The 72,089-nt window shown below is 41.9% G+C and overlaps 1 protein-coding gene across 1 annotated transcript; it reads left to right on the top strand.

The window, feature by feature from the left end:
• Window positions 1-25,666: 25,666 nt before the first annotated feature.
• Window positions 25,667-56,341, top strand: LOC142492372 (uncharacterized). The gene is made up of 4 exons (XM_075595019.1): window positions 25,667-25,738; window positions 53,227-53,398; window positions 54,797-54,874; window positions 55,240-56,341. The coding sequence occupies exons 1-4, from the start codon at window positions 25,667-25,669 to the stop codon at window positions 56,076-56,078; spliced, it is 1,161 nt and encodes a 386-aa protein (XP_075451134.1). The 3' UTR covers window positions 56,079-56,341.
• The last annotated feature ends 15,748 nt before the right edge of the window (window positions 56,342-72,089 follow it).

Raw genomic sequence — 72,089 nt, 5'->3', positions numbered from 1 at the left:
ACAGTAATTAATCATTGTGACACCTTGTAAACTCATTCTATAGCAACTATCCTCATTACAGAAATGCATGCATATGCACACGACTATTCATTGTTGTCAACATGTGACAATAACATGGCTAATTACACATGTTACAGCAAACTTTTCCCACGTCAATCTCAGCCTTTTTGTCTAATTACATGACTGACTGTTGCGTTCAGAAGTTTTACATGCATTGCACATTCAACTATTTATTTTCAAGCAATGTTTGTACAAAGCTTCACGTCACATCATTGGCAAATATCATCATTCCCTGCAGAATACACACAACAAATACTTCTAACATCAACTGCACACAGCTTGCCACAGAAGTACTTTATTATGTTAATGTAACACCTTGCATTTTACTATGTCACCTGACATCATCACATACCTATTTAAAGGACGCCCATTACCTGCTCATTCACAGCTACTCATTTCAAAATGTTGCGATTGTTTAGGAGACGGAGGAACATTCTTTTCTATGACATGCTTGCTGATCAAGAGAATGATATAGGGCAAGGGAGGGACAGACCGAGGGACAGTGACAGGGACAGGCACGCGGATACGACAGGGACAGGCCGAGGGACAGGTAGAGGGACAGGAGATCAGAGGAGAAGACAGAGGAGACAAGTTGTGCCTCGTCCGCGTGTGTACAGGGAGAGAACCCTGTTAGATGGGATGAGTGAGGAGGAGATAGTAAGTCGCTATCGTTTGAGTTCAGCAGCAATCTTATCTCTTTATGAGGAGATAAGGGGAGATTTAGATTTTTTCACAGCCAGAGGTCGTGCAGTCCCTGGGCTTGTTAAAATGCTTTGCTCATTACATTATCTTGCTTCTGCGTCATTCCAGACAACTGTGGGCATAGTGGGCGGGGTCTCGCAATCTACATTCTCGCGGGCCTTTACCCAGTTTCTCTATGCACTCAATAGACGCGCTAGGAATTATATTCATTTTCCTACAGAGGCGACAGAGTGGCTGGAAGTCAGGAATGGCTTTTATAATATAGCAGGGATACCATGTGTGCTGGGTGCAATCGATTGCACACATGTTGCTTTGATTGCACCTAGTCAGAGTGAGCATGTGTACCGCAATCGTAAGCACTACCATTCACTCAATGTACAGGTGGTATGTGATGCCACGATGAGGATAATGCATGTGGTACCCAAATTCCCTGGTTCCAGTCACGATTCCTCTATCCTGAGGAACTCTTCAGTCTTCCATGCGTTCGAAGAGGGACATTTTGAACATGGTTGGCTGCTGGGTGAGTACAGATTTAGATGTTCTAACACAAAACACATTTTTATTTAGGAATGTTGGCATTGTAGAATTTGATCACTAATGTCAGCTTATGTGTGCTCCATTCATTATAGGTGACTCAGGATACGGAATTAGGCCGTGGCTCTTGACTCCGGTGCTAAACCCTCAAACTGAAGCAGAGGAGAGGTACAATGCAGCCCATATATCTACAAGATCTGTTATAGAGAGGACATTTGGCCTACTCAAGACCAGATTTAGGTGTCTGGACAGAAATGGTGGGGCTCTTCTATACAAGCCTCAAAAAGTGTCTGATATTATCCTTGCCTGTTGCATTTTGCACAATGTTGCACTCAGGCACAATGTACAATCAGACCTAGCTGAGCCTTTGGTAGACGAGCATCCCACCCATGTAGCTGCTGAAAATGAACAAACAGCCAGTGGTGGCCAGACACGCCAGAATCTCATCAATTCATTTTTTTCTTGTAAGTAAAAACATATATGTTCCTAGTACTACTTTTATAGTTTAATTATGTTATATTAACAATAATGTTTTTTTATATAACCTTCTGTTAGGACACAGATGAATATGGGTTGCACACCTTTCTTTTCTCTGCTGTGTGCACAAAGGGATGTGGCACCGGTATGTTATTGTTGCACAGGTTATATAATCCCTCTTCAATTGTACATTAGTTGTGTGTATGTGAATACAACTGGGGTAACAAAGCACTAATATTTTAGCATTGTGTTGTTCCTTATGCTAACACAATACACATAGTATGGGCATAGTCATTCATTCTTCTAGTATGCTTACATACAATGTTATTGGTGCAGTGTAACATGTACATCCATATGATGTGTACACCAGCCTGCTTTACATTTTGAATGTGATTAAATATACATGGTGTTGCACATTTAACACCAAATACACACTTTGCTGTGTTGCTTACGGTACTGAAGATGGCATGTCAATGTTTGCAATTTATATATTGTTCCTTTGCATTATAGATATATCTCCAGTATGACTGATCATGGTATGTATATTTGCTGACATCTGTCATAAGATGTGCCTACCTAAATCTTCCTATAATTATTTGAAGTAAAAACCCAACATATTGGTTTAAATACAAATGTAACATACATGTACTTTCTGTATCATGTATATGCATTTAGCTACTCTTGAGGTTTCATGTGCATTGTATTAGAAAATGATTACTCCCATTTCATCACATTTTATGTATGTTCCCTTATAAATTCCATTAATGTAATATAGAGGTGTTTAGAGAAAAGGGGATCACTGTACTTATTTGTTTACTTACGGTAGATCATTCATCACGGATGCAATTGACTGATCATAACACTCCATGCATGAATGCCTGTAATCACAACAATGCGTAGTACATCTTATATTTAGCAATGTAGGTGATTATTAATGCTAGAAATTAATAGTCAACATTAATTAAAATTTGACACATGTTTATGTATAAGTCACACGTGTGTGGATGTGACCTACATGTAACAAGTGGCAAAGTGTAAACAAAACCACAATTTTGTCCCAAATGTTACTGTAATGTAGCATTTATAATTTCCCACAATTAGAATGTTGGTAATATTTTTGGAATGTAATTCACGTCACTTCATCATTATCATGATGATAATTATCAAGTATTCTCTAAATATAAACGTCAATCACGTGCACATTAGCATAGGCACACTTTTTAAGACAACTGTTTGTGTCTGTATCAATTTGTGTAGGATCCATGTATAACATCGACAAATGAGAACAGCAGGTTTATTATGGTAGCTTATATCATCATATTCACTGTACTATTTATTTATATAACGTTTAATAAACAGAGTAAACTATAGTTAGTTAGGTAAATGAAATATACACAGAAACGTACTTCATTACATGATGTTGATGTAATATTCAGAACATCATGCATTGTAGGGGACCACAACATCTAGCCAATAACATTACTTGCTACAGTCCCAAACCATTTTATCAACATACCCATGTAACAAGAGATTTTTAACAAGAAATGGCTAGTTGGTTGTAAGTGTCCTTTACATTGGGAGAAGGAGTGGCTCAGTGAGTAAAGACACACACTGGCACTGAGAGTTTGAAGCAGGGGAGTCTGGTTCAATTCCCGGTGTCGGCTCCTTGTGACCTTGGGCAAGTCACTTTATCTCCCTGTGCCTCAGGCGGCAAAAAATAAATTGTAAGTTCCACGGGCCAGGGACCTCAGCCTGAAAAATGTGTCTGTAAAGCGCTGCATACAACTAGCAGCGCTATACATGAACATGCTCATATTATTATTATTATTATTGTTACATAGTTTCGACAGACATACGTTCCATTACACAATAGAATACACAAATGTGTTAGCAGAGTGGGAATGGTTGTTATATATAAAACACACCATGCCATAAAATGTTAGTAGTAATTAAAGAACACTCAAGAAATTTTCATGAGGCACTGTTTTGCAACATCATTATGTTAATTAAGTGCTTATGCAATATAGGCATAAGGGTATCACATTTTTATTTGTTTGTTAATAAGCGCTGCAAGCAATATAAAATTAGTTCCATATGTAGTATAGTAGTCGGTGGCTCCTCCTCACAATCATCTCATATAAAGGTAGACTCTTCTGAAATCATACATTGATCCGATTGTATCTTCCCCGACATCTCTGAAATACAGCAAACACATGATGGTCAAAGATGGCACCTTACTATATATGTATCCGTGACAATGCGTTACGCAGCTCTATATGATTGTGTACATACACACGTCAGTCACTTATATGTTAGAAGTACAAGTGTACATCAGTATGTAATTTTTCATTAAATTAGTAGCAGGCATAACTATGTATATGAAGTGAACGTTGCCTGTATACTGACAAATGTGCGCGCACATCTTAGTGTGCGCACGCACTTCACGCTTGGGTCGACTAACTGTTAGCGCATGCGCAAAACAATGCGTACGTTGTGCGTTCAATACATGTTGAAAATACCATTAAACATAAAATCTTTATTTCAAATACAATGAAGACGAAACTACATTCGTTCTAAACGAGTACATCTGTATTCTTTTTAAACAGACGTGTTTGGACAGAAAGCACGGCCGATAACACAATGCGCAAATGCAATACGTGTGACGTCATGTTAAGCCAGCGTGAAACGCACGCTAACACTCCTCCCACTCAATTAACATTCGGCTAACGCCCAGTGTACGCCCCCAGTGTATGACACAGTGCAGTTACCGTAACTATAACAAAACAACACAGCCAATAGGCTTTGAGGCACGCACGTCGCTTGGGGGCGGGACTTACATCCGTAATCCTTTTTAAGGACGCCTTGGCCCATGACAAGGGTCCCACGTCATACGTGGTGGACCCGGTTTTTTATTTTGTAGATGTTGCATGATAACAAAACAGGTATGTGTTAGAGTTATGGTAAAATGTTGCTAATATGTTTAAAGGGATAGGAAAGTACGTATATTTATTCCGTCAGCAATGTGTACTACTCTTTCAGGTTCTACTATATTGTAATAGGAAACAATTTGTTTGTGATCGATACATGTTATGCAGTCTGCAATGTTACGCTGTATCCACGCATTGAAAGTGAAAATGGTGGTTACAAAAAAAAAAAAAAATTTAAACACAGAGTCAACGCATAACGATTCTTATATTTACCATTCTTGTAGAATTAACACTTCGTCTGCCTGCAACTGGTCGCTCCAGAAAAGCAAGGCATTTGCATCCACGCTTGACCCAAACGCTGAATCCAGTATGACACACATCTCCTCCATGAAGCGCTCATAGGAATCGCCACTGCTTTCTTCAAACAATTGGTCCGGAGGTAGGTTCATTTCTTCGGGTACCCATTCCAATGCATTTTCAGCTGAAAGGCTTGGTACATAATCATAGTAGTTATGTTCTTGTACAATGTGGGTTTCAGGAATGGAGGGTGCAGATATTGGAGCAGGTATCTATTCACACGGAACAGTAGTAGCGGATCCATTGCTATTGGCATTAGGAATAAATATGCCATTAAGCACAATATGTGTGCCCTCTTTCACGGTGAAATGTTTTTCCTTGGCAATCTTCCAGAAACCATACCTGTCTTCTAGCTTATCCTGCACACGTTCAAAACAGTCATTAGTTGATAAAGTGAATCTTACTGAGGATTTAAAATTGCGCGCATGCCCAGGTTCTTGGTAATAAGGATACTTGGCTCTAATCAAATCATAGATTTGACCCGTGTTCGCTTTGTGTCCGGAAGTTGACAAAATCGCTTCTGCTATCATGAATTTATACCCTAACTGCGGATTCATATTCTTTAACAATTCATCAGCCATTGCAGATTAACGGAAAAGATGTCTGCAGGTCTCTGTTCTTTGCTCATAAGAATGAAACTGGTCAATGGCTAACAATTTGCTGTGTTTCCTTTTCAAGGTCATAAAAAGTATCAACTTGTACTCCTTGTTTGAAGCACCAATTGGATATGTAGAAATAATTGGTTTAACGTTTGTGATTTGTGATAGCCGTTTGTCTGACAAACATGTATCATTTTTTATCTCCTTTCTCACAACATTGCTAGACTTTTAATTAAGTAACATTGTGGTTTCAGGAAAAATAAAATAGAGCACTGTCTGAAAATAGTGCTTACACAGCCATATAATGAAATACACACACACACCTGCAAAAGTAAATGTTTTTTTTCCTCATACATTTCTGTGTGTATTTGAAAGTCTGGTTAACTCCCTGTCTGCATGAGTTTAACTACATGTCTATATGTATATATATATATCTCTCTCTCATAAATATATATATATATATATATATATATATATATATATATATATATATATATATATATATATATATATATATATATATATATAATACAAGAGTACACACAACATATTGATGCCAGTAAGTATCCCTTGTATGAAACCTATTTAAATGGTGATAAACATGAGTGAATTAAGTAATAAAAATGTGTTTAAGCCCAATACTGTTATAGGCTCACAGGTAGTATAGTTCACAAACATTAGGCCTGTATTATTAAAATACTGTGTTTTCACAAGGAAGCATGAAGTGTATGTTTTTTGTAAATACATCTATACCAGTTTAGATAGTACTATATATACACACACACACACACACACACACACACACACACACACACACACACACACACACACACACACACACACACACACACACACACACACACACACACACACACACACACACACACACACACACACACACACACACACAGTGTGTGTCTGTGTGTGTGTGTGTGCATATATCCATACATACTACATATATATTAGTATAAATTCAGAGATGTTCTTGAAACAAGAACACATAAATGATTAAAGGACAACATTACAATGGCCAAGCAAGGCAAAGGTAAGTAATATTTAACACATAATCCTGCTGTACACGGACAAGAAAGATGTTTGCAGTTAAATAGATGTGTGTTTTTAATTGCATGTGAATAATATGCACATGCAATGATTACATCAAGTAACACACCCAAATACAATGTTTTGCTGGAAAGTCAATGGCAGTTTCTCTAAACATAGCAACTGGCTCCTGGTGGACCATTACTGAATACACGATTAATACATCAATATTAATAACACTATTCATTAATTAGGACTGTTAACATTTCCAAAACTTCACGTGTACAAGAACATACTTGAAAGTTTAGAAACAACACAGTCTTCAGCATACATACAATATTAATTAGATAATCTGAAGTCAACAAAACAAGGCCAAAGACATATTTAGTGAATTATAACATTTTTTTTTGTTCCTTTTGAGAGCGAGTAACAGGCCTGCTTGTTGTCTCTTGGATTTTCCTTTTTCGTTTTGCAACAACTTTAGCCACAACAGAGCCACTTTGAGTGGCCTCTGGCACTTCACGGGCAGGGCTTGTGGCCAGTGACTCACCTACAGGGCTTTTGGGCAGTGACTCACCTACAGGGCTTTTGGGCAGTGACTGTTCACCGACAGGGCTTTTGGCCAGTGACTCACCTACAGGGCTTTTGGCCAGTGACTCACCTACAGGGCTTTTGGGCAGTGACTGTTCACTGACAGGGCTTTTGGGCAGTGACTCACCTACAGGGCTTGTGGGCAGTGACTGTTCACCAACAGGGCTTTTGGCCAGTGACTCACCGACAGGGCTTGTGCCCACTGACACATGTGAGCAAGTTGGTAGACACTGCACAAGTGATGGTTGGTCTGTTTCATGTGTGTCTTTTTTTGTTTGTGTCCAAAAACTGGTCAGTAGTAACTGCTTGTGCTGTTTTTTTTTTGTCGCCTCCTTTGTAGGTGTCAGCTCCTGATTTTGTACAGATGGCAGCGGTAGGATGTCGTCAGGAACCTGCACAGCAATGTCTGCTACTTGACCGGTAACATTCGGACCTGGGGAATGAAGATCAGATGCATGTGGTGAAAAATGACCAGCATGTAAAGATCCTGCCTGTGAGGTGTTGAAGTTGAAATGTGGTACAGTAGTCATTCTCAAGTAATTTGCTTGGGTTTGCTGAACAACTAATGCTTCGAATGAGGTGTTGATTTTTTGCAACTGTTTAGGCACTTCAATGAAGACTCTGTGGAGATGTGCCAATTGTAATATCGTTTCTTCCTGCAGTGCAATCATCCTTTCCAGCACTGTCATCAGATCAGAATGGCGACGATTTTCTGTTTCCACAATTTTTCCCTCAGAAGCTACAATTGCATCGTATGTGGTAGTTGATGGACGATTTGGCGGTAACACTGTTTCAATTGGAACCTCTTCATGCTCACTTGATTGTATTTCTGTGTATATGGCGGCATCATCATCATCATCTTCATCATCATGTTCTAAAAATAAATGTACACATTATTAAATGGCATGTTAATCTCTGCTGTGTTACTATGTAATTATACTGTGTCATAAGTAACACCTAACATGTTTCCATACGTTTTATAACCTCACATTAAAATCTACCTTGACTTACGAATAATGTTTGGACTCAGTATGAAATATGAATGAATGAAAACTTGCTCTAAACTCACAACTCCTACATGATAGTTAACATCACTAACACAATACATGTTGCCTTAAACTTAATTTTCACTGACACTAAGTAATCCTATTTAAAGAACATGTGCAAAACAAATAATGAACATGACAACATAACATATAGAAGTGCACATATTATATGGCCACCAACTGATACACTCACCTTCTAGGTGTGTTGAGCTGCATGACCCAGGTGAAGACACTTGTTCCGTCTCAGGTGACACATGTCCTCCAGGGGCAACTATATATAACAATAACATTAGTTTTACATTTACATGTGTAAATATTGAACAAACACTTATTGTATGTTCTGTATTTATGAGTACCTAACAGCATCAGTTCCTTAACAGAAAATGTGTGTGTGAAAGTGAACATAAATAGTTGTTATGACAATGTACATGCCTGTGTACTTAGAACTTTTGAGTTCCCTAACATACAACATACTATGTTTCTGCAGTAATGCGTGAGGATAAATAGATTAAATTTGTACATAAAAATCATATGTTGTGTAGTCATATCAGTATCATAATGTACATAACTATCATGAGATGAACATTCACAATGGTTATCATGAAGGTGGTCATATTGCAAAAAGTTTTGTTTTTGGTAGAGGATATGTGTGGTACATTAATAGAAGATGTGGCACACCTGAATGTGGCTGTCACTCAACAAGACAACACATGCAGTGTGTGATAATGTGTCGTTGATAGTAGTTCAACTATAGATATGAGTGAACTAATGTGTTACGTACGGTTTGATAACTAATGACTTGTTGGGGCATTTAGTAGCTAGAGTTACGCTTTCAAATGAGTGTGATTAACTTCAGTTGTGCTAGTCAGGTTGTAAGAACGGTATTCCCTTCCCCAAAAAGCCTAATCAGCCAGACCTTTCAATTACTTCAAACAGGTGAAAATGGTGTGAACTAAGTTGACCCTAAGATGAGCCTGTAATTTGTGTGTGTGCTGAACCCCACCCCCTCTGTTGACGTGTATGCTGTGATGAGATATTCATTGCAGCTGCTTTAACACAATGGTAGAGGAGCTAAATAGTCGTCTGCAGTGTTTACGTTATGAACACAATGACATAACATATGCTACGTGTGAAAAGAAACCTACGGGTTTCGAAACGCGTTGGATGACTGGTCAAGAACTGCAATCCTAACCTCTACCTCTAACCATCACCCCATTACGCGAGCTGATCGAGTCTACACGGCGCTAATACCAGCCATCTCCCCCGCGGTGACGTCATTGACCCGGAAGTGCTGTGCACGGAGGGGAGTGAGAGAATCCAGCCGGCGTGGAGCTGTGGACTGGCAAACAACTGCATGCGGCAGCAGCAGACGTTGGACTCGTGCCCTGTGGGTAAAAGAACTGTGTAGAGATTCTTTACTTACCTTTCAACTACTGGGATCCTGCATCCGAGGTACCAGCGCCAAAACCCCTGTGAGGACACTTGTTCCGGTTTCCTGAGGCGTTGGGTAACATTATCCCTAACTGCATTTGTTCAATTATTTTGATGTACGCACATTACTCACCTTACCTTATTGTATATGCTAATATATCATTTAATGCACTATGAGCGTTGTGCGCTGTGTCTTTTCTGTTTTTATATGCTACGTGTGCCTCATTATGCTGTCTGTATATGACATAAAGCAAAAATGGACCTTTTCATAAACAACTATAGATGTGTTAGTGCAAGTGATGTTTGTAGGCCGTTGCATGCAATATATTTGATGCATGTTTAAAATAGGCAGTAATGTCGTGTTTGTAGGAGTAAAATAAATAAAATACACAATAATATTATACATATTTATGTTCTGTACCTGTAGCTAGTAATAATTTCTCATTAGCATGTGTTACACATGTGTACTACCCTGTTGTTCCCCATCTTCGCCCACCATCAATTGCTTCCACTGCAGCAATGCATTTTGGGAATTCACATGTAAATGACCACGCAATGGCACGTGCTATAGTAGTTACTGCTTTTAGTAGGACTACAACATATATGTCTATTTTGAGATATATATATATATACAGAATCAGACATATACATATATAGATGCAGGTATGCTTATATTGTGAAGACAGTATAAAAAGCAGCGGAAATATGCACAATAACTGTAAGCAACGACACGCCTAGTACAGTAATATTTCTCACCTGGTGGAAATTGTGAGGGATAAATTCCAATATCACGGTCACCGGCCAAGCCCTCCACAACGACGGGAAGTAATTTTGCCCGAAGCAGCTCCTCCAATGGAGTTAATATCAGACGTTGTGGTGTCGGCCCACCTCCAGTGCCAGTAGCATGCACGCGTTGGTCTTGTATTTTCCTTTTTAATTTTTACTTAATATCGTCAAATCTCTTGTGACAATTCCACTTGTCCCTGACATGATTCCCACACGCATTGACACCAATGACTATTGTGTCCCACATTTCTTTTCTTCTTGATGAACTTGTCCGCCCTTGAAAAACATAGAAAATATATGAGGTAAATTAATAATAATAGAAGCACCAGTTTCCTACACTGCTAGCTGTTCCAAGAGATAGCAAACATGCTGTTTTAGGTGTAATATGTGAAGCACATGAGCATTCACTACTAAACCTAGACATATAAGCAAGCTTGCATTCATATTGTATGCAGTTATGGCAAATTGAACGCCTGTGTTTAGTTGTCCTTGTAACGCATGATAAAAAGCTGTGTTTCCACACTAATTAACATAGAAAGATATTCTGTACCCATATTTGCATATGAACAAAACTCAGATGACCTAGGATCACATGTATTTGAAGAATAAATGTCAAGGTACACTTACCTACTAAATGTCCATAGATACTGTCATAGTGCTCCAGAATCCCAGTGACAAGAGCTCTATTTTCCTGGTCATTGAAGCGAGGATTACGTGGCTTCTCCACACATTTCTTCCGAGCATGTTTAGGCTCAGAGCTTGGCTGGTGCTGACTGGACTCTCCTTGTTCCAATGGAAGAGACTCCAAAAGCGGCCCACCAGCAAGCACGCCACCACCAGACACCCCATCAGCAACTGCGCCACCAGCAGCACTCCCAGCACCAGCACTCCCACTCCCATCAACAGCACTCGCACTCCTAGCACCAGCACTCCCACTCCCAGCAACAGCACTCCCACTCCCAGCAACAGCACTCCCACTCCCAGCAACAGCACTCACACTCCCAGCAACAGCACTCACACTCCCAGCAACACCACTCGCAGCAACAGCACTCCCAGCAACAGCACTCGCACTCCTAGCAACATCACTCCCCTGAACAGTACGTTCACTCCGACGCGTACTCGCACGAGTAGCACTCCCACTCCCACCAGCATCACTCTTCCCACGCTTTGCGGGCATACTTACAGCACTCACAAAAAACAGACAACAAATGTACAGCCAATCACACGAAACACTTCCACATATAAAACAAGACAAAGATGTAAACAAAACAACAAAGGACAAAGCTCTCACAATACACAACAAGTCTCTCAGTCAATATGCAAATATTAAATCACCCAGCTCTGTGCGTCTCTCTCTCTCTAACTCCCAACAACACAGAGAATGATTAACAGTACACGTTGCCTTTAAATATGGCGCGCTATCCAATACATGCTTGGTTCGCCTGATTCAGCAAGATTTTTGATTGGCGAACGTAACAGCACCCCGCCACGCACGCCGATACACCTGTGTGTGATCGGCAAATCATCGTGAGAGTGGGCGGATTTGTTTTCGGCTTGATTTTGAATGTATTCGGCACTTACTGCATACGGAGAGGAAAAATCGCCAATAACATGACTAATCGGTAAGCTTGCCGATTTCACATATTCGTCGCTTACTGCATGAGGCCCTATATCTCTTCATTCCAAAAAAAGTGTGTAAAACAAAAATCTAGTAATTATGTCTTTTTTGGCTTTCTCTATTGGTACCTTCATTTTGCTTGCTATAGCACATGTGTGCATACTGTACTGTATCTTTTTGTGCTATTCTATATATATTGTGTGACTGTGAGGATTGGCCATTCAGTCCTTCTCTCGTCTTAAGAGTGCATTTGTCTCCGCACCTATCCTTATTCATCCTGATCCAAAACTTCCTTTCACCCTAGAAGTAGATGCATCGGGTGTCGGTGTTGGTGCTGTCCTTTCCCAGAGGAAAGATCCTGGGTTCCTAGTCATCATGTTCATGCTTCCAGGATGATCCGTAACTTCCATTCCAAATTTCTGGATAAGCCTTCATGGAGTCGCCTGGAGGTCGCTCCTAGAGGGGGGGGGGATTCTGTGAGGATTTGCCATTCCGGCATTCAGAGCATACTAGAGACATTCAATGAAACAGAAACACCATTGGAACAATCCTATGGAAAGAGGACGTGTGCAATAAAAAAGTCAAGTCATCTTACTGGCCCTTCGGTCACAGACTCTCAAATAGCGCAGCCCTCCGGTCCTGTGACGCACGCGTGCGTGGACCCTGCGCAGTCTGTTCCGCCCTCTGCGGCCTCTAATCCTGTCACTCACCCGGCTGTACGTCATGGGCACTCGTCTAGTCTCCCCGCTGACGTGAGCTGTAGGCTCCGTCCCCGCTCTGTTGTTAAACAAGACCAGCATGGCAGTAACGCACACTCCAAGCTCCGCCCCCACTCTGACGTCTCACGGAACCGGCGTGGGAGTATCACACACTCAAAGTCCCGCCCTCTGAACCCTGTGACACGTGCGGGCTGCAAGAAACCTCCTACCTGATTGGCTGCATCATTGGACACACCTGTGTGCACCAGCAGCCTATGACGATTCACTTCCTGGTTCCACCCCTGCTTGCTATTGGAGCCCCCTCCTTTGTATACCCTGCACTTTCAGTTTACCTTTGCTGAGCATAGTCAGTGTGACGCCGTGCCTTGCTGAATTCTTGTCACGCTTGTGCTCCCCACACAAGCGAGAGAAAGGAAAGGGACCCGATAGCGAGGTGGGGAAGCCGCTGGAGATATAAATGGGAGTGAGTTGCCGCGCAGCTGGAAATTGGCGCACGTAGTCACGTGAGAGCGCCACGCGCAAGAGAATGCGCGACGCGTCCGGAGGTGCAGAGCCAAGCTCAGGGACATGACTAGCCCACCTGCATGTGTGCGCATGCTCTGGCAGCAGAGCGGGAATGCGAGCGTTCTCAGGCACCAACGCGGGGGAAAACCAACGCTTCAACACAGGAGTCTGGAATAGGAACCATTAACTAGGAACATGGAACAGGAACATGAACATGGAAGGAACCAGGGAGGTAGAATCCAGAGCACAAGGATTGCTTCTTGGAGGATGTCCAGCCTCCTTAAAGGCATAGTGCCAGAAACAGCAAGGTGCAGCGAAACTAAATATAACATAAGGGTTCTTTGTCTAATCGATTGGCCAAGGAATTATAAGCCTGCTACCACGTCAAGGTGAACCCTACTAAGCAGGTACCTACACTACCCGACGGTAAACTAACATCAGTAGTATATGAGTTACAGTCCCAGTCTTCCGGAATACAAAGGAGATGAGTAAAGGTCCCAAGAAAGTCCAGGCAGGAACAGCATGCAATGATAGTACTAGCAGGCACCAGGACAGGCAGCAAATGACTAATAGCAATGAGAAAGTCAAAGAGAGGCTTACTTCCTGTCAGGAGGAAGAGGGCAGGATTTGCCGGAAGCAAGATGGCGTTGTTTGCTTCAGAATCCTTAAAGACACAGGATCTTGACTCGCAGCCAGAGGGCGGCGATCAGAAGAAAACAGGTACAGAAGGAACACGCGACAGGGGGCGTGTTCCGTGCAACATTACAGTACCCCCCTCTTAAAGATCGAACTCCGAGCGATCCAACAGACTAAGGGGCAGCGATGCATAGGAAGATAGACTCGCAGCGCCCGCCACACAGAGAATCAACAGGGAATCTTGACTCACAGCTAGAGGGCGGCGCACGCCATACAGGGAGACATCAGGGAAACTAGGCATGGGTAGATAGAATAAGGGGAGTGAACCCCAGAGTGTCCGGTGCTCTAAAGAGTGTATATAACATGGGTAGGACAATATAAGCAATCTCAAATGTTCATGTGTAGAAAGAAGGCAATCCCTGCTGCAATGATTTATCACGTATCCATAACAATATAAGTGAAGGAACCGAAATGCAGACTACAGCAGATTTTGGTTGCTCAGTGAGTACAAGAGAGGAGTCGTTACACGGCTTCTCATCTGGTCTCCATACTAACTCCTGCACAACTGGCCCCCCTCCTAGGTTTGTAGTCTGCATTTCGGTTCCTTCACTTATATTGTTATGGATACGTGATAAATCATTGCAGCAGGGATTGCCTTCTTTCTACACATGAACATTTGAGATTGCTTATATTGTCCTACCCGTGTTATATACACTCTTTAGAGCACCGGACACTCTGGGGTTCACTCCCCTTATTCTATAGACTGTTTCCTTGTCCAGGTAGCTCATAGGGTGTTTATTCATTTACAATATCGATTTATTTATCAATCTCCCTCTCGGAAGGCTTTATACATGGACTTTATTACTTTTTACTCAAATAAGCAACCCCTATGACTTATATTTCATAAGGAACTCAGCCAATTTTTCAATTTTTTTATTATTTATACCATAAGGATTTGTTCTTATACACATACAATTATACATTTTTGCACAATATGGAGGAATTCAGTGGAGAGGAAAATGGTGAAATGGCTCCAGTTGATAACATATATGTATATAACTGTGGGGATAATACCAAAAGATCAAGAAGGGCCACATTTATTTGATGGCATTTCTGATGTTATTTGTGACGAACCCTCAGATTTGACTCATCACTTTGTCAAACTTGAGAAACTTTTAGTTGAAAATATAAGACTCTGGTGGGACATCACCTCACTAGAGAATTATATAAGATGTAATCGGATCCCAAGAGGCTTAAGAATTAAAAAAGTTCCATCATTTGGCTTCATGAGCAAACAGTTTGAACAAGATTGGATTGAAATCCTTGATACATGTTCTGTAAAACTGATGAACTTAATTATCCAACAAAAAACAAAAGAGAAGTCAAGCCTCATGGTAGAGATTAATAATCTTAGGCTAAAATTACAGCCATTCAATAAAAGAGATCAATTCGTTAAAAATGATAAAACTTTGTCCTCCAATATAGAAATAACTGAGGACATAATTAGCGATAACAAACACCAAAAGTTTGAAAGGGACCGTATTGATTATGTCAAAAACCAAGTCTACTGCTGGCAAAAACCCATAATGGGGAGGGAAATTACTGGCTCTAGTACTCCTAAATCTAAAAAATATTCCAAAAGGAAATCTGAAAATTTACCCAATAAATCCATTCTGAAAAATACACGGGCAGAAGCGTCTAGCTTTGAATCAGATTTTTCTGTCTCTGATGCAGAATCAAGAGCACATTCTGTTTCTTTTGATATACCACGAGAATACCCCAAAGATCGGGGGACCTCCAAATACTCTGACAATGCCACCACCTCATTTACTCAATCTAAAAATTCCAAAGGATCAGGACAACCCTCGTCAGCTTTTTTAGAAATGGGGGCCAAAGGCCGGGGAGAACGCGGAGATCCATGAGAAAACGAGGGGGGAAGAGGGAGGTCCAAAAGAAAGAAGTACGATTAGATTTTCATATCGGAAAGCCAAAACTTTGGGCTTTCATCTGTCACCCAGCATGTTTAATTCTAAATCAGATTTAACATACATCAAGAGCATTCCAAAAGGCTTTTACAGTTGTGGAAATTGTTCTATGTGCCAGTATGCATCCCAAGTCAAATACATTTCATATAATGATAACCCCAGGAAATATTACATCAAGAATTTTCTCAATTGTAATATTGCATATGTCATTTATATTCTTTTTTGTGGGTGCGGGCACAAGTATGTAGGCCGCACTATAAGACCACTCAGAACAAGGATAGCTGAACACGTGAGGTTAATCAAGAAAAGAGACTTAAATCATCCAGTCCCTAGACACTTTGCGCAATGCCCAAAAGGTGGCATCAACAATTTTTCCTTTTCTGCAATAGAGCACATAGCATGCCACCACAGGGGTGGTAACAGGGAAAACACCCTAAACAAACAAGAGATGTATTGGATATACACCCTCAACACTCTCCATCCACATGGTATTAACCATGAGTGGGAGCTAAAACACTTCCTTCATGGTTAACGGTGGGGGAGTCTTGAGAGTGTGTCTCCATACATCTCAACACAGTATATATATCTTTTTTACAATTATCTTTATTCATATTTTATTATTTTACTTATGTTTATTTCTTTTTTCCGGTTTCACAAACAAACATTCTATACAGTTATCCTGGTAATTATGTACACATATACACACACTTATATTAGATAATAATATACAAGTACTACCAAGAATTTAGATTCATTTCATGATTAATTATGTGAAGTTTCCAAAAGGATTTATATATAAAAATATTTCTATCAATTATTATTCATTATCTTGACAATAAGCATGTAATGTGATATTATATGTATATCAAATGTTTATGATGTTCAACAAAAGTTTTTCTCTCCACCTATTCCTCATATGTATTTTAGGTTCCATCCATCTAAAAGTTTCTCAAGTTTGACAAAGTGATGAGTCAAATCTGAGGGTTCGTCACAAATAACATCAGAAATGCCATCAAATAAATGTGGCCCTTCTTGATCTTTTGGTATTATCCCCACAGTTATATACATATATGTTATCAACTGGAGCCATTTCACCATTTTCCTCTCCACTGAATTCCTCCATATTGTGCAAAAATGTATAATTGTATGTGTATAAGAACAAATCCTTATGGTATAAATAATAAAAAAATTGAAAAATTGGCTGAGTTCCTTATGAAATATAAGTCATAGGGGTTGCTTATTTGAGTAAAAAGTAATAAAGTCCATGTATAAAGCCTTCCGAGAGGGAGATTGATAAATAAATCGATATTGTAAATGAATAAACACCCTATGAGCTACCTGGACAAGGAAACAGTCTATAGAATAAGGGGAGTGAACCCCAGAGTGTCCGGTGCTCTAAAGAGTGTATATAATACGGGTAGGACAATATAAGCAATCTCAAATGTTCATGTGTAGAAAGAAGGCAATCCCTGCTGCAATGATTTATCACGTATCCATAACAATATAAGTGAAGGAACCGAAATGCAGACTACAAACCTAGGAGGGGGGCCAGTTGTGCAGGAGTTAGTATGGAGACCAGATGAGAAGCCGTGTAACGACTCCTCTCTTGTACTCACTGAGCAACCAAAATCTGCTGCCCTTACCCGCCTGGTGTCTTCACTGCTCCTTCATTTTGGCTTCCCGGTCTCAGCTCCACAGTTATCCTGGTAATTATGTACACATATACACACACTTATATTAGATGATAATAATAGATAATAATATACAAGTACTACCAAGAATTTAGATTCATTTCATGATTAATTATGTGAAGTTTCCAAAAGGATTTATATATAAAAATATTTCTATCAATTATTATTCATTATCTTGACAATAAGCATGTAATGTGATATTATATGTATATCAAATGTTTATGATGTTCAACAAAAGTTTTTTCTCTCCACCTATTCCTCATATGTATTTTAGTTTCCATCCAGTGCTGTTTAATACAGTACAAATTGTTTTTTATATCCAGGTTGCTGCACGTCACACAAAGTTGATTTTAATATTTTCATAGCTTTTCTGTATGTGGTTTTATGTTATCACTTGTATTTTTTGTGTTTTGTGTATTCACTATGGATCCTATATATGGCTAAGGTTCGTCTCCACATGTGGCTTTAATTTCAATGAGTTCTTAAGTGCTTTCTCTTGTGCATGTAAATCTCAGCCAATAGGGGAAGGGAACCTGCCTATTTAAGATTCATGTGAAGAGACTTCATTTACTCTTTGATAAAGTTCCTGATCGGAACGAAACGCGTCAGAGGATAGAAGTTTCTGTGATGTCCTGCACCTATGTTTAAATAAAGCTGATTTTAACTTTATTTTTTGGCTGAAGTTCCTACGCAGTGCCCGCCAACAACCCTTTTCCTTCTACTAGGCATGGGTAGAGAATACGCCACAAGGGGGCGTGAAACTTGACTCGCAGCTGGAGGACGGCGCACGCCGTCACATGTACGTGCCACGCGTGAGAGAATGCGTGATGTGACCGGACGTGGCCAGGCTCTGAGATACGAATAGGGAACCGTGGGTGCGTGCATGCTCTATAAGGAGAGCGGAAATTGAGATGCGGCAAGTAAGGAGGGAGCACGTCACAGGGGGCGTGTTCCCCGATTCCTTACAATTCTGTTCCTGATACCTTGTCTTGCCTTGTGTGCCTGATTAACCCTTTGTTGCCTGAACCCTGCTAGTTTTCTTGGACTCTGCTTCTCTCCGCTCCTAACCTTGGCAAAGTACTCCGACGATCCACTCTTCTACAATCCTGACCTTGGCAAAGTACTCCGACGATCCGCTCTTCTACAATCCTGACCTTGGCAAAGTACCCCAATGATCCGCTATTCTCCAATCCTGACCTGGCAAGTATATACGACTACTCTGCACTCTATAACCCTGATCCGGTTTGCACGACCAATCTACATCCTAGGCGCGCCCGCGTGGCTGTGGGTTGGCGTTTCTCAATTCCCTACCTCAGCACTGCAGTCGCGCTTCGTTTGTGGTGAGCTACACGTTACAGTATGCTCAGCCACACAAACTTCGACCCCGCTGAGGTAGGAAGAGTCCTGAGCATGCGCGCCAACGCTTTGTCTAGCATTGAGGAAAGACTTGCATCTTATGACCATCATATGCAAACTATCCAGGAGAATTTTAAAACTCTCACTCTCTCTTTACATGAATCCCGGCCTGTTCCTAGTTCTGCCACTCCTGGGAAGTTATGTCCGTTCCTCATTCCTTCCACGAACCCCGGTTACCTACGCCCAACCGTTATGGAGGGGATCCCCAAGAATGTCGGGGCTTCTTGAATCAATGCTTCTTTCAATTTGAGATAAACTCCTCCCGCTTCACCACTCCACGAGTCAAGGTGGTGTACATTATTTCTCTCCTCACAGATGACGCACTTGCCTGGGCTTCTCCTATCTGGGTATGAAACTTTGATCTCACTCAGGACATTGGAGCCTTTACCTGGGAGTTCCGTAGGGTGTTCGACACACCTGGCCGCAAGGTATCTGCTGCTTCTACAGTACTCTTTTCTATATATCCCAAGGTAATTGTCCTGTGGCAAAATATGCACTTGAGTTTAGAACCATTGCCGCAGAGACGGATTGGAATAATGAATCTTTGTCTGCTGCATTCTGGTGGGGCCTCTCTGAAACCCTAAAGGACGAATTGGTGACTTTCGACCGTCCCATGGATCTGGAGGACCTTATCGCCATCTGCATCAGAGTGGACCATCGTCTTCAGGAAAGGAAGCGGAGAGAGTACGACGCAGATCATCCTCATCCAGAATCACTCCGATCCAGGTGAGCATGACGGAATTTCCTTCAATGGATACTTCTGTACCCATGCAACTGGGAGGTACGAGTCTCTCCAAATCAGAGAAACAACGTCGTCTGAATGCGGGTCTGTGTCTATATTGCGGACAACCTGTACACCTGGCCTACTCTTGTCCCAATAAGCAAGGAAAACGCGAAATTCCCATGAGAATTAGGGGAGTCTCACTGGGAACCATTTCTCTCTCTCCTATTTCTGTTGATAATCCTTCTAGAATCCTTCTTCCCATCACTCTCTCTGGGAATGGGTTTCTTGTTTCCACCCAGGCCTTCCTCGATTCCGCCTCTGGGTGCAACTTTATAGATCAAGGCTTTGCTGAACGTCACCATATCCCCCTCATACTTAGAGGGAAACCTAATGGACTTGAGGCCATTGATGGAAGACCGCTTCAGCCAGCCTTTATTTTACTGGAGACCAGGTACTTCATCTCAAGACAGGTACTGATCAGCTGGAGGACATCCAATTCAATGTGATTCATACGCCTTCCGTAGCAGTAATCCTTGGCCTTCCCTGGTTACAGATTCATAATCCTCGGGTGGATTGGCTAAATATTGATCCCATTCAATGGAGCTCTTTTTGTACCAGGAACTGTGTCATTAAATCCAGTAACATTTGTGGTACTACCCCGGCCGAGGCAAAGGATAGGGTACTTTTGCCTGAGGGGTATGCCAAGTTCAGCGACGTCTTCGATAAAGTTAAGTCTGAGGTACTACCCCCACATCGTCCGTACGATTGCCCCATTGAACTACTCCCAGGTTCTTCTCCCCCTAGTGGGGCTACCTACCCTTTGTCCATGCCTGAGACCAAGGCCATGTGAGAGTATATTGCTGAGAATCTCCAGAGAGGTTTCAAACGTAACTCTACTTCTCCTGCGGGTGACAGTTTCTTCTTCGTGAAGAAAAAAGACGGTTCTTTACACCCTTGTATCGACTACCGGGGTCTCAATAAAATCACCATTAAGAATCGTTACCCTCTTCCTCTTATATCTGAGCTCTTCGATCGCCTACAAGGCGCCAATATCTTCTCTAAATTGGATCTATGTGGAGCCTACAACCTCATCAGGATTCGCCAGGGTGATGAATGGAAAACTGCTTTTAACACCAGAGATGGACATTACGAGTACTTAGTCATGCCATTCGGTCTGTGTAATGCCCCAGCTGTGTTTCAGGATTTTGTCAACGAAATCTTTCGGGACCTTCTCAATTCTTTTGTGATCATTTATTTAGATGACATTCTGATTTTCTCCAAATCCAAACAAGAACATGTGTCCCATGTAAAGCAGGTACTTCTTCGCCTACGAGAAAACCGACTCTTCGCCAAACTCGAGAAGTGTCAATTTCACCAAGCCTCCACCGTTTTCCTTGGATACATTATCTCCAACACTGGACTTAATATGGATCCTGCTAAGGTCAAAGCGGTACTGGATTGGCCTCAACCCACCACTCTCAAAGCCATTCAACGGTTTCTCGGATTTGTCGAACTATTATCGTAGATTTATCCAGAACTTTTCTTCATTGGTAGCTCCTATTACTGCCTTGACCAAGAAAGGAGCTGACCCTACTTCTTGGCCTCCCATGGCCATTCAGTCCTTCTCTCGTCTTAAGAGTGCATTTGTCTCTGCACCTATCCTTATTCATCCTGATCCAAAACTTCCTTTCACCCTAGAAGTAGATGCATCGGATGTCAGTGTTGGTGCTGTCCTTTCCCAGAGGAAAGATCCTGGGTTCCTAGTCATCATGTTCATGCTTCCAGGATGATCCGTAACTTCCATTCCAAATTTCTGGATAAGCCTTCACGGAGTCGCCTGTAGGTCGCTCCTAGAGGGGGGGGTTCTGCGAGGATTCGCCATTCCAGCATTCAGGGACCATCTCCTCATCTTACTGGCCCTTCGGTCACAGACACTCAAATAGCGCAGCCCTCCGGTCCTGTGACGCGCGCGTGCGCGGACCCTGCGCAGTCTGTTCCACCCCCTGTGGCCTCTAATCCCATACCTCACCTGGCTGTACGTCGTGTGCGCTTATCTAGTCTCCCCGCTGACGCGCGCTGTAGGCTCCGTCCCCGCTCTGTTGTTAAACAAGACCAGCATGGCAGTGACGCGCGCTCCAGGCTCCACCTCGCTCTGACGTCTCACGGAACCGGCGTGGGAGTATCACACACTCCAAGTCCCGCCTTCTGAACCCTGTGACACGTGCGGGCTGCAAGCAACCTCCTACCCGATCGGCTGCATCATTGGACACACCTGTGTGCACCAGCAGCCTATGACGATTCACTTCCTGGTTCCACCCCTGCTTGCTATTGGAGCCCCCTCCTTTATATACCCTGCACTTTCAGCTTACCTTTGCTGAGCATAGTCAGTGTGATGCCGTGCCTTGCTGCATTCTGTTCCTGATACCTTGTCTTGCCTTGTCTGCCTGATTAACCCTTTGTTGCCTGAACCCTGCTTGTTTTCTTGGACTCCGCTTCTCTCCGCTCCTAACCTTGGCAAAGTACTCCGACGATCCACTCTTCTACAATCCTGACCTTGGCAAAGTACTCCGACGATCCGCTCTTCTACAATCCTGACCTTGGCAAAGTACTCCAACGATCCGCTCCTCTACAATCCTGACCTTGGCAAAGTACCCCAACGATCCGCTATTCTCCAATCCTGACCTGGAAAGTATATACGACTACTCTGCACTCTATAACACTGATCCGGCTTGCACGACCAATCTACATCCTAGGCGCGCCAGCGTGGCTGTGGGTTGGCGTTTTTCAATTCCCTACCTCAGCACCGCGGTCGTACTTCGTTTGTGGTGAGCTATGCGTTACAGTAACATCATTACGATAGCGTTTGAAACAGTCTGGTGGAGTTGCAGCCTATGTTTACCTTGTGGGAGCAACATCATATTCTCCTGGCTACTGGCTCCTGCACCACTTCTGGATCACTGTGGGCACACAGAAACGTTTTATCTGCTGTGGGATCATTACCAGCTACTTTCTATTGATACAGATGACTGTCTCACTTTTGGATGTACCTACCATCACTCCACCATGAGATATTATCTCTACATGCGCTTACCAACTTTACCTTTGTGAGTGTGCCTATCTCGAGGCTTTTTTATTTTTGTACAAATAAATAAATTTTATACTCAGATTTAGCTTTGTGGTACACACTTTTTATACAATTTCTTCTAAATATATAATTATGTCTACATTTCAGGATGTTATTTTTTTGCTCAAGATTTTATTTTTTAGTTGAATACATAGACAAATGTCTATACACAATTAAATAAAAGTCCAATCATACCTTGTTCCAGCTGGAATTACAGAAATGCAGCAGCATTATTCATTTCTAATGCGAGTACCCCAAACTTCCTGAACTGTTTATAGTCTCTTATTAAACAATTTTGTTGATGGAAAATGTGTTTTGCCCTCTGTTTGAACTTACAAAGTTGGCTCTGTTATATTATATTTTGCTTTCTTTTCTTGTAATAATTCATATACTTAGCAACTGGCTTTAAAAAAAAATCCCATTATATGAAGATTATGTTATCTAAAGCTTATTACGCTTCATGTCAAGTTTTAAGGAGTTAGGCATAAAGAAAAGTACAGAAGAAGCATGACTTTCTAATCATTAAAAAAGACTGACTAATATCTTGCAGGAAGACTGAAATGTTTCCTAAATTCCTTCACCCGTCATGCACAAATATACATAAAAATAGTAGCAACACTTTTCAAAGTTATTAGAAACTTCCTGCGTAATTGCCAGTCTGACACTAATAACCGTAGCAGCAAAAATGTTCAGTGCTTGCATTATAATGCTAAATATAATACTGTACATTTTCTTACAAGTCACAATGACATTTACATAGTTACATTTCTCTGATTCACAGCTGCTGCTTTCATCAATTCAGTGACAAATTGTTTTTTGCATGTAGAAATGTGTCCTACATGTACTACCTACCACACTTAATCAGAGAATAAACAAAATAACCATTGCTTCAAAATTCATTGTAGAACAAAGCCTTTTGTTAATACTCTAATCTGAATGTAGTGCTGGTAGGTTAAGAGGGGAATTGCTTATTTCTTTATTTTATAAAATGTTTTATAAGGAAGTAATACATGGAGAGTTACTCCTCCTTTTTGAAGTATGTCCTGGGCACAGAGTTAACATAGTTACAGTAAATAAACAGAGCAAAACTAGAAAAATGGAGAGTAGAGCACTGCAAATGGACAAAAAGCTGGAGGCAAAAATAAACTATGTATTGGGCATATGTGCCAAAAAGACAAACACACAAGTAAAACTCTGACGAGTTTCCCGCCGTGGAGGCGCTTTATCAAAGAATAACTGACACTCACTCAAACCCTGTTTAAATAATGGTCAGCTGCAGATGCACGCCCTGTGAATAAAAAAAGTGATCTGCGCTCATAAATTGTATTAAAAGTGATAAGTGAATATGTGACCCTTAAGGAAAATAAAACAACCTGATTAAGATGAGGTTTATGCCACTGTTCTTGTGGGATGGCTCAGCACTCCAGAACTAGTACAAAACAAAAAGAAAAACAGCGCAAAAAAACCTCATAGTGTAGTATATTAAAAAGTAAAGATTTTATATAATAATGGTGAATATTGCACGTACATCAAGATTAAAAATACACAGCATGACATGTTAGGGACATGTTACCACTCGGCGAACAGCAACACAGGAACACGTTGTACAGGCTTGGGTTTCTCTCCTCTGGTAGCAGGGACCCAGGATCGAAAATCTCCACTCCAGATTAAAGTTCCTCACTTCAAGGTGGGGACGCCACTGCCGCTGTTGTAGAGGAGGCTACTCTCCTTGCCGGTTCCGGGTTGCTCCACGTGTATCGGAGACGAAGCCCTTTTCTAGAGGGTGAAACGCGTAGAGGGGGAGATCGTGGTGTAGCCCCAGTGTGTTAATGTGCGAATAAAGTTTTGTTGTATTCATCCGGGAGCTGTTTGGAGTCTGTCATGCGCAGTTGCGCCGGAGCCCTTCCATTTCTTGTACACATTCAGAAGGCTGCATGCGGGAGCTGAAGACTAGAGGAGAGCAGGACCCAGACCGGAGTTGCGACATAGGAAAGGGTTATATTTCCCTCCTACTCCGGTCATCTTAGTGGCCATGCATAGCTCCCTCTTTCCCAGCCCTACATGACTAGGTTGACACCATAGGTGCCACTACTGACTACCGAAGGGCAGGACAGTTTTTTCTTTGGTGTGATGTAAATGTAGACTGAAGGGGTTCAGATTGAATGCAGCTGTTGTTTTAAAGTTCTTTGTCCTTCTGTGTCATTAAAAATATGCCAGTGGGTGGGGTTAACGAAACACATAGTACTAAGCAAAAGCAGATGTTAACCCATAGCATGGTTCTGTGCAGAGGGGAGCAGCTCTTTGGGAACCCTATCAGGCATCCGCCTTTGGGTGATGCAGATGTAGATACTGGGGCTGAGTATTTCAAATTGTTATTGGTCAATTGAAACATTATCTTTCAAATAACAATATTTCAATGTATTTCTTTTTAGGTAATGCAAGATATGAATAATGACCTTGGCTGCTCACTCCAGTGTCCAACTCATGTACTCCAGCAGGGTACTACTATAATTAGGTATATTTATAGAATCTTTGGGCTCTACCATTGAGCAGACATGTGGACTGTATAAAGTCAAGTTATATGTTTGGATAAGTCATAAGGAGTGCCACAGTATACACCCGCAAAGTTCCAAAGATGGCAGATTATTGTGCCATTTTATAAAACAAAGCAGTCAGGAATAACATTAAAGTTGACATTATGGATGACCAGTTTGAGGATCCAAAGAAACCCCCTGCTGGAGTGCTGAGAAACATTGTGAGTGGTAATCAAGTATGGGCACATTTTATACAAGACTACATTATGTACTGTCCTGTAAGTCTGTTGCAATGTATATACAGTGACTTTAAATCATGTGTGAAATATATAGTGATGCACACAATTTCTTATGTCAGTACTAAAAGCAATCCTTCCATAATATAGTCATGTGAAACCTTCCATTTATAACAAGGATGGACTACTCTGATTAAGGTTAGAGCAAACTGGAATTTATTTCATGATGTGTAAACTTCCCGAATTCTGCTCACTTTTTTGGTATGATCTTGTAAAAAAGTTTGAAATACAGCAAAATGTTATCTATATCCAAAAGAAGTTCAAGTGAAATGAACTGTCAAAGAGAAATTTGACATTTTCAAGCAAGGAGAGAGGGAGAGCAAGGAAAAGGGGAGACCTCTTTAGTCATGGACCCATATACCCATACTTAGGCCTGGGACATAATAAACACTTTTGTGCTGTTGCTTTCTGCCGCTCGCTCTACCAGGAGCTTTATGCTGTCCTGGCAGAGGAGACAGCAAGCGCGCTTGGGAGGCAGGTATCACTGTGTGTGTGTCACTTGGTAGCTGTCAGTGTGTGTGGGTGGGTGTGTGGGTGTCACTTTGAAGTGGTCTGTGTGTTTGTGTGTCACTGGGGAACCTGTGTGTGTGTATATGTGTGTGTGTGTATATTATATAATATTTAATTTTTTTTTAAAAAAGACATGTTGTGAGAATAAATTATTTATTAACATTGTGCAACTTTGATAAATATATTCACACACACACACACACACACACACACACACACACACACACACACACACACACACACACACACACACACACACACACACACACACACACACACACACACACACACACACACACACACACACACACACACACACACACACACACACACACACAGACACAGACACACACACACACACACACAGACACACACAGACACAGACACACACACACACACACACACACACACACACACACAGACAGACACACAGACACACAGACACACACAGACACCGACACACACGCACACACACACACACACAGACACACACACACACACACACAGACACAGACACACACATACACACACACACACACAGACCAGACACACACACACACACACACACACACACACACACAAATACACACACACACAGACACACACACAGACACACAGACACACACACATACACACACACACATAAGCATACACATACACACACACATACACATACACATACACACACATACACACACAGACACACATACACACACACACATACACACACACACACACACACACACACACACACACACACACACACACATACACATACATGCACACACACACACACACACACACACACACACACACACACACACACACACACACACACACACACACACACACACACACACACACACACACACACACACACACACACACACACACACACACACACACACACACACACACATATACACACACATGCATACACATACACACACACATACACATACATACACATATACACACATACACACACACACACATACATACACACACACACACACACACACACACACACACACACACATAAACACACACACACAGACACACACACACACACAGACACACACACACACAGACACACACACACACACACACATACACAGACACACACACATACATACACAAACACACACACACACACACAAACACACACCTCTGTGCTGGCTCTGTGCTTTGCTGGTCTGGTGGCTCTGCTGTCTCAGAACACCAACACAGAAGGAAAAAAAAAGACTGCAGCCCCATTGGATGGGAGCGGTCACGTGACCGCTCCTCCGCTCCCCCAAGCGGCAAAATTTCAAACTCTCCTGTCTCTTCTGATTTTCTCAGCCTCCGCACGCATCAGCAAGCATGCGGAGGGAGAAACTATAGCCGCGCTGATTACAGATGCAGGGGCTTTGTGCATCTGTTCAGCGCAGCTTAGCCCACCTCAGCGACGCTGATTTCACTATGTCCCAGTGCTTATATTCTCGATCTCTCTCCCCCCTCTCTCTCCCTCTTTTTCTACCCCTCTCCACCGCCTCCTCTTTCCTGCCCAGCAAAATCCATATTTTAGGCAGTGAAGAATTTTATTTGACAAACTGCTTTAAAACTTTTAAAAAAAGTTTGATTATTCCCAAAGCGAGCAAACAGCAAATTTCATATAATTTGCAAATTACGGACAAAACCTTATCACTAGTATAAAACTTTTCAACTCAATATAAATGTACAAAGCATATACTGTAAAGCCTCAATATTACATAGTTACATAATACTGTAGACGAGGTTGAAAAAAGACATATATCCTTCAAGTACAAACTACTCTACATTTAGACGACAGATACTTTATCCTATATTTGTACTTACAGTATATTGATCAAGAGGAAGGGCAACAACAAAAAGAAAAACAGTGAAATATCATCTAATGATATCTCATAAGGTGAAAAATAAATTCCTTCCTGACTCCAAATATTGGCAATCAGATTAATCTTTGGATAAACATCCTTCCCATGTTTACTTAGTTGGTATATCCATGTATACCTGTACCTTTCCTTTCCAAAAATATGTCTAACCTTTTTATGAAGATATCTATTATATCTGCCATTACAGTCTCCATGGGTAATGAATTCCAAAATGTAATTGCCCTTACTGTAAAGAACACTTTCCTTTGTTACTGTTGAATTTTCATTTCTTGCAACCTTAATGGATGATCCTGTGTCGTTTGTACTGCCCTTGGGGTGAATAGCTATTTTTAAAGCTCCTTCTATTGTCCTCGAATATATTTATAAACAGTTACCATATCCCCTCTTAGAAGCCTATTTTCTAATGTAAACAAATCTAATACAGCTAGCCTCTCCTCATATTCAGTTTGTCCATCCCCTTTATTAATATGGTGGCTCTTCTCTGCAATTTCTCTAGTTCCATAATGTATTTTCTAAGGAGTGGTTCCCAAAAGTGTACTCCATATTTAAGATGTGGTCTTACTAATTCTTTATAAAGGGGCATACTTATATTTACTTTCCTTCCATCAATTGTCCGTTTAATGCAAGATAAGATCTTGTTTGCCTTTGCAGCTACTGCATGACTTATGGCACAATTAATAAGCCTGCTGCCTACAAGCACACATAAATCCTTCTCCATTAAATATTCTCCTAATTTATCCCAATTTAATTTTTAAGTTAACTGTTATTTCTTTTTTCCCAATTGCATAACCTTATATTTTTATCTGTATTAATCCTCATCTACCATTTACCTGCCCAATTTTCCAGTCTATCCAAGTCCTTCTAAAGAGAAATTACATCCTGCTGGGATTCTACTACTGTACCTTACACAATTTAGTTGTCATCCAGCAAACATGGAGACTTGCTCTCTATGCCAACCTCAAGGTCATTGATAAACAAGTTAAAAAGCAGGGGTACCAGTACCAATCTTGAGGTACTGTACTCCACTCACTTTAGCCCAACCTGAAAAAGTTCAATTTATTAAAACTCTCTGTTGTCTATACTTCAACCCGTTTTCAATAAAGGTGAAAATATTTTTACAGAGTGCACTTTGCTTAATTTTGTACACTAACCTCATGTGTGGAACCGTATCAAAAGTCTTTGTAAAATCTAAGTAGACCACATCAACGGCATTACTCCGCAAAGAAACTATGGTTAGTTTGGTACAACCTATCCTTCATAAATCCACGCTAACTTTTACTAATAATTTTGTTTTTCAATAAGTATTCCTGAAAATTATACTGTGTTAAATCTACAAGTACAGTAGCTTCTCCACTATTGATGTCAGGCTTAAAAGTCTGTAATTCCTTGGTTGTGATTCCCTTTTTAACTATAGGCACAACATTTACTTAATGCCAATCTTGTGGTACTGAGCCAGTGGAAATATAGTCTTTAAATATTAAATGTAATGGTTTTGCTATTACTGAACTTAACTTCCTAAGAACTCTTGGATGTTTGACATCAGGGCCAGGTGCCTTATTTACTTTAATTTTATCAAGCCGTCTATGAACTTCTTCCTCAGTTAACTAATTGTTCATTAAAATAGAGGTTGTGGCTTCTTCCTGTGGCACTACTATTGAAATGAATTATTCCATGGTAAACACAGAGGCAAATAATTTGCTTAATACCTCTGCTTTTTCCTTATCTCCAAAAATCTGCCTGCCCATCTCACACTGAAAGTGTCCTATATTTTATTTCTATTTTTTTTTGTTATTAAGGTACTTAAAGAACTTTCTATTGCAATCCTTTTTTCACAATCCTTTTTTCATTATCCATTTGAAGGGAAAATTAAGTTTGTCTTGTTACTGATGGCCTAGGCATGTAAGTGGTTTACTTTTGGTGTATAATGGGTTAACTAAGAATGCTTTTTGTGCTGGACTAGTACTGTATTGAAGACGAGTATTCTTAAACAAATCTGGGGCAATCACCAACAAGACCCAGGTACATGCTGGGTACATGCTGCAACATTTCAGTGACATTTCTGCAGACAGACTAATGGCCCATCGGATTAACAGCGGGGGTCCCTGGCAGTCCTATTCAAACTGAATGGTACTGCCAGGGACCCCTGCTTTGTTAATCTGATGGGCCATTAGTCTCTGCAGAAATGTCACTGAAATGTTGCAGCATGTACCCAGCATGTACCCAGCATGTACTCAGCATGTACCCAGCATGTACCTGGATCTTGTTGGTGATAGCCCCAGATTTTCCAAGGCACATTTACGGCAAGTTTTAGAATACTCGTTGGCACACCTGTAAATAACTTGTTTTGTTTGGCAAACAGTTTAGTTCCTCTTTTTTTGTCTGTTCCAGCTTCAGCATAGTTTTGTTTCTCTTTGTCAAGTGTCTGCTTCAGCTTGGAAGATGTTTCCTCTTTTATAGTCACTGCTTTAGTTTCATGGCTGACACTCAAAAAGTTAATGTTCTAGTGAGTGTGTTGTTGACTTCTCTAGGCAAGTCCAACTATCCCCCAGCCCCCCTCTGATCCATGAGGTATGGGTATTTAAGCTTTGTCTTGGAAGTGGGGGGAGGGTAGAACCTCATCCCTGGACAAGGCTAACGGTAAAGCAAGCCGCTTGGTGTCCATGAATACTCAATCGCAGAAAAAGTAACTCTAAGGCTAAGGCCCCGCTCCCAGAGTCAGCGCGCCCGCACTGCAGACAGGCGGGGTGCTGACATACACAGACCGCGATATGCTGTCTGTAGGGAGCGGGAGCCGGAGCGGGAGGTGGGCGGGAGTGGGAGGTTTGAGCGGGAGGGGGGGCGTGGCTTGAGCGGAGGGACCCGCTACTCTCCCCCCCCTCCCCTCCCTCCCTCCACGGCTCGGGTAAGTAAAGCAACACACACACACAGACAGAGGCAGGCACTCACGCACTCAGGCACACACATACACACACACACACACAGACAGAGGCAGGCACTCACGCACTCAGGCACACACACACACAGACAGGCACGCACGCACTCAGACACACACAGACAGGCACTCACGCTGCTGTCACTCCACACTCCTCCCCGCTCCCCGAAGCCTCTCCTCCTCCCGAAGCCTCCCCTCCCCATTGGCTCACAGCCACACCACGTGACGCGTCAACGCTAGGGAACACCATTCTCTTGTATCCCATAGCGGCTGACGCGCCACAGCGTGTAGTAAGCTGTGCAGCCAGGGGGGACTGGGACCGGCTCTGCAGGATTCCCCTGCTGGTGGGGAACTCGCGTGTGGCTGCCCGCGCCACCGAGCGCAGCGGGACCGAGGCCTAACTGCCAGGCTCGTGAGGAGAGGTGTAGGATTTCCCTTGGTAAACTGTGTGTGGTATCCACATTGCTGTGACTAGAAGCTTAGTACAGTAGAGACTGTGACTATTGTAACACAAACCAGTGGAAATCACCAAAAAGACCCAGGTACAGCCTGAATAAATGCCTTAAACGTGCCTTAAACTAGCCCCAGCATTTCTGCATTGATTAATTAACAGCGGGGGTCCCTGGCAGTCCCATTCAAACTGAATGGGACTGCCAGGGACCCCTGCTGTGTTAATCCTATGGGTCGTTAGTCAATGTAAAAATATCTTAAACGTGTCTCAAACTAGCCCAGCACATACCCAGCACATACCCTGAATGTAACCCGGCTAGTTTAAAGCAAGCGTTGGGATAATCGTGGCCTCGTCTGTATTTCAATAAACAATATTTGACTAACAACTGGTGTGTGTGTGTCCATATGTGTAGTTGTTGGTGATAATGACAATTCGAACAAGCATAAGCATTTTAATCAGTATGACTGAATAAGTATTTCCTGTCAGTACATTTGGCGTAGTCAGCAGGGTAAGCAACCCCTGTCAGCACACCATTTTTGATAATTTGATTGACCTTTTGCAACTTTTGTTACCTTCCTTATAATTCGGATATGATGCCTCATCCCTTTTGAATTTAAGGGGCCTATTCTGTAAGCCTCTATAAGCCATAAGTGGGCGATGAACGCATGAGTCACCAATTTTTGCAGCCGTCCAAAACACGTCGGGTGAGCGTCGATAAGCCACTTATCGGCATGTTCTGAAACGTATACAATTCTTGTAGCCTTGATTACTGCTGTGTCGGCCTGTATTCTAAAACTTCTCGGGGGCGTGGTGGTTCCATGTCCTCAATGCCACGCGGAGTAAATGGTGCATCCCCTGTGCTCATGCTGCATTCGCGCTGCCCGGCACCCGCGGTTGAACTGCGGTTGATTTGCGGTTGATCTGTTTAATTATAATGGTTCGGATTTAATTGGGTCAATTCTTGGCGTATCCGCCAGGTGTCAGATATTCATGAATTGTAATGAATTCTAATGTGTACACTGCTTGTGCTACAGTAATGTGTCGACTTGCAGTTGTTTAAAAAATCACACAGTGGTCCATTGTGAATTGACCTTGGTACTGAAGAAGTTACAGTATCAATTTAGGCGTTTCGTAATAAAAACTAAATGCACTGTGTCTTTTTCACATTACTGTATTTCTCACTGCACAATTGCTCGCCGAACGGAAACAATGAGTACACCGCAGTACCTGCAAAAAAGGCCTCACTGCACATATGCATATGTAATTTGCTCGGCAATTAATGCAGCAGCTGATAAAATGGCCACTGTTGGTAAAATCTATCAATATTTTATCTCAAATTTTGACTTTTACAAATTTTCACCTGATGCTCGTGTGTGGAAGCGTGCAATAAGGAAAAAGTTAAGTAGCGATCCGTGTTTTTTTTGTATTGCCCCTGCACATGGAGTTAGAGGAAGGTATTGGTGTGTGGTGCCAGATTTTTCCAGTATCTTTGATCATGGAGACTTCAAAAGGATATAGGTAAGATTTAATGAAAATAAGATTTGTCAATCCCAGGCCAGCAATGTAATAGCTAGGTAGAAAAAACCAGGCGCTTACCTCGAGTAACAAACAAAAGTGGGCTTACAGTGAAGCAATCACATCAACTATGGCTCTCTTGAAGATGCTCTGAGCCAGCAATAGAATCCCTCCTGCTTCTACCCCAGAAAAGGGTTAATCCAGAGCCCTTAGAGAAACATAAAAACAAACAGGCAATGGGGGAGCGTGGGATTATGGAGGCATATTCAATAATAATGCTGATAGTAGTCACAAATAGTTAGCTAAAAATGGGGGATAGGTTTAATATACTGAGGTACTTACACGGCCATGTGTAAGTAAACACAATGATTGGTAACTTTCTTAAGACGAACTCCGTCTCTCCCAGCAATGAAAATTGATAGGGTGTGGGGGAATAAATAACTAGAAGTATCTGTACTCACACGGCCCAGTGTGAGCAGTTGCAGGGGGTTGGTTACTTTGGGGTTAATTTCTTAACCCGTCCACACCTCTAGGTCTGCGTAGTGGGGACTGTCCTCAATCTTCAGGTTAGTAGGGTCTCAATACCCGGTTCCAGACGTCGGGTAGGGTCTCCCCCCCGAGATTATAATGTATGGGGGTTGGAGGAGGGGAAAACAGGTGAGGCACGATTCAGTTGTATAAAATTCAGAATATGCATTTATTAATATAACAACAACGGGACTCACACACATATAGGATGGACCCCTGCCTCCTCACGCAGTCCAGGATCAGGTTTGAGCTGCTGTTTGCACCAGTCCCGCGTCCGGGATGCAGGGAGAAAAAACTGTCCTGCTGGGCTGCAAACGCTGCTCTATGATCCGGCTACGGAAGCCTCCGTGGGTCAGATTCAGCTGTTTAATAGAGCATTACTGTACACTACCTGTATTATACTAGAGTACGTGTACAGTATTACTTACAGTACACTACCAGCAGTTCAAGCTGCCATATTTTAATCTTTTTTTTAAATATCAATACATTATGCACACAGACAAGTGATTAGTTACTGCAAATCGGTCCGTTCTCCTGTAATCAATCGCTTTGCTCATGGTTATTTAGTTCTATTATATTATTCACAATAATGGGAACGCATATGCAGATTAACACAGTGGGGGGTCCCTGCAGTTCCATCCAAACTGAATGGGCCTGCAGGGACCCTACTGTTTTAATCCGATGGGCCATTAGGAATCTCACAGAAGTGTTGAGGCAATGTTGAGGCATATACAGTGAGACTGCCCCAGAATTTCCCAGGCAAGAGTTCTAAGGCCTCGTCCAGGGTGGTGCTGAGCGGGCGGGTGCGCTCACGCTCGCCACGATGAAACACATTGCGACAATGTGTGTGGCCAGCGTGACTGGGCAGGCGCGCCTGCTCTGCGCTTAGCTGCTTGCCAAGCAAGCAAATTTGAATTTGCTGCTCGCAAGCGCGTCACGTGAGCGGTTCATCAATGAGGGCGAACCAGCTCCATGACGTCGTGGCCGCAACACCAGACGCGCGTGCACCTAGCCAGCCACGAATCACCCGGCCGAGCAGGGCACAGCGCACGAGCGCCAGCGCACCCCTTCCCTACCTGGCCGAGGCCTTATACTGGTGGCTGCATCTGTATACAGATGCAATCTTTCATTATCTCACAGCATTCACCCGCATGGAAGGAGCACATTCTGGAAATCAGGGATACTCTGCGGGATAGTCTATAGCAGGCCGTATTGAACCATTGGGATTAATACAGCTGGGTCCCTGTGTGGGGGTGTACCATGTCATGCCACACATGGTATATCTTTCAATCAGATTGGTTGGAGTACCATGTAATGGCATCCATTTATTTTTCTGGTGACATCATCTTAAAGGGAAAGAAGCATATCCGTCCTGATTGACAGTCAATGGAAATTGACAAGCCAGCCGATGTGTTTAACTATTACCCTTTCTGCGTATAAATAAGCACAGTGACAAGCAATGCATTTTTTGGCAAGTTATTTTTTTTATTTAAATGTCATGTATTTTATTTGGTGCAAGGTTTTTTTTCAGTTGCCCATTGATTGCCATAGTGGCAAACCAAGTCCATATTATGGGCATGGTTTACCCCTGTGCCAATCAATTGGCCCTCCGAGTCCAGCCGCAACCTGCACCTTACCTCCCACCACCGGCATCCACTTCCTCCCCCCCCCCGAGGCCCCCACACCTACCGGCCCTCCGTGGCATAATCAGTTTTGGGCCTAGCCCACGCGGCCCTCCGAGTCCCAGCCTGCTCCTCACTCACCCCCCTACCGGCATCCACACCAACCCCCCTCCTCCCGATACCCCCCTCCTCTGACACACCCCCTCCTCCCGACACCCCCACCCCCTCCTGATGCCAGCTCCGCTCTGATCTCAGCAGCCGACACTAAAGGTAGGGAGGGGGAGTGGGAGGTGTGGTGTGAGTGTGGAGTGCTGTGCAGTGTAGTGTGCTGTGAGTGCTGTGAGAGTGTGCTGTGAGTGCTGTGAGTGCTGTGAGAGTGTGCTGTGAGCTGTGTGCTGTGAGAGTGTGCTGTGAGAGTGTGCTGTGAGAGTGTGCTGTGTGCTGTGAGTGTGCTGTGAGAAGTGTGCAGTGAGTGCTGGGAGTGTGTGCAGTGTGCAGTGCGTGCTGGGAGTGTGTGCAGTGTGTGCAGTGAAAGTGTGTGCAGTGAGTGCTGGGAGTGTGTGCAGTGTGCAGTGTGTAGTGAGGTGTGTGCAGTGTCCAGTGAGAGTGTGTGCAGTGTGCAGTGGGTGCTGGTAGTGTGTGCAGTGAGAGTGTGTGCAGTGTGCAGTGAGAGTGTGTGCAGTGAGAGTGTGTGCAGTGTGCAGTGTAAAGTGAGAGTGTGTGTTGTGAGCAGTGTGCAGTGAGTGCTGGGAGTGTGTGCAGTGTGTGCAGTGTGTGCAGTGAGAGTGTATGCAGTGTGTGCAGTGAGAGTGTCTGCAGTGAGAGTGTGTGAAGTGTGCAGTGTGCAGTGAGAGTGTGTGCAGTGTGCAGTGAGAGTGTGTGCAGTGTGCAGTGAGTGCTGGGAGTGTGTGCAGTGTGCAGTGTGCAGTGTGCAGTGTGCAGTGTGCAGTGTGCAGTGTGCAGTGTGCAGTGTGCAGTGTGCAAAAAAAATGTAAAAAAATTTTTGTTTGTTTTTTAAACGGGAGCCACGTGAAAACCGCGTTAAAAGCGAATTCGCGTTATAATGGGTCGCGCTATAATGGGGTTAATCTGTATATGGAATGAATAAAGTCCTTTTCTTAAGTGATAATCAAAGATAGACTCAGTCCTCCAACCATGTGAAGAAGTTCCTCCCTGTAGCAGCTGTTTCCTATATGTTAAGACATAAACCAGGGACACAACATTGCGCAGTGCAGTTTGTAAGCAAAGACGCCCTCTGATATAACTGTCCAAAAGAATGCCTACTTACTAGAGGTAAGAAGGCAGCATACAGTTGAGAGAAACTGTGTCTTGGGTCTTCTAAATCCACACCTTTTCAGGGTGCCACGAACCCCCCCGTGACCCCCCTGGTCCGATTGGATTTGGATGGAAAAGAGACCTTTTTCCCAAGGTGAACTGTTTTCTGCAGATGTTTTAGAGATCTAAGCTCAAATCTCCATAATGGGGAATAAGAGAGAGGAAAGGGATAGCGCAATACGTCTGTACTTTAATAAAACATCCAGTTATATCAGAGGGCGTCTTTGCTTACAAACTGCACTGCGCAATGTTGTGTCCCTGGTTTATGTCTTAACATATAGGAAACAGCTGCTGCAGGGAGGAACTTCTTCACATGGTTGGAGGACTGAGGGCCTCATGCAGTAAGCGACGAATATGTGAAATCGGCAAGCTTACCGATTAGGCATGTTATTGGCGATTTTCCCTCTCCGTATGCAGTAAGTGCCGAATCCATTCAAAATCAAGACGAAAACAAATCCGCCGAATCTCACGATGATTTGCCGATCACACACAGGTGTATCGGCGTGCGTGGCGGGGTGCTGTTACGTTCGCCAATCAAAAATCTTGCTGAATCAGGCGAAGCCAGCATGTATTGGATAGCGCGCCATATTTAAAGGCAACGTGTACTGTTAATCATTTTCTGTGTTGTTGGGAGTGAGAGAGAGAGAGAGAGACGCACAGAGCTGGGTGATTTAATATTTGCATATTGACTGAGAGACTTGTTGTGTATTGTGAGAGCTTTGTCCTTTGTTGTTTTGTTTACATATTTGTCTTGTTTTATATGTGGAAGTGTTTCATGTGATTGGCTGTACATTTGTTTTCTGTTTTTTGTGAGTGCTGTAAGTATGCCCGCAAAGCGTGGGAAGAGTGATGCTGGTGTGAGTGGTAGTGCTACTCGTGCGAGTACGCGTCAGAGTGAATGTACTGTTCAGGGGAGTGCTGTTGCTAGGAGTGCGAGTGCTGTTGCTGGGAGTGGGAGTGCTGTTGCTGGGAGTGGGAGTGCTGTTGCTGGGAGTGGAAGTGCTATTGCTGGGAGTGGGAGTGCTGTTGCTGGTAGTGGGAGTTCTGTTGCTGGGAGTGGGAGTGCTGTTGCTGGTAGTGGGAGTGCTGTTGCTGGGAGTGGGAGTGCTGTTGGTGGGAGTGGGAGTGCTGTTGCTAGGAGTGCGAGTGCTGTTGGTGGGAGTGGGAGTGCTGCTGGTGGCTCAGTTGCTGATGGGGTGTCTGGTGGTGGCGTGCTTGCTGGTGGCCAGCTTTTGGAGTCTCTTCCATTGGAAGAAGGAGAGTCCAGTCAGCACCAGCCAAGCTCTGAGCCTAAACCTGCTCGGAAGAAACGTGTGGAGAAGCCACGTAATCCTCGCTTCAATGACCAGGAAAATAGAGCTCTTGTCACTGGGATTCTGGAGCACTATGACAGTCTCTATGGACATTTAGTAGGTAAGTATACCTTTCCATTTATTCTTCAAATACATGTGATCCTAGGTCATGTGAGTTTTGTTAATATGCAAATATGGGTACAGAATATCTGTCTATGTTAATTATTGTGTAAATACAGCTTTTTATCATGCGTTACAAGGACAACTAAACACACGAAGAAATGAACCAACCTCCGGACCAATTGTTTGAAGAAGGCAGTGGCGGTTCCTATGAGCGCCTCATGGAGGAGATGTGTGTCATACAGGATTCTGCATTTGGGTCAACCATGGATGCAAATGCTTTGGTTTTCTGGAGCGAACAGTTGCAGGCAGACGAAGTGTTACTTCTACAAGAATGGTAAATTTAACAATCGTTATGCCTTGACTCAGCGTTAAAAGTTTTTTTTTTTTTGTAACCACCATTTTTACTTTAAATGCATGGATACAGCGTAACATTGCAGACTGCATAACATGTAGCGATCACAAACACATTGTTTCCTAATACAATATACCCTATTTCCTCGATTCTAAGATGCCATCGATTCTAAGACGCACCCTTGTTTTAATAAAAAAAATTGAGGAAAAAAACCCCACTATATTAAATGTGCAGAATTTTTTTCGGGAGAGAGAGAGAGTGAGGGAGAGAGGGGGGGGGGAGAGAGAGAGAGGGAGAGTTGGGGGAAGAGAGAGAGAGGGAACAGAGGGGGGAAGAGAGAGAAAGAGGGGGGAAGAGAGAGAGAGGGGGGAAGAGAGAGAGAGAGAGAGGGGGGAGGAGAGAGAGAGGGGGGGGGAGAAGAGATAGAGAGAGGGGGGAGAGAGAGGGAAGAGAGAGAGTGGGGGGGAAGAGAGAGAGAGTGGGGGGAAGAGAGAGATAGGGGGGGAAGAGAGAGGGAAGAGAGAGAAGAGAGAGAGAAAGGGGGGAAGAGAGAGAGAGAGGGAAGAGAGAGAGGGGGGGAAGAGAGAGAGGGGAGGGGGGAGAGAGAGAGGGGGGGGAATAGAGAGAGAGCGGGAAGAGAGAGAGAGGGAGAGTTGGAGGGAAGAGAGAGGAAAGAGAGAGAGGGGGGAAGAGAGAGAGAGAGAGGGGGTGGGAAGGAGAGTTGGGGGGAAGAGAGAGAGAGGGGGGAAGAGAGAGAGGGGGAAGAGAGAGAGGGGGGAGAGAGAGAGGGGGGAAGCGAGAGAGAGGGGGGGTGAAGAGAGAGAGGGGGGGAGAGAGAGGGACAGAGTGGGAAGAGAGAAAGAGAGACAGAGGGGGGAAGAGAGCGAGCGAGGGGGGGGGAGCGAGCGAGGGAGGAAGAGAGAGAGAGAGATGGGGGGTGGGAGGGAGAGTTGGGGGGAAGAGAGAGAGAGTGGGAAGAGAGAGAGAGGGGGGAAGAGAGAGAGGACGGGAGAAGAGAGAGAGGGGGGGAGAGAGAGAGGGGGGAAGCGAGAGAGAGGGGGGGTGAAGAGAGAGAGAGGGGGGTGAAGAGAGAGAGAGGGGGGTGAAGAGAGAGAGGGGGGGTGAAGAGAGAGGGACAGGGGGGGAAGAGAGAAAGAGAGACAGAAGGGGAAGAGAGAGAGAGAGGGGGGAAGAGAGAGAGAAGGGGGAAGAGAGAGAGAAGGGGGAAGAGAGAGAGGGGGGGAAGAGAGAGAGAGGGGGGGAGAGAGAGAGGGGGGGAAGAGAGAGAGGGGGGGGGAGAGAGAGAGAAGGGGGAAGAGAGAGAGGGGGGAGAGGGGGGAAGAGAGAGGGGGGGATAGAGGAGAGAGAGAGGGGGGAGAAGAGAGAGGGGGGAGAGGAGAGAGAGGGGGGAGAGGAGAGAGAGGGGGGAGAGGAGAGAGAGGGGGGGAGAGGAGAGAGAGTGGGGAGATGAGAGAGAGAGAGAGGAGGGAGAGAGGAGAGAGAGGGGGGGAGAGAGGAGAGAGGGGGGGAGAGAGGAGAGAGAGGGGGGGTAGAAAGGAGAGAGAAAGAGGGGAGAGAGGAGAGGGGGGAAAAGAGGAGAGGGGGGAGAGAGGAGAGAGAGAAGGGGGGAGGGAGGGAGAGAGGGGAGTGGGGGAATGGGGGAGAGAAGGGGGAGGGGAGAGAAAGGAGAGAAGTGGGAGAGAGATTGGAGGGAAGGGGAGAGAATGAAAGGACACACACACACACACACACACACACACACACAGAGAGACAGATACATACACACACAGAGAGACACATACACACACAGAGAGACACACACATACACTGAAAGAGAAAAACACAGAGAGAGACAGATACATACACACACAGAGAGACACACACATACACTGAAAGAGAAAAACACAGAGAGACAGAGACAGACACGGGGTGGGGGTGGCTTGTGGTGCCGGCAGCACAGCTGTGAGTAGCAGAGGCAGACAGAGGGAACGTGGGGCATGCAGCAGCAACACACTGCTGAATGAATCTCTCCTGTGTGGGGGCGGCACTTCCAACAAGCTGCGCGGGGGAGGAGGGGGGCTTGTGGTGCATGCAGCCGAACTTACATTGCTCCTTTGGGGACCAGCACTTGGAGCAGGGGGGGGCTTGTGAGTAGCAGAGGCAGACAGAGGGCTTTTGGGGCATGCAGCCACACACTGCAGAATCAATCTCTCCTGTGTGGGGGCGGTAATTCCAGCAAGGGGGGAAGCGCGGGGCATGCAGCCGAACATACACTGCTCCTTTGGGGACCGGCACTTGGAGCAAGCTAGGGGGGAGCGCTGGACATGCAGCCGATCATACACTGCTCCTTTGGGGACCGGCACTTGGAGGGAGGGGGGGGGTATGGTGGCAGAGTCGCGGGGCATGCAACGGGACACACTGTCCTCTGTGTGGGGGGGGGGGGGGGGCAGAAACGCAGGGCAAACGCTGAAAGCTGCTGTGGCTTCTGCAGCGCCCCCTGGCTGTTTTTTTTGTCAGTTTTTTTGAGTACATCGATTCTAGGACGCAGTCCCTATTTCAGACACGTGAAAAAGGGAAAAAAAGTGCGTCTTAGAATCGAGGAAATACGGTAGTAGAACCAGAAAGATTAGTACTTATTGCTCACGGAATAAATATACGTACACTGGCGACACAGTTTATTACACTGCGGCCAGATCCGCAAGCCGGGAGATTTCCCGGCTTGCTAGTGGCCGCCCCTCGGCGTGCCGCGCGTCATAGACGCGCGGTCACGCGTCTTCGGGAGCGTGCGCCCCCTGCACGCGCGTCCAGGGGCTCCCCGAGGGAGCCCTGGTGTCCCGCGATCGCGGGACAGCGGCAGGGGGTTCCGGGGGACCCGGCGGACCCGGCAGCAGTAGGGAGAGCGCCCCGATCGGAGGGCGCTCTTCCGCTGCTTCGGCGCGCGCCCGTCACTCTCGGGCGCGCGCCAGGCTACTGCTGCGGCACAGAACGGGTAAATGCTCGAATAAACTGTGCCGCAGCAGTAATTTCCTATCCCTTTAAACATATTAGCAAAATGTTACCATAACTGTAACACACACCTGTTTTGTTATCATGCAACATCTAAAAAAAAAACGGGTCGACCACGTATGACGTGGGACCCTTGTTATGTGCCAAGCCGTCCTTAAAAAGGATTACGGATGTAAGTCCCACCCCCAAGCGACGTGCGCGCGTCAAAGCCTATTGGCTGTGTTGTTTTGTTATAGTTACGGTAACTGCACTGTGTCATGCGTGCGCGTATGTGTTTGTGGGCGTGCACTGGGCGTTAGCCGAATGTTACTTGAGTGGGAGGAGTGTTTGCGTGCGCTTCACGCCGGCTTAACATGAGGTCACACGTATTGCATTTGCGCATTGTGTTATCGGCCGTGATTTTTGTCCACACACGTCTGTTTAAAAAGATTAGAGATGTACTCGTTTAGAACGAATGTAGTTTCTCCTTCATTGTATTTGAAATAAATATTTTATGGTGAATGGTATTTACAACATCTATTGAATGCACAACGTACGCATTGTTATGCGCATGCGCTAACACTTAGTCGACCCAAGCGTGAAGTGCGCGCGCACAGTAAGATGTGCGCGCACATTTTTAAGTATACACCCAACGTTAACTTCATATACATAGTTATGCGTGCTACTAATTTTACAAACGAATACATAATGATGTATAGTTGTACTTGTAACATATAACTGAGTGACGTGTCTATCTTACAATCATATAGAGATGTGTAACGCGTTGTCACGGATACATATATATTAAGGTGCCATCTTTGACCATCATGTGTTTGCTGTATTTCAGAGATGTCGGCCAAGATACAATCGGATCAATGTATGATTTCAGAAGAGTCAAACTTTATATGAGATGATTGTGACGAGGAGCCACCGACTACTATACTACATATGGAACTAATTTTATATTGCTTGCAGCGCTTACTAACAAACAATTAAAAATGTGATACCCTTATGCCTATATTGCATAAGCACTTAATTAACATAATGATGTTGCAAAAAAGTGCAGCTAGAATTTATCTTGAGTGTTCTTTAATTACTACTAACATTTTATGGAATGGTGTGTTTTATATATAACGACCATTCCCACTCTGCTAACACATTTGTGTATTCTATTGTGTAATGGAACGTATGACTGTCGAAACTATGTAATCATAATAATAATAATAATAATAATAATAGTATGTTCTTGTATAGCGCTACTAGTTGTACACAGCGCTTTACAGAGACATTTTGCAGGCTGAGGTCCCTGCCCCGTGGAGCTTACAATCTATTTTTTGGTGCTTGAGGCACAGGGAGATAAAGTGACTTGCCCAAGGTCACAAGGAGCCGACATGGGGAATTGAACCAGTCTCCCCTGCTTCAAACTCTCTGTGCCAGTCTGTGTCTTTACTCACTGAGCCACTCCTTCTCCCAATATAAAGGACACTTACAACCAACTAGCCATTTATAGTCAAAAAATTCTTGTTACATGGGTATGTTGATGAAATGGTTTGGGACTGTAGCAAAGAATGTTATTGGCAAGATGTTGTGGTCCCCTACAATGCATGATGTTATGAATATTACATCAACATCATGTAATGAAGTACGTTTATGTGTATATTTCATGTAACAAGCTAAGTATAGTTTACTGTGTTCATTAAACTTTCTAAACATAAATAGTACAGTCAATATGATGATATAAGCTACCATAATACAGTAAACCTGCTGTTATCATTTGTCGGTGTTATACATGGATCATAAACAAATTGATACAGACACAAACAGGTGTCTTAAAAAGTGTGCCTAAGCTAATGTGCATGTGATTGACGTTTATATTTTGAGAATACTTGTTCATTATCATCATGATAATGATGAAGTAACGTCAATGACATTCCAAATATATTAAGAACATTGTGATTGTGGGTAATTATTAATGCAAAATTACACTTACATTTCTGACACAATTGTGGTTTTGATTACAGTTTGACACTTGTTACATGTAGGTCACATCAACACACATGTGTGACTTATACATACACATGTGACAATGTTTAATTAATGTTGACAAATAATTAATAGCATTAATAATCACCTACATTGCTAAATATAAGATGTACAACGCATTGCTTTGATTACAGGCATTCATGCATGGAGTGTTATGATCAGTCAATTGCATCCGTGATTAATGAGCTCCCGTAAGTAAAAAAATATCTACAGTTATCCCCTTCTCTCCAAACACCTCTATATTACATTAATGGAAATTATAAGGGAACATACATGAAATGTGATGAAATGGGAGTAATCATTTTATAATACAATGCACATTAAACCTCATTAGTAGGTAAATGCATGTACATGATACAGAAAGTACATGTATGTAACATTTATCGTTTACCAATATGTTGGTTTTTTAATTCAAATACTTATACGAATATTGAGGTAGGCACATCTTATGACAGATGTCAGCAAATATACATACCATGATCAGTCATACTGGAGATATACCTATAATGCAATGGAACAATATATAAATGGCAAACATTGACATGCCATCTTCAGTACCGTAAGCAACACAGCAAAGTGTGTATTTGGTGTTAAATGTGCAACACCATGTGTATTTAATGACATTCAAAATGTAAAGCAGCCTGGTGTACACATCATATGGATGTACATGTTACACTGCAACAATAACATTGTATGTAACCATACTGCAAGAATGAATGACTATGGCCATACTATGTGTATTGTGTTAGCATAAGGAACAACACAATGCTAAAATATTAGTGCTTTGTTACCCCAGTTGTATTCACATACACACAACTAATGTACAATTGAAGAGGGATTATATAACCTGTGCAACAATAACATACCGGTGCCACATCCCTTTGTGCACACAGCAGAGAAAAGAAAGGTGTGCAACCCATATTCATCTGTGTCCTAACAGAAGGTTATATAAAGAAACATTATTGTTAATATAACATAATTAATCTATAAAAGTAGTACTAGGAACATATGTTTTTACTTACAAGAAAAAAAGGAATTGATGAGATTCTGGCGTGTCTGGCCACCACTGGCTGTTTGTTCATTTTCAGCAGCTACATGGGTGGGATGCTCGTCTACCAAAGGCTCAGCTATGTCTGATTGTACATTGTGTCTGAGTGCCACATTGTGCAAAATGCAACAGGCAATAATAATATCAGACACTTTTTGAGGCTTGTATAGAAGAGCCCCACCAGTTCTGTCGAGACACCTAAATCTGGTCTTGAGTAGGCCAAATGTCCTCTCTATAACAGATCTTGTAGAGATATGGGCTGCATTGTACCTCTCCTCTGCTTCAGTTTGAGGGTTTAGCATCGGAGTCAAGAGCCACGGCCTAATTCCGTATCCTGAGTCACCTATAATCAATGGAGCACACATAAGCTTACATTAGTGATAAGATTCTACAATGAAAACATTCCTAAAGAAAAAAGTGTTTTGTGTTACAACATCCAAATGTGTACTCACCCAGCAGCCAACCATGTTCAAAATGTCCCTCTTCGAACGCATGGAAGACTGAAGAGTTCCTCAGGATAGAGGAATCGTGACTGGAACCAGGGAATTTGGGTACCACATGCATTATCCTCATCGTGGCATCACATACCACCTGTACATTGAGTGAATGGTAGTGCTTACGATTACGGTAAACATGCTCACTCTGACTAGGTGCAATCAAAGCAACATGTGTGCAATCGATTGCACCCAGCACACATGGTATCCCTGCTATATTATAAAAGCCATTCCTGACTTCCAGCCACTCTGTCGCCTCTGTAGGAAAATGAATATAATTCCTAGCGCGTCTATTGAGTGCATAGAGAAACTGGGTAAAGGCCCGCGAGAATGTAGATTGCGAGTCCCCGCCCACTATGCCCACAGTTGTATGGAATGACGCGGAAGCAAGATAATGTAATGAGCACAGCATTTTAACAAGCCCAGGGACTGCACGACCTCTGGCTGGGAAAAAATCTAAATCTTCCCTTATCTCTTCATAAAGAGATAAGATTGCTGCTGAACTCAAACGATAGCGACTTACTATCTCCTCCTCACTCATCCCATCTAACAGGGTTCTCTCCCTGTACACACGCGGACGAGGCACAACTTGTCTCCTCTGTCTTCTCCTCTGATCTCCTGTCCCTCTACCTGTCCCTCGGCCTGTCCCTCTCCCTGTCCCTGTCGTATCCGCGTGCCTGCCCCTGTCACTGTCCCTGGCTCTGTCCCTCCCTTGCCCTATGTCATTCTCTTCATCAGCAAGCATGTCAGGAAAAAGAATGTTCCTCCGTCTCCTAAACAATCGCAACATTTTGAAATGAGTAGCTGTGAATGGGCGTCCTTTAAATAGATATGTGATGATGTCAGGTGACATAGTAAAAAGCAAGGTGTTACATTAACATATTAAAGTACTTTGCTCACAAGCTGTGTCCATTTGATCAAAAAATTATTTGTTCTGTGTATTGAGCAGGCAATCATGATATTTGCCAATGATGTAACGTGAAGCTTTGTACAAACATTGTTTGACAATTATGAGTGTAATGTGCAATGCATGTAATACTTCTGAACGCAACAGTCAGTCATGTAAATAGACAAAAAGCCTGAGATTTCCGTGGAAAATGTTTGCTGCAACATGTGTAATTAGCCATGTTATTGTCACATGTTCACAACAATGAATTCTCGTGTGCATATGCATACATTTATGTAATGAGGATAGTTGCTATAGAATCAGTTTGAAAGGTGTCACAATGATTAATTACTGTACATGTGTGTATAAGTTAGGTTGAAGTGCTTGTAATGCAACGGTTACAATGTGAACATGCAATGTAATTGAGTGTCCAATAAGTGACGTCATGAAAAAAGGGAGGACCCAAAGTACATGTAAACATGAGAAGAAAGATGTACATGAACGTTTAAAGATGCGTTACACATTACAAGCATTGTGTAATGTAAAGCAACATGAATATACGGTGTATGTGTTAGATGTGTGACATGTGTAACATCATATAAAGAATTGTCGCTCAGTTCAGTAAAATGTGTGATATGATGTGAGGTTCTCCTTTAAGAGTTGAGTATAGGTTTTTCCCTTGTCACATCATCACATGATGAGTAATGTGACACGCAAATGAAGAAAACATCTAAAAGTACAATGTAAATGAAATAATACACGTCAGGTGTGACACAATGCAGTGAATGGCCCCCACACTGTAATGCTAATCACATTTGTATTGTGAGCAATGGAACGTAAACTGTACTATAATGTTATACGTCCCCGCTCCATTGACTCCATTTTTGTGCAGATGATTTTTTTTTTCTAAGTGCCGTTCCGGCAGCCTTAGCGATCGTTCTCCCCTCCAACTTGCCAACTTTAGTTGGCGGGAGAAATTGGCCATAACATCTCAATTTCTTAGTGCCGATCAGCCCCGATAAGCTGATTTTGCTACTTGAATACAGCCGATTTAAAAAAGTGGCGATAAGTGCCGAAAACAGGCTTATCGACAGCAGACTGGCCATAACAAAATTATCGGCTACGAAACCTGCCGAAATCAAGCACATATCGGCGCTTACTGAATCTCAAACCCAATTTTGGCTATAAAAGGGCGAAAAAACCCTTATCAACGCTTACTGCATAGAGCCCTGAGTGTATCTTTGATTATCACTGAAGAAAAGTACTCTATTCATTCCATATACCATCATATCCTTTTATTGGACTCTAGATAATCATCACCACTTTTGGTTATATATTTATGGTCACACAATTTATATGTTATCACTGTTTATTGATTATCTTTCACATGCGCCAGGTATATTTCTATTTTTGTATTTTTAATTGTTTTTTGGGCATTATTTGAGATTTTACCCACATTAGATCACCAGGCTGCTTTTTGTGCACTGCACTTATTATCAGGTCTAGCGCTTATTTTAGTCCACTTGTTTTTTATTAAAAGTCACGTATTTTATTTGGTGCAAGGATATTTTTATTTGTGGCTTGTCCATTCATGGTCATTGTGGCAAAACACATTATGGGTAAAAGGGGTGGGGGTAGTTGCCCCAGGGGGTTTGGTTAAGTCTCCAAAGTGGGAAGCGGGAGGAGGGGTTAAACCCTTAATTACCATAGTGGTTAATAACCGCTAAGTTTATTAAAGGGTTAGTCGGCAGTAGTTTTTTATTTAAATTTTACTGTCTGTGCACAATGAAGAAGAGGACGATGAGAGTGATGCGTAATACTAGGACGGCTTTCATCCTGGCATGCATAAGTAAAACGTTAATTTACTATATGCTGGCTAGGTAATGTAATGTTTTGGTTATGTTTTATTTTTTTTAATGGGCAAATGTGCCATTACTGTACTGTATGTGTTGGAGGGGGGGGGGGGGGGGAAGTTGTTCAATGTATTGTTTTGGTGTTTGAATTAAATTGTAATGTTTATTGGAATAGACGGGGTGGGTGTAGGGGGTAGTTGCATCAGGGTGGGTGGTTAGGCCTCTTGGGTGGGTAGTGGGAGGGGTTAACCCATTCATTATCATAGCGGTTACTACCGCTAAGGTAATAAAGGGGTTAATCCCTCCCACATCATTTGCGGTAGATCTGAGCACCCACCCTGGGGAAACTACCCCCTTCACCCACCCGCTCTACTCCCAATAAACCAGGATCTCTGGCTTCACCCCTACTTTGCCTTAGTGGCTAGCCACTACTTTTATTTTATTTTGATAACACAGTAATGAAGCAGGGGTTTAACCCATTCTTTTCATCCTCTGGGGCCCCCTGCTTCTCTAGTTACAGGTCTTTGTATGGGGTGCCAGTATCCCCCTGCTATGTTTACATTTTCCAGTCACGTGGGCCGTGACACAGGAGAATTTAAACATGGCTGAGAAACCAAGGACTTTAAAACCCCTAACACAGCCGAAGCCATTTGGCTGCTCCACGGCGATTCTGCTGCTACTCTCCTCCTTTCCCCTTTCTCTCTTTCCTTTCCATTCTCTCTCTTTCCCCTCCTCCTCCACTGGGCTGTGCTTACTTTGGGGATCGCTGGGAGTCCACGGGTTGTTACTGCGCAAGCACGTTCACCCAGGACTCCTGCGTTTCCCATCTCTGTGCGCAGCAACGGAGAGGAGCTCAGGGCTCATTCATCGTTCTTGGGGGAGGTGCATGCGCATTAGGAGGATGTGGATTGTGGCATCTGTGGGCACGCGCATCTGGCGCGCGCCATCCTGCTCCTCAGGCACGTTCCACGGCTTCCATAGCGACGCTACCTACACTGACTCTGCGCAAGCGTGTGTCAGCATGGTTGCTGCTCTGCTGTCCCAGGATTACGTGTGGGGGCGGGGGTTGCAGGAGGTGCGTGCGCGCTCGTTTGACCCCACGCCAGGTTCTCATCAGCATGATTATGGGGAGCATCCCAGATATGGTTAAGGATTGGTAAGCCAATTTATTTTTGACTCTTTAAATATGTTGGTTATTATAGGATGTGTATGCCTTGATAAAGTGCTCTGTGTAGCACGAAACATGTTGGTAGGGTAATGCCTTGCCATTTTTCCCGTCATGGCCATTAAACATTTTATGGCTAACGCACTTTCCTTCTAAATTCTTTTTTTTTTGGATATTTCCGGTTGTGCTCTGCCATTTCTCTCTTCTACTGTATCCAATCCCTGAGGCAAATTTGATACACTGTATTTGGAGCTGCCACAAGATAAAATGGTTTTGGACACAAATAAAGAATTTCTGAAGGGACTCTGTAACAGGGTACATGCTTTGCTTAATTACTATGCATGGGAAGCCTATATATAGCTGTTAATTCCAGCAGTCATCAGGTTAATCTCAAACTGAGAGCAGGCTGAGTTAACTAAGCAGGTTTCAGCTTGCTCCTTAGAGGGCTTTAAAAGCATGGATTTCCCTGTCGTCTGTGCTGTGTGTGTTAACTAGGGATACACACACCATGGGCCATTTTAAAATGGAACATCTCAGATGTGCTCATGATAGTCAGGAGAGACATTATAATGAAAATGCTCGCATTAAGGTTTTCTAACCTTGGGACCGTGATGTTGCTTTTAGCTAGTTGTGAGCGTAACCTCCTAGCAAAATGGCAAATGGCAGGGCAGGGTCGCACTGGAGATGTGAATGACAGTATTGCTAAACTAGGGTCCAGGAAGGGTAAACACATTTACCATGTAAACTTACTGAAACTCTGGATGATGCAGAGATCTCTGTTCATCCACCCTGTGGAAGGGTACTGTAAATGGATCTGGATCGTTAGCCTTCACAGGAGAATACCTTTGATTGATGACAACCAAATCCCTATGGGAAGTCAGTAAACCTCTGAACAGAGAGGGAACAAAGAGGTTTTTGAACAATTTGGGGATATTTTTTCTGATCTCCCAGAGTGGAAAAATTAAGTTTTGCATTTTATAGAGACAGAACCTGGTATAAATGTATGGTCCCGCCCCTACAGGTTGCCTAAAAGCCATAAAGCTCTTTTAGAGAAGGAGGTACAAGAAATTATAAATCTGGGCATAATTGAGGGATCCTGCAGTGAATGGCATAGTCCAATAGTCGTAGTTCCTAAATCAGATAAAAAGGTGATACAGCTGAACCCCATTATAACCCAGTGCTTGGTGTCCACATAATGCAACCACGTTATAATGGGATCACAGGGAAAAAATGGCCGCCGCGATCAGGGGCGGCGTCTGCAGCACCACCACGCAAGACTTACCCAGAGCAGGGTGTTGGGGATCCGACACCATGGGTTAGCCATAGTGGGGTGTGTGTGTGTCTGTCTGTCTCTGTGTCTCTGAGTGTGTCTGTTACCAATAAAGCTGGATGTTTAAAAAAAAACAAAAAAACAGCAACATGAGTTTAGTTAACATAACACAATAATTAATTTGAATATTACCAGTAGCCCAATTTGGAAACAATGAAAATAGGTAACATGGTTTTCTGTGTAATGTGTCCATGAAGCATTTGTCAATGTTGGTTACATTTGTTTCTTGACAATTTACAAGAAAGCCTTTAATGTACTTGATGCATTTACATGCACTTGCAACACACTGCTTATGCTATTTAGGAATTATATTTGTAGTGATGAGTATTGTATCACTTTTTTAATATAATATTTTTAAAGTCTTTGCAAGACAGGTTAGTGGAAAGGAATGCTTCAGTTTCAAAAGAAGCAGTAAATCACCAACTCCCTAAAAAAACAGTTCTCCTTTGATTGAGCTCTTTGTGTTCTTAGAATAAAACAGTTTGTGCTTTTTCTCCTTTTATAGTCTTTTCACTCTGGAACGCCTTATGAATAATGTAAGGCAGGTCTTGTATACCATTAAATACAAATGAGTGGGTGGACCTAAAGGATGTGGTTCTTTTTTTTTTAACTTTGCAATTGCTTTTTTAAGGAAATCAACATTTATACAGTATCCATAAATCCATAAAATGTGATATACAATTATGCAAGGGCTATGTCCAGAGACCAGCCTTTTGTGTGTGTGTGTGTGTGTGTGTGTGCTTGTCTCTGTGTTTCCGTGTGTGTCTGTTATCAATAAAGCTGGATGTTTAAATTGGTGTGGCGCCGCTTGAGAAGCTGGTTCACGTCCTCAGACTGCATGGTGGTGCCGGGGGAAAGAAAGGTAGGAGATGTTCGGGAGCCACACACAGACCGCATTATATGCGGATTCACGTTTTAGCAGATCGCGCTATAACGGGGTTGAGCTGTATTTTGTGTGGCCCTCTGAAAGGTAAATGCGGTATCCATGTTTGAAGTGTACCTAATGCCAAGGGTGGACGCATTGCATGACTCCCTTGGTACTGTATGCCTGACTATATATCTACACTTAAAGTCACAAAAGGATAATGGAAAATACCAGTTTGTTACTATGCCATTTTGTATGCATGGAGTCCCGACTATGTTCCAGAGGCTCATGGAAAAGGTTCTACGTCCTCATAGGGCATATGCCGCAGCCTACCTAGACAATGCAGTAATTTACAGTAAGCACAGGTGGGTGCATTTAAACAGGCTAAAAGCTTTCTTCAGGTCTTTGAGAGAGACAGGGCTCACTGAAAACCCTAAGAAATATGCCTTGGGAAAGGAGCTACAGTGTAAAGTACTTCAGCTATGCTGCTAGGAGTTACACCGTACGGCCATTGACTATTTAGGTAGCTGCCCTGAAATAAGTCAGAAAAGTACTGACAAAAATACAGGTATGCTCTCTTTTAGCACCAATCATCTCTGATAGGGCCTCATGCAGTAAGCGTCGATTATGTGAAATCGGCAATCTTACCGATTAGTCATGTTATTGGCGATTTTTCCTCTCCGTATGCAGTAAGTGCCGAATACATTCAAAATCAACCCGAAAACAAATCCGCCCACTCTCACGATGATTAGCCGATCACACACAGGTGTATCGGCGTGCGTGGCGCGGTGCTGTTAGGTTGCCCAATCACAAATCTTGCTGAATCAGGCGAAACAAGCATGTTTTGGATTGCGCGCCATATTTAAAGGCAACGTGTACTGCTATTCATTCTCTGTGTTGTTGGGAGTGAGAGAGAGAGAGACGCACAGAGCTGGACGATTGAAGATTTGCATATTGACTGAGAGACTTGTTGTGTATTGGGTGAGCTTTGTCCTTTGTTGTTTTGTTTACATCTTTGTCTTGTTTTATATGTGGAAGTGTTTCGTGTGATTGCCTGTACATTTCTTGTCTGTTTTTTGTGAGTGCTGGAAGTATGCCCGCAAAGCGTGGGAAGAGTGATGCCGGTGGGAGTGGGAGTGCTACTCGTGCTAGTACGCGTCGGAGTGAACGTACTGTTCAGGGGAGTGATGTTGCTGAGAGTGAGAGTGGTGTTGCAGGGAGTGGGAGTGCTGGTGCTGCGAGTGGTGTTGCTGGGAGTGGGAGTGCTGTTGCTGGGAGTGGGAGTGCTGTTGCTGGGAGTGGGAGTGCTGGTGCTGGGAGTGGGAGTGCTGGGAGTGCTGGTGCTAGGAGTGTGAGTGCTGTTGCTAGGAGTGGGAGTGCTGGTGCTAGGAGTGGGAGTGCTGGTGCTAGGAGTGGGAGTGCTGGTGCTAGGAGTGGGAGTGCTGGTGCTGGGAGTGCTGCTGGTGGCGCAGTTGCAGATGGGGTGGATGGTGGTGGCGTGCTTGCTGGTGGGGCAGCTTTTGGAGGCTCTTCCATTGGAAGAAGGAGAGTCCAGTCAGCACCAGCCAAGCTCTGACCCTAAACCTGCTCGGAAGAAACGTGTGGAGAAGCCACGTAATCCTCGCTTCAATGACCAGGAAAATACAGCTCTTGTCACTGGCATTCTGGAGCACTATGACAGTATATATGGACATTTACTAGGTAAGTGTACCTTTACATTTATTATTCAAATACATGTGATCCTAGGTCATCTGAGTTTTGTTCATATGCAAATATGGGTTCAGAATATCTTTCTATGTTAATTAGTCTGGAAACACAGCTTTTTATCATGCCTTACAAGGACAACTAAACACAGGCGGTCAATTTGCCATAACTGCATACAATATGAATGCAAGCTTGCTTACATGTATAGGTTTAGTAGTGAATGCTCATGTGCTTCACATATTACACCTAAAACAGCATGTTTGCTATCTCTTGGAACAGCTAGCAGTGTAGGAAACTGGTGCTTATATTATTATTAATTTACCTCATATATTTTATATGTTTTTCAAGGGCGGACAAGTTCAGCAAGCAGAAAAGAGATGTGGGACACAATAGTCATTGGTGTCAATGCGTGTGGGAATCATGTGAGGGACAAGCGGAGTTGTCACAAGAGATTTGATGATATTAGGTCCAAATTGAAAAAGAAAATACAACACCAACGCGTGCATGCTACTGGCACTGGAGGTGGGCCCACACCACAATGTCTCATATTAAGTCCATTGGAGGAGCTGCTTCGGGCAAAATTACTTCCCGTCGTCGTGGAAGGCTTACCTGGTGACCGTGATATAGGAATTTACCCCTCACAATTTCCACCAGGTGAGAAATATTACTGTACTAGGCGTGTCGTTGCTTACAGTTATTTTGCATAGTTACACTGCTTTTTATACTGTCTTCACAATATAAGCATACCTGCATCTATATATGTATATGTCTGATTCTGTATATATATATATCTCAAAATAGACATATATGTTGTAGTCCTACTAAAAGCAGTAACTAATATAGCACGTGCCATTGCGTGCTCATTTACATGTGAATTCCCAAAATGCATTGCTGCAGTGGAAGCAATTGATGGTGGGAGAAGATGGGGAACAACAGGGTAGTACACATGTGTAACACATGTTAATGAGAAATTATTACTAGCTACAGGTACAGAACAGAAATATGTATAATATTATTGTGTATTTTATTTATTTTACTCCGACAAACATGACATTACTGCCTATTTTAAGCATGCATCAAATATATTGCATGCAACGGCCTACAAACATCACTTGCACTAACACATCTATAGTTGTTTATGAAAAGGTCCATTTTTACTTTAACTCATATACAGACAGCATAATGAGGCACACGTATCATATTTTATGTCATTGTTTTCATAACTTAAAAACTGCACACGACTATTTAGCTCATCTACCATTGTGTTAAAGCAGCTGCAATTAATATCTCATCACAGCATACACTTCAACAGAGGGGGTGGGGTTCAGCACACACACTAATTACAGCCTCATTTTAGGGTCAACTTAGTTCACACCATTTGCACCTGTTTCAAGTCATTGAAAGGTGTGGCTGATTAGGCTTTTTGGGGAAGGGAATACCGTTATTACAACCTGACTAGCACAACTGAAGTTAATCACACTCATTTGAAAGCTTCACTTTAGCTACTAAATGCCCCAACAACTCATTACTTATCAAACCGTACGTCACACATTAGTTCACTCATATCTATAGTTGAACTACTACTATCAACGACACATTATCACACACTGCATGTGTTGTCTTGTTTAGTCACAGCCACATTCATGTGTGCCACATCTTATATTAATGTACCACACATATCCTCTACCAAAAACAACACTTTGTGCAATATGACCACCTTCATGATAACCATTGTGAATGGTCATCTCATGATAGTTATGTACATTATGATACTGATATCACTACACAACATATGATTTTTATGTTCAAATTTAATCTATTTATCCTCACGCATTACTGCAGGAACATAGTATGTTTTATGTTAGGGAACTCAAAAGTTCTAAGTACACAGGCATGTACATTGTTATTACAACTATTTATGTTCACTTTCACACACACATTTTGGGTTAAGGAAATGATGCTGTTAGGTACTCATAAATACAGAACATACAATAACTGTTTGTTCAATATTTACACATGTAAATGTAAAACTTATGTTATTGTTATATATAGTTGCCCCTGAAGGACATGTGTCACCTGAGACTGAACAAGTGTCTTCACCTGGGTCAGCCAGCTCAACACACCTAGAAGGTGAGTGTATCAGTTGGTGGCCATATAATATGTGCTCTTCTATATGTTATGTTGTCATGTTCATTATTTGTTTTGCACATCTTCTTTAAATAGGATTACTTAGTGTCAGTGAAAATGAAGTGTAAGGAAACTTGTATTGTGTTAGTGATGTTAACTATCATGTAGGAGTTGTGAGTTTACAGCAAGTTTTCATTCACTCATATTTCATACTGAGTCCAAACATTATTCTTAAGTCAAGGTAGTTTTTAATGTGAGGTTATAAAACGTATGGAAACATGTTAGTTGTTACTTATGACACAGTACAATTACATAGTAACACAGCAGAGATTAACATGCCATTTAATAATGTGTACATTTATTTGTAGAACATGATGAAGAGGATTTTGATGATGATGATGATGATGATGATGATGCCGCCGCCGCCGCCATAGACACACAAATACAAGCAAGTGACCATGAAGAGGTTCCAATTGAAACTGTTTTACCGCCAAAACGTCCAGCAAATACCACATATGATGCAATTGTAGCTTCTGAGGGAAAAATTGTGGAAGCAGAAAATCGTCGCCATTCTGACCTGATGACAGTGCTGGAAAGGATGATTGCACTGCAGGAAGAAACAGTTTCACAATTGGCACATCTCCACAGAGTCTTCATTGAAGTGCCTAAACAGTTGCAAAAAATCAACACCTCATTCGAAGCATTAGTTGTTCAGCAAACACAAGCTAATTACTGGAGAATGACTAATGTACCACAATTCAACACCTCCCAGCCAGGATCTGTTCATGCAGGTCAGTTTTCACCACATTCATCTGATATTCATTCACCAGGCCCAAATGTTACCGGTCAAGTAGCAGACATTGCTGTGCAGGTTCCTGATGACATCCTACCGCTGCCATCTGTACAAATTCAGCAGCAGACACCTACAAAGGAGGCGACAAAAACAAAACAAGACACACATGAAACAGACCAACCATCACTTGTGCAGTGTCTACCAACTTGCTCACATGTGTCAGTGGGCACAAGCCCTGTCCGTGAACAGTCACTACACAAAAGCCCTGTAGGTGAGTCACTGCCCAAAAGCCCTGTAGGTGAATCGCTGCCCAAAAGCCCTGTAGGTGAATCGCTGCCCAAAAGCCCTGTAGGTGAATCGCTGCCCAAAAGCCCTGTAGGTGAATCACTGCCCAAAAGCCCTGTAGGTGAGTGACTGGCCACAAGCCCTGTAGGTGAGTCACTGGCCACAAGCCCTGTAGGTGAGTCACTGGCCACAAGCCCCGTAGGTGAACAGTCACTGCCCAAAAGCCCTGTAGGTGAGTCACTGGCCACAAGCCCTGCCCGTGAAGTGCCAGAGGCCACTCAAAGTGGCTCTGTTGTGCCTAAAGTTGGTGGCAAAAGAAAAAGGAAAATTCAAGAGACAACAAGCAGGCCTGTTACTCGCTCGCAAAAGGAACAAAAAAAATAAATGTTATAATTCAGAAAATATGTCTTTGGCCTTGTTTTGTTGACTTCAGATTATCTAATTACTATTGTATGTATGCTGAAGACTGTGTTGTTTCCAAACTTTCAAGTATGTTTTTGTACACGTGAAGTTTTGGAAATGTTAACACTCCTAATTAATGAATAGTGTTATAAATATTTATGTTTTAATCGTCTGTTCAGTAATGGTCCACCAGGAGCCAGTTGCTAAGTTTAGAGAAGCTGCCATTGACTTTGCAGCAAAACATTGCATTTGGGTGTGTTAATTGATGTAATCATTGCATGTGCATATTATTTTCATGCAATTATAAAAGCACCTATTTAACTGCAAACATCTTTCTTGTACGTGTACAGCAGGATTTTGTGTTAAATATTATTTACCTTTGGTGGCCATTGTAATGTTGTCCTTTAATCATTTATGTGTTCTTGTTTCAAGAACATCTCTGAATTGATACTAATATATATGTAGTATGTATTGATATATGCACACACACACACACAGACACACACTGTGTGTGTGTGTGTGTGTGTGTGTATATATAGTACTATCTAAACTGGTATAGATGTATTTAAAAAAAACATACACTTCATGCTTCCTTGTGAAAACACACTATTTTAATAATACAGGCCTAATGTTTGACAACTATACTAAGTGTGAGCCTCTAACATTATTGGGTGCAAACAAATGTTTATTACTTAATTCACTCATGTTTATCACCATTTAAATAGGTTTCATACAAGGCCTACTTACTGCCATCAATATGTTGTGTGTACTCCAGCAATATTTAAAAAAAAAAAAAAAAAAACATTTTTTTTATATATATATATATATAATATATATATATATAAAAACAATTTTTTTTTTAATTTTTTATATATAATATATATATATATATATATATATATATATATATATATATATATATATATATACACATACACATACACATACACATACACACAATATACATATAGTACAATATACACTTTATATATATATATATATATTTATGAGAGAGATATATTTATATATATATAGATACACACGTATTTAAACTCATGCAGACAGGGACTTAACCAGACTTTCAAATACACACAGAAATGTATGTGGGAACAAAACATTTCATTTTGCAGGTGTGTGTATTTACTGATATGGCTGTCTAAGCACTATTTTCACACACTGCTCTTTGTTATTTTGCAAGAAAACTCAATGTTACTGAATGAAAAGTGTAGTAATGTTTTCAGAAACGAGATAAAAAAAGGATACATGTTTGTCCCACATGCGGCTATCACAAACCACAAATGTTCAAGCAATTATAACTAGAAATCCAATTGGCGTTTGAAATAAGGAGTTACAGTTTATACTTTTGTTGACCTTGAAAAGGAAACACAGCAATTTGTTAGCCATTGAGCAGTTTCATTTTGATGAGCAAAGAACAGATACCTGCACACATCTTTTGTGCTACTCTGCAATGGCTGATGAATTGGTGACAATTATGAATCCGAATTTAGGTTATAAATACATGATTTCAGAAGCAATTTTATCAACTTGCGGACACCAAGCAAGCACACGCCAAATCTATGATTTGATTCGAGCAAAATATCCTTATTACCAAAACCGTCGGCATGCGCGCAATTTTAATTCCTCAATAACATTCACTTTATCAACTAATGACTTTTTTGAACGTGTGCAGGATAAGCTAGAACACAACTATGGTTTCTGGAAGATTGCCAAAGAAAAACATTTCACCGTGAAAGAAGGCACATATATTGTGGTTAAAGGCATATTTATTCCTAATGCCAATAGCAATGGATCCGCTACTACTGTTCCGTGTGAATCGATACCTGCTGCAATATCTGCACCCTCCATTCCTGAAACCCACATTGTACAAGAACATAACTACTATGATTATGTACCAAGCCTTTCAGCTGAAAATGCATTGGAATGGGTACCCGAAGAAATGAACATACCTCCCGACCAATTGTTTGAAGAAAGCAGTGGCGATTCCTATGAGCGCTTCATGGAGGAGATGTGTGTCATACTGGACTCAGCGGGTGGGTCAAGCGTGGATGAAAAAGCCTTGCATTTCTGGAGCGACCAGTTGCAGCCAGACGAAGAGTTAATTCTAGAAGAATGGTAAATATAACAACCGTTATGAGTTGACTCTGCGTTTAAATATTTTTTTTTTTTCTAACCACCATTTTCCCTTTCAATGCGTGGATACAGCGTAACATAGCAGACTGCATAACATGTAGCGATCACAAACAAATTGTTTCCGAATACAATATAGTAGAACCTGAAAGAGTAGTACACATTGCTGACGGAATAAATATACGTACTTTCCTATCACTTTAAACATATTAGCAACATTTTACCATAACTCTAACACATACCTGTTTTGTTATCATGCTACATCTACAACATTTAAAAGCGGGTCCACCACGTATGACGTGGGACCCTTGTCATGGCCCAAGGCGTCCTTAAAAAGGATTACGGATGTAAGTCCTGCCCCCAAGCGACGTGCGCGCCTCAAAGCCTATTGGCTGTCATGTTTTGTTATAGTAACGGTAACTGCAGTGTGTCATACAGTGGGGGCGTACACTGGGCGTTAGCCGAATGTTAATTGAGTGGGAGGAGTGTTAGCGTGCGTTTCACGCTGGTTTAACATGACGTCACACGTATTGCATTTGCGCATTGTGTTATCGGCCGTCCTTTCTGTCCAAACACGTCTGTTTAAAAAGAATACAGATGTACTCGTTTAGAACGAATGTAGTTTCGTATTCATTGTATTTGAAATAAAGATTTTATGTTTAATGGTATTTTCAAGATGTATTGAACGCACAACGTACGCTTTGTTTTGCGCATGCGCTAACAGTTAGTGCAGCCAAGCGTGAAGTGCGTGCGCACACTAAGATGTGCGCGCACAATTTTCAGTATACAGGCAACGTTCACATCATATACATAGTTATGCCTGCTACAAATTTAAAGAAACATTACATACTGATGTACACTTGTACTTCTAACATATAAGTGAGTGACGTGTGTATGTACACAATCATATAGAGCTGTGTAATGCGTTGTCACGGATACATATATAGTAAGGTGCCATCTTTGACCATCATGTGTTTGCTGTATTTCAGAGATGTCGGGGAAGATACAATCGGATCAATGTATGATTTCAGAAGAGTCTACCTTTATATGAGATGATTGTGAGGAGGAGCTACCGACTACTATACTACATATGGAACTAATTTTATATTGCTTGCAGCGCTTATTAACAAACAATTAAAAATGTGATACCCTTATGCCTATATTGCATAAGCACTTAATTAACATAATGATGTTGCAAAATAGTGCCTCATGAATTTTTATTGAGTGTTCTTTAATGACTACTATCATTTTATGGCATGGTGTGTTTTATATATAACAACCATTCCCACTCTGCTAACACATTTGTGAATTATATTGTGTAATGGAACGTATGACTGTCGAAACTATGTAACAATAATAATAAGAATAATAATAATAATTATAATATGAGCATGTTCATGTATAGCGCTGCTAGTAGTACACAGCGCTTTACAGACACATTTTTCAGGCTGAGGTCCCTGGCCCGTGGAACTTACAATGTATTTTTTGCCGCCTGAGGCACAGGGAGATAAAGTGACTTGCCCAAGGTCACAAGGAGCCGACACCGGGAATTGAACCAGACTCCCCTGCTTCAAAATCTCAGTGCCAGTGTGTGTCTTTACTCACTGAGCCACTCCTTCTCCCAATGTAAAGGACACTTACAACCAACTAGCCATTTCTTGTTAAAAATCTCTTGTTACATGGGTATGTTGATAAAATGGTTTGGGACTGTAGCAAATAATGTTATTGGCCAGATGTTGTGGTCCCCTACAATGCATGATGTTCTGATTATGACATCAACATCATGTAATGAAGTACGTTTCTGTGTATATTTCATTAACCTAACTAACTATAGTTTCCTGTGTTTATTAAACGTTCTAAAAATACATAGTATAGTCAATATGATGATATAAGCTACCATAATAAAGCTGGTGTTATCATTTGTCGGTGTTATACATGGATCCTACACAAATTGATACAGACACAAACAGTTGTCTTACAAAGTGTGTCTATGCTAATGTGCATGTGATTGACGTTACAATTGTGACAATACTTGATAATTATCATCATGATAATGATGAAGTGACGTGATTTATATTGCAAAAATATTACCAACATTGTCATATTGGTAAATTATAAATGCTAAATGACAGTAACATTAGTGACAAATTTGTCTTCTCTGTTAACAGTTTAACACTTGGTACATGTAGGACACATCCACACACGTGTGACTTATACATACACATGTCACAAATTTAAATTAATGTTGACTATTAATTCCTAGCATTACAAAACACCAACATTGCTAAATATAAGATGTAGTACGCATTGTTGTGATTGCAGGCATTCATGCATGGAGTTTTATGATCAGTCAATTTCATCCGTGATGAATGATCTCCCGTAAGTAAAGAAATAAGTACAGTTATCCCCTTGTCTCCAAACACCTCTATATTACATTAATGGAATTTATAAGGAAACATACATAAAATGTGATGAAATGGGAGTAATCATTTTCTAATACAATGCACATGAAAGCTCAAGAGTAGCTAAATGCATATACATGATACAGAAAGTACATATATGTAACATTTGTGTTTAAACCAATATGTTGGGTTTTGACTTCAAATAATTATAGGAAGATTGATGTAGGCACATCTTATGAGAGATGTCAGCAAATATACATACCATGATCAGTCATACTGGAGATATACCTATAATGCAAAGGAACAATATATAAATTGCAAACATTGACATGCCATCTTCAGTACCGTAAACAATACAGCAAAGTGTGTATTTGGTGTTAAATGTGCAACACCATGTATATTTCATGACATTCAAAATGTAAATCAGGCTGGTGTACACATCATATGGATGTACATGTTACACTGCACCAATAACATTGTATGTAAGCATACTAGAAGCATGAACGAGTATGGGCATAATATGTGTATTGTGTTAGCATAAGGAACAACACAATGCTAAAATATTAGTGCTTTGTTACCCCAGTTGTATTCACATACACACAACTAAAGTAAAATTGAAGAGGGATTATATAACCTGTGCAACAATAACATACCGGTGCCACATCCCTTTGTGCACACAGCAGAGAGAAGAAAGGTGTGCAACCCATATTCATCTGTGTCCTACCAGAAGGGTATATAAAAAAACATTATTGTTAAGATAACATAATGTAAGTATAAAAGTAGAACTTGGAACATATATGTTTGTACTTACAAGAAAAAAATGAATTGATGAGATTCTGGCGTGTCTGGCCACCACTGGCTGTTTGTTCATTTTCAGCAGCTACATGGGTGGGATGCTCGTCTACCACAGGCTCAGCTAGGTCTGACTGTACATTGTGCCTCAGTGCAACATTGTGCAAAATGCAACAGGCAAGGATAATATCAGACACTTTTTGAGGCTTGTATAGAAGAGCCCCACCAGTTCTGTCCAGACACCTAAATCTGGTCTTGAGTAGGCCAAATGTCCTCTCTATAACAGATCTTGTAGAGATATGGGCTGCATTGTACCTTTCCTCTGCTTCAGTTTGAGGGTTTAGCACCGGAGTCAAGAGCCACGGCCTAATTCCGTATCCTGAGTCACCTATAATGAATGGAGCACACATAAGCTGACATTAGTGATCAAATTGTACAATGCCAACATTCCTAAATAAAAAAGTGTTTTGTGTTAGAACATGTAAATGTGTACTCACCCAGCAGCCAACCATGTTCAAAATGTCCCTCTTCGAACGCATGGAAGACTGAAGAGTTCCTCAGGATAGAGGAATCGTGACTGGAACCAGGGAATTTGGGTACCACATGCATTATCCTCATCGTGGCATCACATACCACCTGTACATTGAGTGAATGGTAGTGCTTCCGATTGCGGTACACATGCTCACTCTGACTAGGTGCAATCAAAGCAACATGTGTGCAATCGATTGCACCCAGCACACATGGTATCCCTGCTATATTATAAAAGCCAGTCCTGACTTCCAGCCACTCTGTCGCCTCTGTAGGAAAATGAATATAATTCCTAGCGCGTCTATTGAGTGCATAGAGAAACTGGGTCAAGGCCCGCGAGAATGTAGATTGCGAGACCCCGCCCACTATGCCCACAGTTGTCTGGTATGACGCGGAAGCAAGATAATGTAATGAGCACAGCATTTTAACAAGCCCAGGGACTGCACGACCTCTGGCTGTGAAAAAATCTAAATCTCCCCTTACTCCTGATAAAGAGCTAAGATTGCTGCTGAACTCAAACGATAGCGACTTACAATCTCCTCCTCACTCATGCCATCTAACAGGGTTCTCTCCCTGTACAGACGCGGACGAGGCACAACTTGTCTCCTCTGTCTTCTCCTCTGATCTCCTGTCCCTCTCCCTGTCTCTGTCGTATCCGCGTGACTGTCCCTGTCACTGTCACTGTCCCTCGGTGTGTCCCTCCCTTGCCCTATATGATTGTCTTCATCATCAAGCATGTCATAGAAAAGAATGTTCCTCCGTCTCCTAAACAATCTCAACATTTTGAAATGAGTAGCTGTGAATGATCAGGTAATGGGCGTCCTTTAAATAGGTATGTGATGATGTCAGGTGACATAGTAAAATGCAAGGTGTTACATTAACATAATAAAGTACTTCTGTGGCAAGCTGTGTGCAGTTCTTGTTATAAGTATTTGTTGTGTGTATTCTGCAGGGAATGATGATATTTGGCAATGATGTGACGTGAACCTTTGTAGAAACATTGCTTGCAAATAAATAGTTGCATGTGCAATGCATGTAACACTTGTGAACGCAACAGTCAGTCATGTAATTTGACAAAAAGGCTGAGATTGACGTGGGAAAAGTTTTGTGTAACATGTGTAATTAGGCATGTTATTGTGACATGTTGACAACAATGAATAGTCGTGTGCATATGCATGCATTTCTGTAAGGAGGATAGTTGGTATAGAATGAGTTAACAAGGTGTCCCAATGCCGAATTACTGTACATGTGTGTATAAGTTAGGTTGAAGTGCTTGTAATGCTACGGTTACAATGTAAACATGCAATGTGATTGAGCGTCCAATAAGTGACGTCATGAAAATAGGGAGGACCCAAAAGTATATGTAAACATGAGACTTTAGATGTACATGAACGTTTAAAGATGCGTGACACATTACAAGCATTGTGTAATGTAAAGGAACATGAATATACTGTGTATGTGTGACATGTGTGACATGTGTAACATCATGTAAATAATTGTCGCTCAGTTCATTAAAATGTGTGATATGATGTGAGGTTCTCCTTTAAGAGTTGAGTATAGTATTTTCCCTTGGCACATCATCACATGATGAGTAATGTGACCCGCAAATGCTGCAAACATGTAAAAGTATAATGTTATGCAAATAATACACGTCAGCTGTGACACAATGCAGGGAATGCCCCCACACTGTAATGCAAATGACGTTTGTATTGTGAGCAATGAAACGTAAACAGTACTATACTGTTATACGTCCCCGCTCCATTGACTCCATTGATGTACAAAAGTTTTTTTTTTCTAAGTGCCGTTGCGGCAGCCTTAGCGATCGTTCTCCCCTCCAAACTGCCAACTTTAGTTGGCGGGAGAAATTGGCCATAACATCTCAATTTCGTAGTGCCGATCAGGCCCGATAAGCTGTTTTTTTTTTGTTGATTCCAGCCGATTTAAAAAAGTGGCGATCAGTGGCGAAAACAGGCTTATCGGCAGCCGACTGGCCATAACAAAATAATCGGCTCCGAAACCTGGCGAAATCAAGCACTTATCGGCGCTTACTGAATCTCAAACCCAATTTTGGCTATAAAATGGTGATAATTCCCTTATCAACGCTTACTGCATGAGGCCCATAGACCTCGCATAGTTTATAGAAGAGCACGGACCATTAAAAACATTTTAGCCCCCTCTAAACTAAGGAAAACAAATAGACTTGGAAATAAAACGCTAGTATCCTCCAAAAGAATAGGTAATTATTGCTGTGGAGGGAGGTGTATCACATGCAAACACATAAATAAAGGAGCCGTGTCTATTAAGTCAAAACATTCAGTTAAATCATATCCGATAAAAGATTTTATCAATTGCAAAACTACATTTGTAGTATATTTATTAGAATGCGAATGTGGCCAACAATACGTAGGTAGAACCAAAAGAAGTCTAAAAGAACGATTTTTAGAACATAGAAATAATATTTTAAAAGGGTTAATGACCCATAGTGTCCCTAGACATTTCTTTTATAAACACAACAAAGATCCAGCCAAATTAAAGATCACAGGAATAGAACACATAGGGCCCAACGAATATGGAGGAGACAGGGTGCTAAGGCTGAGACAACGAGAGACTTTTTGGATACATCAGCTTAGCACCTTGTCTCCAAATGGGCTAAATGAAGAAATTGATATGGCAGCTTTTTTGTAATATAAAATAATCTCACAATTTTTTAGTACAGATTGATGGAATTGGAGAATTAATCTATACTTAGTTATTTTACAATGTTTTATAACTATGTAATGGTATTGCTTTGCAGTGTTCACAGAGTTTTTATCTAATTATTTTAAAGGTACAATAAAATTATGTTTTTACTTCATTCAATATATATTTATGTTTATGTTATTAAAGATTATTCTCTTATCAAGCTACACACTCGCGAGAACACTGTAGATTAATACTAATAGGGCACTGATGTAAAGAATTGTTCAATTGATGTCAGTAACTAATTGCTTAATGAATTTATGTTTGCTATATAATGTCGTGACTTGAGCAACCAGCAGTGAACGTGCCCCTGAGGAAGAGGACAAGCGTCCTTGAAACGCGTAGGGCGGACATTGCTAAGGTTGCTGCTGTGGCTGGCACTCGGCACTAAGAGAACACAGTGAGCAGGGATCCTGGAGTTCCGTCTTCGGAGAAGAAGCAGGTGACCGCCCATAATCCAACCCCCCGATCGACGTCACGCGCCGACGTCGCGAGTCAGCTGACGCGGAAGCCGAACGGTTGCTGATCGGGACAACGAGGAGGGCTGTGCATCAACGCATCGAAAGAAGCGGAAAAGTCCAGGCACCCCTGTTCCTGCGGTTGTTATTTACACCGAGATGCTTATACCAATTTTTATTCTGTGAGTTTTTATAACCGTTTTAATTTTCCATAAATCTGACAATATTACCCTATGGGCCTTGCACTTTTTTCTTTTTTCTTCCCATGCTCTCTTTTAGGTTTAACAGGTTACTGCCGTTGCTTCATCCCCAATTACTTCACAATTATTGCACCCCTAAGATACCTCACCAAAGAGTGCCCCTGACCAAGTAGTATGGTCTGGGGAATGTCAGAGAGCCTTTGAAGAAGTGAAGAAGTGTCTGTCAGAAGGTCCCGGTCTTAAAAGCCCAGATTTTAATAAGCCCTTTGATATAGACGTAGAGTTTGTTCTGTCCAAAACAGTTTGAGGGCATAGAACACCCTATCCTTTTTCTGAGTCAGAAGTTATTTATGATGTCATTGTACTCCATTAATAACTTAACTTGTAACTCCTGTATATTCCAATCTGAAATCATGTAAATATTCCAACTTTATTTTTGCACAGTGCTCACCATGAGTGAGACACTTTACAAAAAAACATTATAAAAAGGGATTATCCCCCCCAAGATTTAACATATTTCTCAAATAATTAGATATTACCTCCTTTGAAAATGTTTGAACAATACTAAGTTATATAAACTATGAAAAGTTAGAAGTAAAGGCAGTAATTTATGATACAATATTGCTGTATATGTGAAAGCTTTGTTTAGTTTTATTTGCATATTTCTGAGTTTTGAAATGAGATGTTAAATTAAAACAGTTTTAATGGAAAGCTACAGTATAGTTCACATTTTGCTGTGTGAGGGGGTTTCTGAATAAGACATCAAGTTTCCAGTCATCAGAGGATAATTTATTGATACTTGTCAAAAGGAAGTACCAGTCTAACAGAAATCAAGACAAAAGGAATGCCTGATGAATTTCTTTTGAAGTGTCTTTTATAAAAGTCCTTGGTAATACATATTGATGAATTCCAAATTGTCTTGCCTGAAGGGAAAAATAGGCTGTTTTACACTGTCTTATAAATATTCATCAAAAGAGCAAGACTTATGCTTCCAGGCGTGAGGTGAATGATTATGTTTGTATAATTGCCTTGGAATTTAGATAATTAGTAAAACTGTATTTGACAAGTAGAGAATTTGATTTATTTTTTTTGCCATGTAGTTCTCTTTGGACTTCAAACATTCTGTTTATTGATAATCAACGAAAGCAAAAAAAAATCAATTGATGGAATTAACATACTGTATTGTTCTCTTCACTATTATATCGATTGTTGTGCAAGCCAAAAACTGTTAAAAAGCATAACACAGTAATATTCCAGCTTTTGTAAAGATATAGCTTGCTAGAACGTACATTTAACAGCGAGGTTTTGATTGCTAAAATATGGCTTTCATTCTGCCAGATCCGTTCAAAATGTTAAAATACAGATTTTCGTATTTAAATCAGCTCATTTGTGATTAATGGATATCATGCTAAAAGAAGCAACAATTCAACACATTTATAATATAGTATAAAAATTGCAGGAAAAAGAAAGTGTAACATAAGGTGTCTAGTCTCATTGCTCTGAAGCGTCAATCTGCATCTAAAGAGCCTGTCCTGATCAGATTAGCTTGCTTTGCTATTCTGTATACCCTTCTCGCATGTCCAATCCATGTGTAAAAGGCTTTTCTAGAAGTGGTTTCAACCTTGCTCTGTCAATCCGATCGGTATGCCTAAAAAAACTCCAAATTGCATTTTTTTTATTACAACTGCAATTCTGTTACCTCTGTTATGCAAACAACTTCTAGAAACTTGCATTTTTTTCATGCCACCTCAAAGGTGGCAAGATTGGTATTGTGAGTTACATCCGGGGTGTGAAATGTGGGTTTGACTGACCCATAAGTCAGACTGGGGATGGAGTTTGCACCACCTCAGGTCATTCCGCTTCAAAATCCGGGCAATTTGGCTGTTAAACTGTGCGGGTTGTCTCTTTTTATAAACGCGGTTTAAAAGATACAATTTTTGCAATAGAGAATAGGATTTTTCTCACATTTCATTCTGCTAATTCTGAACATGCCAAACCCTGCGGTTTGGCAATGACAACTTTGGAGCTTCCAGCATAGATCACTAAGTTGTTTGTAAATGTGCTTGTGTTCAGTATTTTATTAAATTAATTCATTTATTGTAATGAATGGAAACAAAATACAGCCATGCGCTCCAGGGTATAGGAAAAGAATATATATAAAACATGGGGTCCCACAACTGGAGAAGGGGCTCAAATGGAGGGAGCTAGCACTGAATATCCACAGAGTCCAAACCAAGGAGGTGGGGTGGGGAAGAAAAACAATTAAAGTACTCTAATCCCCACTCAAAACACCATCTGCTGTATTCGATCTATTGTAATGACACTGCATACAGAATTCTATTTTATTGTACTGTACAGTGCAGGGAATCTACTGTATCAAGAGAAAAAAAAATATATATTATATATACGCACAGTGTATTGTACAGCACATGTACAGCTGTGATCTCCTGGCAGACTGTGTTCCTTAAAGGAGAATTTAGAAATAAAAAAAAGTGGGAAGTAGGGGTCTATGGAGCTGAACCATGTTAATATCTGCTCTGGGGACCCCCTGCTGCTTTAGATTCATACCTCTGAAGTGGGTGTAGCAGTTCCAGAGGTTTAAAGGTACTGGTCAAGCGGGCCAATCGGAACCAACAAGGGATGATGTCAAGTCTTGCTATTGCCCTGCTTGATGCAGGACATTTAAGCTGCTATTACAGTATGTTCTCCACACACAGCGTAGCTGTAGTGGCTACCTGCACCCCCTACAAAGTTAAGTATCTCAATGAAGCACGGGGCCCCCCCGAACTGAAATAAATGCAGTCAGCTCTGGAGACCCCCTGCTTCAAATCTATCAGAAAAAAATGTATAAAAAATATAAAGGCATGCAGAATTTCTGTTTTAAAGATTGGAAAAGCCATGGTAAGAGATTACATGTATTTCTTCACACAGATTTGAGTGCACCAATGTTTTTGTGCTTTTTCTTTTTACTTTATACTCCAGCCAATTTATCTAAACTTAAAATGGGTACTGATTGGGTGCTTTAAGATATTCAGGTAGACATTTTCAAAACAAGTGTCTTTGTAACTTTTGCATTACATTAGTAATCTTGGCATTTATCTTCTGACACTCAATTACATGAAGGTAAATGTATTTTGAGTCACTTTTTACTGTGCTATGTTAGCTATTCCCCTTTGTCAAAGTGCTTTTGCAGCACGAAATGCGTTAGAGGGGTGTCTCTAACCTGTTTCTCTTTTACCCATGTGTTAACCACTCAATAAATACTTTTTAATTCAATTTTTGGTCGTGGCTCCTACTGCAATTTTTCACCAGTACCTGGCTGTGCACCGTGACCTCCAATTTGGATCCTTCTCTACACATCAGTCTCAACACGTGATGCACGCATCAGTAAGAGGACATTTCAGCAGCTACCAGTATGTGAGTAATTTATTTTGATTGTACCCTGGCTGTGTCTTATTCTCTAGGGAAGACTTCTGGTGTTGTGTTTTAGATGGGGCCATTCAATCTGTGACCCCTTTCTTTTCACATACAGTGGCGGCCGCCTTTATCCTAATGCGGCCGGATCTGCGGCGCTCTGATAACCGCGGGCAGATGCAGTATGGTTTTTTTTCCCAGAATATATTGCGGTATTTTAGCGCTCGTAATATTAGCATTTTATTATCGCTGTCTGCAATACTGCAATACCGTCTAAAAACTTCGGGGGGCGTTCGCGAGCTATTGTCTTCCAAGTCTAATACTTTAGCAGTTCAACCTACGTCAGTACACAGTCTGCGTGTGCGCGCGCAGTAATTGTAAATTTACATATTTATACATGCATTTGTAGTGCTGTATGTCTCATTTGAAAATTGTTGAAACGCATAGGCGTGTACAGTACTGTAACAGTATCACATTTCGGCATATACAGCGCTCTCCCCTCGCTCGCCCCCGCACACACACAGGATAATTTACTGCACTGCAGGGTATTTCAACTTCTTATCTTCTCTACAGTGCAGTACACCTCTCGCACACCATTCCTTTGAATGTGTGTCTTTCTGGTTCCAATCACATTCCTGCTTGCTTGCGAAGGTCAAGAGTAATTTTCTATTTTTATTTTCTCCACAAGCCTGCCTAAACCATCTTGATAATACGATATTCAATCTGTGCTGTAGCTTTTGACTGCGACACTGTGTGTTTGACTGCACATGGTTGATTTGTGTGCATTTTATGTACTGTATTTGGGGGTGTAGGGATCAAATTATTATGATTACCTGCCTTTTGAAAATATGCCATTTCTTTGAACTGCAGTACAACTAATCCTTCATGCAGCTGTACCCTGTACCCCCCTCCCCCATGCACACACACAAGGCTCGCTCAAGGATTTGAAACTCTTATCGACAGACACCTCTCCAGAACCATTCCGCTTCTAAAGCTTGCCATTGTGATTTTAATCCGTCCCTAGCCGAGCATCACCTCTCTGCGCCTGCGTGCCTAATTTTCCTATTGTTGTCTTTGAGTCACCTCTCTGTAATCCTCTTTGGGAAGGGAGCTAGCTGATGATTACTGTGCATGACTCACCCATCCACCCCCCCAACCCTTTGAGGCGTTATTTACGGTAACGCTTTTGAAAATCCCTTCTCGAATTTGATATATAAATCTGATTTGCACAGCACTGTGAAATTGAGAGTTAAAAAAACAATTATCTGATTCATGTTGTTGATGCAGTAAATTACCACTTTTTGTCATTCTTTCTTTTTTTGGTGTAGGTGTGGGGGGAGGGGGGGCGGTGTCAATGATTATGATTATCATGAATGTAAAGAAATATTTATTTTATTAGGAACAAAAAAACTAATATAAAAATAATCATGAATAATACAAAATGCAGTCTTTATTGAGTTCTTCTGTCAGATGGAAATTGAGGGCCGGTGGATAATCATAAATAATGCACATTGATAATAATATGAATTAATAATATATAATATATAATAATATATATATATATATATATGTAGTAATATAATTTTTTCCGTCTTTATCTTCTTCCTCATTCTGTGTACAGTACTGTAGTTCATTGAGAGAGGAGAGGTTTTGTGTACATCATGACTGTAGTTTAGATACTGTACACTTAACTGTACAAACAGTTCACAAACTTTACACGATACCCACCCTCTCCCCCAGTCCATCCTTTTTTTCTGAAAAGACAAGAAAACAAAAAATTAGTGCAGTTATGTGATACTGTATTATGGCATTGTGTGCTGTATAGTACTGTCAAACTAGTCTATACTGAAACTACTCTATACTGTGACTACTGTTAAATACTTTGTAACCAGATGGCTGGTGCTGCTCTCTGGAAAGAAAAAAAATTGAGCAGTTAGGTGCATACTGTATTATGGCATTGTATATTTTATAGTTACTCCATATTGGACTACAGTATGCAGTTAGTACTGTGAAACTAGTCTATACTGGAACTACTGTATACTGTGACTACTGTTAAATACTTTGTAACCAGATGGCTGGTGCTGCTCTCTCTGGAAAGAAAAAAAATGAGTAGTTAGGTGCATACTGTATTATGGCATTGTGTACTGTATAGCTACTCCATATTGGACTACAGTATGCAGTTAGTACTGTCAAACGTCTATACTGGAACTACTGTATACTCTAACTTCTGTTAAATAATTTGTAACCAGATGGCTGGTGCTGCTCTCTCTGGAAAGAAAAAAATTGAGCAGTTAGGTGCATACTGTATTATGGCATTGTGTACTGTATAGCTACTCCATATTGGACTACAGTATGCAGTTAGTACTGTCAAACTAGTCTATACTGGAACTACTGTATACTGTGACTATTAGGAAAGAAAAAATCTGTGCCATACTTACCTGTATCATACTGTACTTACAATACTACAGTACAGTACTATACCATACTACCTTCCTGATGCTTGCCCATTATGCGCGATCACAATGGGCAACACAGTCGCAATATGGTCAATATATTTATTGCATCGTTCCACGGTGAGTACATCGTTCCAAAAACTCATTATGCTTTGCGCCAACTCCTCCTTTTTGGAGGGTTTCACGACTTTTCGGATATGGTCCTTCAGCTGATGCCAGACCATTTCGATAGGATTGAAGTCTGGCGATCTGTCATTGGAGGGGGAAAAAAAGGACAATTAGTTAAAGAGATACAGTAACAGTAAAAACAGTGGGAAAAAATGAGACATGGTTACCGCATTTACTCCGCTGGTGTCTTCACCCAGTTGATACCACGCTCAAGGATATGCGCTGTTGACGCGGTGTGCTTCGGATCGTTGTCCTGGTGGAAACGGTGACCATCCGGGAACTCACGTGTGATGTATTCCACAATCTCAGGAACAATTTTCTCTTGGAAGAAAGCTTTATTCATGATTCCTATAACAAGAAAAGAAAAGTGCTCAAAAAACTGCACACTAGTACAGTACATTGAGTAAGGCAAAAGCGTGTGACATACATTTTACTG

The sequence above is a fragment of the Ascaphus truei genome, chromosome 4 (genome assembly GCF_040206685.1).
Source record: "Ascaphus truei isolate aAscTru1 chromosome 4, aAscTru1.hap1, whole genome shotgun sequence".
In the NCBI taxonomy this organism is placed as follows: Eukaryota; Metazoa; Chordata; class Amphibia; order Anura; family Ascaphidae; genus Ascaphus; species Ascaphus truei.
This window is presented reverse-complemented; position numbering and strand designations above follow the sequence as displayed.

Excerpts from the sequence above, each read along its gene's own strand:
- LOC142492372 (XM_075595019.1), top strand. The coding sequence starts at position 25,667 with ATGGATGACCAGTTTGAGGATCCAAAGAAACCCCCTGCTGGAGTGCTG. Across the intron at positions 25,739-53,226 it reads ACATTGTGAGTGGTAATCAA|AAAATACAACACCAACGCGT; the intron begins GTATGGGCACAT and ends AAATTGAAAAAG. Across the intron at positions 53,399-54,796 it reads CCCCTCACAATTTCCACCAG|TTGCCCCTGAAGGACATGTG; the intron begins GTGAGAAATATT and ends TGTTATATATAG.